The 72,089-nt window shown below is 42.9% G+C and overlaps 2 protein-coding genes, 1 non-coding gene and 1 pseudogene across 3 annotated transcripts; 2 read left to right on the forward strand and 2 right to left on the reverse strand.

The window, feature by feature from the left end:
* Nucleotides 1-8,497: 8,497 nt before the first annotated feature.
* Nucleotides 8,498-10,327, reverse strand: DEFB135 (defensin beta 135). Its single transcript, XM_045799384.1, has 2 exons — nucleotides 10,270-10,327; nucleotides 8,498-8,667 (listed from the first exon to the last, which is right to left on the reverse strand). The coding sequence occupies exons 1-2, from the start codon at nucleotides 10,325-10,327 to the stop codon at nucleotides 8,498-8,500; spliced, it is 228 nt and encodes a 75-aa protein (XP_045655340.1).
* A 34,912-nt stretch (nucleotides 10,328-45,239) lies between these two features.
* Nucleotides 45,240-45,371, reverse strand: LOC123793593 (small nucleolar RNA SNORA72). Its single transcript, XR_006780039.1, has one exon. It is a non-coding gene; the product is annotated as a small nucleolar RNA SNORA72 (small nucleolar RNA).
* A 3,410-nt stretch (nucleotides 45,372-48,781) lies between these two features.
* DEFB136 (defensin beta 136) lies at nucleotides 48,782-49,462 on the forward strand. Its single transcript, XM_045799385.1, has 2 exons — nucleotides 48,782-48,836; nucleotides 49,290-49,462. Exons 1-2 carry the CDS (start codon nucleotides 48,782-48,784, stop codon nucleotides 49,460-49,462), a joined length of 228 nt encoding a protein of 75 aa, XP_045655341.1.
* Nucleotides 49,463-68,194: 18,732 nt separating this feature from the next.
* The window catches only part of LOC148109105 (uncharacterized), an 18,594-nt pseudogene continuing 14,699 nt past the window's right edge, over nucleotides 68,195-72,089 (forward strand).

Raw genomic sequence — 72,089 nt, forward strand, 5'->3', positions numbered from 1 at the left:
CAGGCCTGGACGGTTTTCCTGGGGAATTCTACCAAACATTCAAAGAAGAAATAATACCTATTCTCCTAAAGCTATTTCAAAAAACAGAAACAGAAGGAAAGCTACCAAACTCATTCTATGAGGCCAATATTACCTTGATCCCCAAACCAGGCAAAGACCCCATCAAAAAGGAGAATTACAGACCGATTTCCCTAATGAATATGGAGGCCAAAATCCTCAACAAGATCCTGGCTAATAGAATCCAACAGTACATTAAAAGGATTATCCATCATGACCAAGTGGGGTTCATACCTGGGATGCAAGCGTGGTTCAATATCCGCAAATCAATCAGCGTGATACATCATATCAACAAGAAAAGACTCAGGAACCATATGATCCTCTCAATCGATGCAGAAAAAGCATTTGACAAAATACAGCATCCTTCCCTGATTAAAACCCTTCAGAGTGTAGGAATAGAAGGTACATTTCTCAATCTCATAAAAGCCATCTATGAAAAGCCTACTGCAAATATTATTCTCAATGGGGAAAAGCTGGAAGCCTTTCCCTTAAGATCAGGAACACGACAAGGATGCCCACTCTCGCCACTATTATTCAACATAGTACTAGAAGTCCTTGCAACAGCAATCAGACAACAAAAAGGGATCAAAGGTATTCAAATCGGCAAAGAAGAAGTCAAAATGTCTCTCTTCGCAGATGACATGATACTCTATATGGAAAATCCAAAAGAAGCCACTCCCAAACTATTAGAAGTTATAGAGCAATTCAGTAACGTGGCGGGATACAAAATCAATGCTCAGAAATCAGTTGCATTTCTGTACACGAATAACGAGAACGAAGAAAGAGAAATTAGGGAATCCATCCCATTTACAATAGCACCAAAAACCATACGTTACCTTGGAATTAACTTAACCAGAGACGTAAAGGACCTTTATTCTAGAAACTATAAATCACTCTTAAAAGACATTGAGGAAGACATAAAAAGATGGAAAGATATTCCATGCTCATGGATCGGAAGAATTAACATTGTTAAAATGTCCATGCTACCCAGAGCAATCTACACTTTCAATGCTATCCAGATCAAAATACCGATGACATTTTTCAAAGAACTGGAACAAATAGTCCTTAAATTTGTATGGAACCAGAAAAGACCCCGAATCTCCAAGGAACTGTTGAAAAGGAAAAACAAAGCTGGGGGCATCACAATGCCGGATTTCGAGCTGTACTACAAAGCTGTGATCACAAAGACAGCATGGTACTGGCACAAAAACAGACACATAGACCAATGGAACAGAATAGAGAGCCCAGAAATGGACCCTCAGCTCTTTGGGCAACTAATATTTGATAAAGCAGGAAAAAACATCCAGTGGGAAAAAGACAGTCTCTTCAATAAATGGTGGTGGGAAAATTGGACAGCTACATGCAAAAGAATGAAACTTGACCACTATCACACCATACACAAAAATAAACTCCAAATGGATGAAAGGCCTCGATGTGAGACAGGAATCCATCAAAATTCTAGAGGAGAACATAGGCAGCAACCTCTACGACATCGGCCAAAGCAACCTTTTTCATGATACATCTCAAAGGCAAGAGAAACAAAAGATAAAATGAATTTATGGGACTTCATCAAGATTAAAAGTTTCTGCACAGCCAAGGAAACAGTCAAAAAAACTAAGAGGCAGCCCACGGAATGGGAGAATATATTTGCAAATGACACTACAGATAAAGGACTGGTATCCAAGATCTACAAAGAACTTCTCAAACTCAATACACGAGAAACAAATAATCAAATCAAAAAATGGGCAGAAGATATGAACAGACACTTTTCCAATGAAGACATACAAATGGCTAACAGACACATGAAAAAATGTTCAAAATCATTAGCCATCAGGGAAATTCAAATCAAAACCACACTGAGATACCACCTTATGCCAGTTAGAATGGCAAAAATTGACAAGGCAAGAGACAACAATTGTTGGAGAGGATGTGGAGAAAGGGGATCCCTCCTACATTGTTGGTGGGAATGCAAGTTGGTACAGCCACTCTGGAAAACAGCGTGGAGGTCCCTTAAAAAGTTAAAAATTGAGCTACCCTATGATCCAGCCATTGCACTACTGGGTGTTTACCCCAAAGACACAGACGTAGTGAAGAGAAGGGCCATATGCACCCCAATGTTCATAGCAGCAATGTCCACAATAGCTAGTTGTGGAAGGAGCCGAGATGCCCTTCAACAGATGACTGGATTAAGAAGTTGTGGTCCATATATACAATGGAATATTACTCAGCTATCAGAAAGAACGAGTTCTCAACATTTGCTACAACATGGATGGCACTGGAGGAGATAATGCTAAGTGAAATAAGTCAAGCAGAGAAAGACAACTATCATATGATTTCTCTCATCTATGGAACATAAGAACTAGAATGATCAGTAGGGGAAGAAAGGGATAAAGAAAGGGGGGGTAATCAGAAGGGGGAATGAAACATGAGAGACTATGGACTATGAGAAACAAACTGAGGGCTACAGAGGGGAGGGAGGTGGGGGAATGGGATAGGCCGGTGATGGGTAGTAAGGAGGGCACATATTGCATGGTGCACTGGGTGTTATAAACAACTAATGAATCATCGAGCCTTACATTGAAAACCGGGGATGTACTGTATGGTGACTAACATAATAAAAATCATTACGAAATAAATAAATAAATAAATAAATAAATAAATAAATAAATAAATAAAATAAAATAAAATAAAATGTCCATGCTACCCAGAGCAATCTACACTTTCAATGCCATCCTGATCAAAATACCAATAACATTTTTCAAAGAACTGGAACAAACAGCCCTTAAATTTGTGTGGAACCAGAAAAGGCCCTGAATCACCAAGGAATTGTTGAAAAGGAAAAACACAGCTGGGGGCATCACATTGCTGGATTTCAAGCTGTACTTCAAAGCTGTGATCACAAAGACAGCACGGTACTGGCACAAAAACAGACACATAAACCAATGGAACAGAATAGAGAACCCAGAAATGGACCCTTGGCTCTTTGGGCAACTAATCTTTGACAAAGCAGGAAAAAACATCCAGTGGAAAAAAGACAGTCCCTTCAATAAATGGTGCTGGCTAAATTAGACAGCTACATGCAAAAGAATGAAACTTGACCACTCTCTCACACCATACACAAAGATAAACTCCAGATGGATAAAAGACCTCGATGTGAGACAGGAATCCATCAAAATCCTAGAGGAGAACATAGGCAGCAACCTCTACGACATCGACCACAGCAACCTTTTTCAAGACACATCTCCAAAGGCAAGAGAAACAAAAGAAAAAATGAACTTGTGGGACTTCATCAAGATAAAAATCTTCTGCACAGCCAAGGAAACAATCAAAAAAACTAAGAGGCAGCCCACGGAATGGGAGAATATATTTGCAAATGACACTACAGATAAAAGACTGGTATCCAAGATCTACAAAGAACTTCCCAAACTCAATACATGGGAAACAAATAATCAAATCAAAAAATGGGCAGAAGATATGAACAGACACTTTTCCAATGAAGACATACAAATGGCTAACAGACACATGAAAAAATGTTCAAAATCATTAGCCATCAGGGAAATTCAAATCAAAACCACACTGAGATACCACCTTACGCCAGTTAGAATGGCAAAAATTGACAAGGCAGGAAACAACAATTGTTGGAGAGGATGTGGAGAAAGGGGATCCCTCCTACATTGTTGGTGGGAATGCAAGTTGGTACAGCCACTCTGGAAAACAGCGTGGAGGTCCCTTTAAAAGTTAAAAATTGAGCTGCCCTATGGTTCAGCAATTGCACTACTGGGTATTTACCCCAAAGATACAGACGTAGTGAAGAGAAGGGCCATAATCACCCCAATGTTCATAGCAGCATTGTCCACAATCACTAAATCGTGGAAGGAGCCGAGATGCCCTTCAACAGATGACTGGATTAAGAAGATGTGGTCCATATATACAATGGAATATTACTCAGCTATGAAAAAGAACGATTTCTCAACATTTGCTGCAACATGGACGGGACTGGAGGAGATAATGCTAAGTGAAATAAGTCAAGCAGAGAAAGACAATTATCATATGATTTCTCTCATCTATGGAACATAAGAACTAGGAAGATCGGTAGGAGAAAAAAGGGATAAAGAAAGGAGGGGTAAACAGAAGGGGGAATAAACGAGAGATTATGGACTCTGGGAAACAAATTGAGGGCTTCAGAGGGGAGAGGGTGGGGGAATGGGATAGGCTGGTGATGGGTAGTAAGGAGGGCACGTATTGCATGGTGCACTGGGTGTTATACGCAACTAATGAATCATGGAACTTTACATCAAAAACTAGGAATGTACTCTATGGTGACTAGCATAATATAATAAAAAAATATTATTTTTTTTAAAGTGTTGTTGTAGTTGTTAAGATGAGGTCATTAGGATGGGCCTTAATCCAATATGAGTGGTGTCCTTACAAAAGGGTAAATTTGGACACAGACATATGTACACAAGGGGGAAAAACCACATGAAAATAAAGGAAGAGATTAGGGTGATGTTTTCATAAACTGAGAAACGCCACCAACCATCCAAAGCTAGGTGAAAGGCATGAAACACATTCTCTCTCCCAGCCTTCAGAAGGAACCAACCTTGCTGATATCTCAATCTTAGACGTATAGCCTTCAGAACAATGATACAATAAATTTCCATCATTTAAGCCACCTGGTTCGTGACACTTTCTTGTGGCAGCCCCAGCACACTAACACAGGAATGACTGTGACAGAGTTTCTTTGGGGAGTGATAAAGACATTCTAAAGTTGGTTGTGTGACAGTTGCACAACTCTGTGACTATAGTAAAAACCACTGAATTGTCCACCTTAAGGGGATGGATTTTATGGTGTTACGAATGTGAATTATACATCAATAAAGATGTTTAAAAGAAAACTAAATATATAACTACCCTGTGTCTGAGAAATTCCATTCATAGGTATTCACCCAAGAGAAATAAAAGCTTATCTTCACCAAAGGATTTGTACAAGAATGTTCACTGAAGCTTTAGCAAAATAGCTAAAAAGCAGAAACAGCCCAGATGTGCACGCCCAGAGGAGAATGGATACACAAACTTCAGGAAAGTCACACAATGGAATAGTACTCGGCAATGGAAAGAATGGACTAAAGATACAGGCAACATCATAGAAGAGCCTCAAGTATTATCTAAGTGGAGGGAAAATCCTTACACAACAGAGAACATACGCTAATGATACATATACATGAAGTTTTCAGATAGGCAAGCCTAACCAAAGGTTAATATAAAATATAACAGCAGTTCCTGCTCAGAAAGTTGGTGGCAGATAACTGGAAAAGGGAATGAGGGAACTTTCTGGAGTTCGTAAATGTTTGATATCTTGATAAGGTTCAGATTACATAGGCGCATGCATGTGTCAAAGCTCTTTGAATACTACGCTTAAGATCTGTGTACTTCAGGGGCACCTGGGTGGCACAGCGGTTAAGCGCCTGCCTTCGGCTCAGGGCGTGATCCCGGCGTTATGGGATCGAGCCCCACATCAGGCTCCTCCGCTATGAGCCTGCTTCTTCCTCTCCCACTCCCCCTGCTTGTGTTCCCTCTCTCGCTGGCTGTCTCTATCTCTGTCGAATAAATAAATAAAATCTTTAAAAAAAAAAAAAAAGATCTGTGTATTTCATTGTATGTAAGGTTTTTAATGTAAAAAAAAAACTATTGAACACTAATTGATGATATCATTCTGAAGTACTTAGAGACAAGGGTACTGATGTTTGTAATTAGGTGGATAGATTTTTTTACATCCACAGAAATAAGGTTTTTTTTTAAATTTTTTTTTATTTATTTGACAGAGAGAGAGAGATAGAGAGCAAGTGAGCATAAGCAGGCGGAGCTGCAGAGATTGAGGGAGAAGCAGGCTCCCCACAGAGCAGGGAGCCCAACATGGGGCTCAATCCCAGGACCCTGGGATCGTGACCTGAGCCAAAGGCAGACACTCAATGAACTGAGCCACACAGGCTCCTTAGAAATGTTTTTTGTGGACCTACCTCAAACAAGAAAAGCATGAAAGAATTTTTAGGGAGGTCTCATTAGACACATCCAAGACCTCTGTGTTAATGAGTGATTTGAGGTAGACAAGATGAGGAAGCACAACCCAGTATATAACTCCATCACCATTCAGAAGCCTGACAGAACTCATATATCACAAATGGTTATTAAATTAGAAAAAATACTTCTAGCCTATTTTAATCTACTCTCTTCCACAAACATGTATGGATCAAATGAACCCACAAAGCAAACACTAAAAACGAAAAAGGCGGCAAAAGGGAAGGGGGAGGAGAAAAAGAAAAAGGGGAAGAAGAGGAGGACAAAGAAGGAGGAGGAGAAGTAGGAGGAGGGGGAGGAGGAGAAGTAGGAGGAGGGGGAGGAGAAAAAGCAGGAGAAGGAGAACAAGCAGAAGCAGAAGAAGGAGAAGAAGAATGGGAGGGGGAGGAGGAGGAGGAGAGGGGGGAGGGAGAGGAGGACAAGGAAAAAGAAGAGGAAGAAGAGGAGAAGAGAGTGGGGAAGAAGGGGAGGAGGAAGGGGAAGGGGTAGGGAGAACAGGTCCTGCTTATTGGTTGTAATAAAGAAGGAAACACCAATACTACCTCCTCTTCCCACCAAACAAGACACTCTCAAGAAGGATGTAGCTGATGGCAGAAGTGACGTTAATGACATTGAAATATGACTTGGCTGTGTATATAATCACCTTTGCCTTTTCTTAGAAGAGCCAAAAGAGTCTAGTTCAGCTTTAGGAAGTAATCTGCACAGGTGGGTACCTGACCCACCACAGCAGCCATCAAAGCTCCATACTTTGACAGTGTCCCTTCCCAGGAGTTTGCCCATCAGGAGCAAATCTATTCCTTCTTTCCCTGTCATATTGGAAGAACTACTTCTCTCTCATTGGCTTAATACCTCCAAAAACCTATTCAAGAAAGAAGGGGCCTGAATCACTATTAACTTGAACGATTTATCTTGCTTATGATAAAATTTAATAATATTTAAGAATGGAATATCATTATGGCCTGGTCATACCAAACAGTACAAAATTTCTCTAACTGTGCATTGTAAACTACAACATTTTCCATATTTAAATTTAAATATATTCAATATTATTTTATTATTTCCAATGTCAAATAATGAGTGTTTCTTAGGAGGTTCCCAAATAGAAAAATTTAGACAATCCAGTAGAAAAATGGATGAAACTCTTGAATAGGTACATCACAAATAAGGATATCTAAGTGGCCAATAAATACATAAAAAGGTGCACAACTGCATTAGCCATCAGTAAAATGCAAGTTAAAACACCACCAGCCTTCACTACATACCCTTCAAAATGGAGGGGAAGAAAAAGACAGAAAATACTAGTTGTGAAAAAGGATGGAAAGAAGCAAGAACTCTGACACCTCCTGGGAGTATAAACTGGTATAACCAATTTGGAAGACTATTTAACAATATCTACTAAAATCAAATATATGCATGGCTCATGACTAGCGATTTCACTCCTGAGTATATACCCACGAAAATGCTTGCATATAAGCCTCAAAAAACATGAATGTTCATCACAGTACTATTTATAAGAGCCAAAACCTGGAAACTATACACAGGACCATCTACACTAGAATATTCAAATATTCCCCAATGTAATACTCCACAGTATTCAGAATAAACAAACTATAATTACATCAAACAATATCAATTAATGTCATAAAATAATGTAGATTAGAAGAAGCCACATACAAAGGAGTATCTACTATATGATTCCACTTATATAAAGTTCAAAAATAGGTGCCAGAGTTTATGCTATTAGAAGCCAGGCTAGGGATTATCCTTTGTGGAATAGTGACCAGTAATGACCAAGATGTTGTAATATTCTCTTTTCCATCTGGGTGCAGGTTACATGGGTGTATTAAATTTGTGAAAATCATTAAGATGTTCACCTATGATCTGTATATCTTTCTGGTTGTATTATACACTTCAAAAAAAGTTTTTAGGAAATGTTTAATAAGGGGCGCCTGGACGGTGCAGTCATTAAGCATCTGCCTTCGGCTCAGGGCGTGATCCCGGCGTTCTGGGATCGAGCCCCACATCAGGCTCCTCCGCTGGCAGCCTGCTTCTTCCTCTCCCACTCCCCCTGCTTGTGTTCCCTCTCTCACTGGCTGTCTCTCTCTGTCAAATAAATAAATAAAATCTTTTTTTAAAAAAAGGAAATGTTTAATAAGGAATAAATAAACGAAAAGAAAAATGGGGAAGACAAGGAATTTAACCAAGAGATTATTTCCATAGAAGAGACACTGAATTGCCTCCAAATAAAGAGAAACAAAGCAGACACAGAAACACAGACAGGCTAAATCATCATTTAATGGGATGGTACAACTGAGAAAGATCTGGGTCCCCAGAGGAAATCAGCAGGAGCCTCAGATTCTTGGCACTATTTTCCAAACTCCACAGGTAAGTACTTTTTGTCAATGCAGCACAGATGTGCACTATCACAAAAAATATGATGTATTTCACTTTTTCCACATGATGTCTTGCAAACACCTTTTGTTCGCCAGCATGTAGAAAAGAGTCTTCTTATATATATATTCGGTCCACTTCTAACTGTCAACAGAAACAAGGGTTAATGCACAGTGTTCGGCAGGGTCATGATACCATGGATAAATCAGACTGAATCAGATTAGACTTTATAAATTTTTAATGGTAAATTGGATGAGATCAAAACATCCCAGTCATGTTATGGCTGAGTGCCTGCTTTTCAGTGGCTCTTACTTTCCAAAGAACCTATTATAAGTCATCAGTTCCCATAGTCCCCACTTACATGAATCACTAACCAACAATATGCAGGTACCAGGGCCCAGCACAATCAACTTGGGACTCTTTGCCATGGAAAGAACCTCAGAGTAGTCCCAGGGGTCTGCAGAGGCACTACACCAGGAGGTATGCAAGGAGAACCTTGCATAGGGTCTGGGACAGAACCAAGGCAGTTTGAGATCATCAAAGTCTCAGCTTGAAGAAGAAAAGATCACTGCTTCTAGCCCCGCATCCCAATAACATTCTGTGTGATACTTAGCCAGGTACCTTACTACCTGCCTTGGCTTAATCACCAGGTACTTGAAAGCATGACATGGGATAATGAGTGTGTAATGGTTTGAAATACCTGAAACCCATATCTAAATCTTTTGCTAGTATTTTTTCTAACCCTAAGACCTGGGTACCTCTGAAAGCTAAGGGGTGGAGGGGATTAGTAGGAAAATGGTTTAAGATTGTGAGGGTGGCTCTGAGACACCCTACTGAGCTATCCATCAGTCTCTCCACCCAGCCGGTTCATGGAACCATCTACGGGGTCTTTGCAGTATGGGAATAAACAATGCAGTATGACCAAATGCCACTGGCAAGCAAACTTGCCTGCCATGTGTCCATTAGCCCTGAGGCACCCCTCTGGGAACAGAGGAATCCCGCAACAACATAGTGCACCATGTCCTGCCACCCAGGACAGCGGCAGTCTCAACACAATCCTCATCTGGGCTTGTCTTTGAGTACTTCACATTTGACCTTTAAGTGATACCTTTTGAATATGAAGGTCTGGGCAGCTTTCTGCAGACCCCAGCAAACTACAAGCAAAACAGTGAGAACCTCCACTTCAGTGACTTCAGTGGACCCTTCTTGGTATTATCAAGTTGCTAGTTTCTGTCCAGAGGATGTAAATTCTGAATGTTCCCAAGGACCCCGTCATGCTGTGAGTTAAAACTTTGGAGCAACCAGCTCTACTTGCTAATTCTGCTCAGCATCAAATTTTCTTAGGCTTTCCATGTGAGAAAAGTAATTCAGGTAACTGACTTAGGAGTGCAAATTCTCAGAGTTCTGAAGGAATGTTCCCCCTCCCACTCCCAAATCCTACCTGTCTTCTAAAGGTCTCGTGCTTTTTCTCTGTCCCATTTCTGCCAATACCATCGGTACAACTTTCCACTCAAACTTCACAGACTCCCCAGGCCAAAATCCAGAACCATCTTCTTCACTGGAGAGAGCCACCTCCCGCTATGTGTCCTTTAAGGGCATCTTCTCTCCATCTTCTAGAACAGCCCAAAGTGTCCATCTCTGTTCACATCCCTTCCTGTTTCAGCTTCCTTCATCCAAGTCCTGCTTTCTCCTCACTCCCTCTCCCTTCACTGTTTATAATTGCACAGGGAGGATATTTCATTTTACCTGGTGGAACACAGGAGAGTAAGACAAGGACCACAAGGACAAAGAGTAAGCTCTTCATAGCTAAACCAATCAGCAAAGAGACAACTGGAAGGTAAGAGAGACTCACTCTATATGTAGCTCTCTAGACATGAAGACCTGCATGACTAGTGAACCTTTCAGGAACAAGAACATCTGCTTGCTCCACTGAGCAGTCCAATAAACTAAAGGTCTAACTTTGAACATGACATCTCACCATTAAAATCGACTTCCTTAGTGCCACTTGTGTGCTGGCAACTGAACTCATACTGTGTGAACAGTCCTAGTCTAGCCCTGGTAGGATGTTGTGTATCTTTGTATCTTCATTGTACACCTATTTAACAAGTGCCTAGAATGTGCAGAGAACTGTAAGGCTGCCTTACATAGTTAACAAAATGTTTTCTGTAGTTGATTTTAATCTCTCTCTCTCTCACACACACACACATGTACACATACACTCACACACAGAGAAGTAGATATTATTCTCCCATTTTTAAAAGCAAAAACATGAGTTTCAGGTAGAATAAATGACTTTCCCAAGTTGACACAGTTTTGTATATGGCAACAACATAATTTTTCCTGACTCCTGCCTATAGAAGAATTAGAGCATGTGGCCCAGCCCAGTTCTAGTGTGCCCATAATCTATTGAGGGAAAATAAGAGCTTCCCAAAAAGCATGGGCAAATCCCTCTAACACCACCAACATGAGTCTGGAGAGCACACTGCATGTTACAGCTCCCCAGTGAACACACCCGTTTGTCCTGGGCAATGTGAGCTACACAAAGAATTTACAATAGAATTCCTGCTTTGAGGGACTGAAGGTCAACAGTGCTTGACAGTTCACAAAGTGTTTTAAGTTTTACAAAAGCTCTACCTGATATTATACAAAGAGTATAGAACCCAGAACCAGAATTCAAGTTCTGATCTGAACTCAGATTGAAGAGCCAGTAAATAGGCCCTTGCTTTACCTCTTCAAATGGCAGTTTTCCCACCTGTAAAGTAGATCGTACACCATCAGTGCTACCTATCCCAAAGGCTTGTTAGGAGGTCAGACGAGGCAATTCTTGTGAAAAGTCCTTTATAAAATGTACATTTCTGGGACTGTTCGATCCATATAACAGAAGAAGACATTTGAAACTTGAGATAGTAGATATAGTGCTCCTCCAACTAGTGAGCAGAAGAGCCAGGACAGGAACCAATTTTTCCATTACTCTGTCTCATGGTTTTTCACCATATAGTGTGTGTGTGTGTGTGTGTGTGTGTGTGTGTGTGTGTGTGTGTCACTTTACTGGACTATTGTTTTCAACTTCATATAATGTGTGATGTGATTAAGATTATAGACCTGTGGAAGACTCCCAAAAGAATTGCAAAGCAAAAAATCAATAAGTATAGAAAGAGTAGAAGACAGGACTTTGGAAATCCCACAGGGGAATGATCAAGTGAGCACAAGGGTACTAAGGGACACTCTCCTGAAGATCACTTTCTAACCTGGAGCATTAGCTACAGTTAGATCTGCATTCTCTCATGCCATCTGCCTGTTACCGCCTCTTATCCAACCAATCTGCCCACCCTGTCACTTCACTCTTTCCGCAGTGCCCTCCAGAATATCAGTTCCTTCTACTTTACATCTTCTTCCCCAACATACCCTTCCACCTCTAGGTCCCAGTGAAATGCTGGTTTCTCCTCTGAGGACACTACTTCCTAGTAGCCTTCAGTGATGGGAGGCTGTTCATCCGCTGAGGCTCCATATACCATGGGACAGGCAAGCAGCATTTCTCAACCTCCTTAGAGTCCCATGTTATTTCCAGAACAATACCAGGCATGCCTCTGACACCTCCTTTCCCTCACCCCACCCATACCAAATCTTACCAATTCTGTTCTGACACACAACTCACACCCAACCATTTCACTCCATCTCCACTACCACTATCAATTCAAGGCACCACAATGACTAAACTAATTAAACTAATTAAATGCCTCCTAACTGGTCTCCCATATTATTTTTACATATTTACTATTCACCCTTCCTGCAGTAACCAGAATAACCTTTATAAAAGGTCATGAAATTGGGACATGCATTTGCCCTGCCTAAAACATTTTACTGGGACTAAAATAGAAAGTGCTTACATGGAAGACAAGGTCCACCCTGATCTGGACCCTGGTTGCCTCTCCCAGCCCAACTCCTTTGATTTATCCACTCCCTCACTATCTTCCATGCTAATGGACTGCACTTTTTTCAAATATGCCTAACTAACAGCTTTCACGCATGTTACTCATACCTCCTAGAAATCTGCATCAGCCTCCCCTCCTAAAAATCTTCACCCAATATTTATTCAGTTAAAGGGATGGTGTCTTCCACAGAATGAACTTTCGTCTACTTGACTACAAGCTCAGTAAGAGCATGGACCATGTGTATCACATATATATGACATTACATCAACCAAATCCAGATTTCTTCTAGGATGCTATATTAGTTTCTGTGGGCTGCCATGACGAAGTGCTACGAACTGTGTGGCTTAAACAGCAGAAATGTATTGTCTCATAGTTCTAGAGGCTAGATGTCTGAAATCAAGATGTGTACAGAATTGGTTCCTTCTGAAGGCTGTGACAGAAGGATCTGTTCCAGGCCCCTCTCCATGGTTGCCTCAGGCATTCCATGGCTTGTAGATGGTGTTCTCTGTGTCTTCACATTGTCTTCCCATTGTACGTGTCTATGTCTGTGTCCAATTTTGCCCTTCTTATAAAGATATAGTCATATTGGATTAGAGTCCATCCCAATGACCTCATCTTGACTTGATCATCTGCAGAGACCCTATTTCCAAATAAGGTCACATTCACAGGTACTGGAGGTTGGAATTTCAACATCTTTTGGAAGACCACAGTTCAATCCATAATAAGCCTTAACCTTCCATCTTCCTGGGTAATATCTATGACCCAAATGATACCACATCAAACAATTTTTTTGAACACTAATTTTTATTTTTTCTTCCACTGCACTACACAGAAGAAAAGCCCTCCATAAAACTGCTTCTACTCCTGGATTTCTGAAAGCCTTTGGAGAACATTACACAATCCTGCAGGCAGGTCAAGTTTAGAAATTAGGTCATTCCTTTTACATATCCTAGTCAAACTTAGATGTTATTTGAGCTCACCACCCACCACAGGCCATCCTAACCTCAGCAGATGATTTTTCTCTGTATTTCAGAAAAAAATAGAGGTCAGAGGGTTTAAATCATCAAACTTTACTGTTTTCCTACCCAACCCACCCAACAAGCAAGCATCTACCTATAAATGCTTATGCACCTTTCCTCTTTTCTTAACTCTTCCAAGGAATAAGTATCAATTCTCTTTCCTAAATCTTATCCTCCCCTCCATGCTGTTGGCACATTCCTACCCATCTCTTAAGGTACACTGCTTTGTCATTAACTCCTCTTTAAAGAAAATAAAAATAAAAAATTTTATTGTAAAATATACAACACATTTACAAAAACTCACAAAACAAATTTAGAGTTTCACAAATTATTATAAGCTTAACCCCACAGTAAACACCACCAGGATCACAAAACAGAACTTTGCAGCCACCCTAGAAACCACCTCCATACTCCCATCCCAATCACAATCCCCCAAGTTATTACCCTGATTTTACTAAATTTCTTTATAGTTTTTTCAGCCCATTGTGCCTTCTTACAAACTAAAATTTCATCTTGCCCATTTCTTATTTAATTTTGGGGGGTATCTTTTTATCTATGTGTTCTCCTTCCTAATTTCTTAAAAGTTATTAGTTAACAAGCTTTGAACATTTAACCTGCAGAGTCACCCACAACCTGGATTTTGCTGATTGCACACTCACTCATGGTGCAGTTTCATTTGAATGTCTGCCCTAATATTTTCTGAAAATTGGCAGCTAGCTCCTAAGGTTTCATCAGATTCAGGTTTAATCACGTTAGCAGGACTATAGGTTTTCTTGTGTCTTTTCATCAGAAGACTCATAATATCTTGTCTCTCTTTTTGTGTTTTCAGTAACCATTGATACTCAAAGCCTAGATCCGTTCATTCACCAAGTGTTGCAAAAGGGTGACATTCTAATTCCCTATGGCATTTTTACAGAGATAGAAAAAACAATCCTAAAATGTATATGAAACTGCAAAAGATATCTAATAGCCAAAGGAATGCTGAAAAAGAACAAAGCTGGGAGCATGTCACTTCCTGATCTCAAACTATTACAAAGCCATAGCAATCAAAACAACATAGTACCAGTATAAAAACGGACACATGGACCAATGCAACAGGTTCAAAAGCCCAGAAAGAATCCCAGGCATACATGGTCAACTAATATTGACAAGGAAGTCAAAATACTCAATTGAGGAAAGGCAGTCTCTTCTATAAATAGTAGTGCGGGGAAATGTGTATGCACATGTAAAAGAATGGAACTAGACCCTTATGCCACTGACACAAAATTAACATGAAATAGATTAAAGACTTAAATGTAAGACCTGGAACCATAAAACTCCTAGGAGGGGGAAAAAAAGCTTCTTCACATAGGTCTTGTCAATGAGTTTTTGGATATGACACCTAAAGCACAAGCAAAAAAATAAAAAATAAAAACAAGTGGAACTACTTCAAACTAAAAAACTTCTGCAAACAAAATGTAAAGGCCACCCACAGAATGGAAAAAAAAATATTTGTAAATCAGTCATCTGATAAGGTGTTAATATGTAAAATATATAAGGAACTCCTATAACTCAATAGCAAAAAAAAATCCAATTTAATAATGGGCAGACAACCTGAATACACATTTTCCCAAAGAAGATATTCAAATGGACAAGTTCATGAAAGTTCTCAACATCACCAAGCACTAGGGAAATGCAAATCAAAACCCCAATGAGTTATCACTTCATACCTGTTAAGGATGGCTATCATCAAAAAGGCAGGAGATAACAAATGCTGGCAAGGATGTGGAGAAAAGGAAAGCCTTGCACACTGCTGGTACAGTGCAAACTGGTGCAGTCATTATGGAAAACAGTATGGAGATCCCTCAAAAAATTAAGACCAGAACTACCATATGATCCAGCAAGTCCACTTCTGGGTATATATCCAACGAAAATGAAATCATTATCCTGAAGAGATATCTGTACCCCCATGTTCATTGCAACATTATTCACAATAGCCGAAACATGGAAACAAACAAAGTGTCCATCAAGAGATGAATGGATAAGAAAATGCGGCTTGTGTGCGTGCACACACACACACACACACAAACACACACACACACACAGGAATAATATATAGCATAAAAAAGAAAGAAAATCCTGCCATTTGAAACAACAAGGATGGACCTTACAGGTTTTATGCTAAGTGAAATAAGCCAAACAAAGACAAATTCTATATAATCTCACTTACATATGGAATCTTAAAAAACCAAACTCACAGAAACAGAGATCAGATTTGTGGTTGCCAGAGGCAGAGGGTAGGAGGTGGAGGAAAAGTGAGTAAAGGTGGTCAAAAGGTGCAAACTTCCAGTTATAAGGTAAATAAGCTCTGTAGATGTAATGTACAACATGATAACTACAGCTTAAAAACTTTTGTATATTTGAAATTTGCTAAGAGAGTAAATCTTAAAAGTTCTCATCACAAGGAAAAAAATATGTACCTATGTCAGGTGGTAGAAAGTAACTAAACTTATTGCACTAGTCATTCTGAAAGATATACATATGTCAAATCAATATGTTGTGCATATTGTACCTTAAACTTATAAAATGTTATAAAGTGTTTCTCAATACAACTGGGGGAGAAATTGAAGTAGTAGGCAGATTAACCAAAGTTTTTCGGGAAGATCAGAGAATTTGATTTGGAGAATGTTAAAGACAACTTTAGAACTCAATCTTCCCAGTCCCTTTATTTTAGATACTAGGATACTGAAAGCAACTGTCAAGGTCACACAGAAGGTCATGAGAGAAATGGATCTAGAACTCAGGACTCTGGACTCCCAGAGCTGTTCTCTCTCTTTTTTTTCTGGCTTTACTGAGATATGATTGACAAATGAACAGTATATATATTTCAGGTGTATAATGTGATGTTTTGATATACACATACATTGTGAAATGATTCCCCTAATCAAACTAATTAAACTATCCATCACCTCACATATTTGCCTTTTTCATGACAATACTTAAGATTGATTCTCTTAGCAAATTTTAAGTATACAATACAATACATTATAACCAGACCTGTTACCTTTTATATCCTGCCTTCCCTAGGTGTTCGTGAGTTGCCTCCAGTCATACCTATGTCATGATATGATGCATCATCACATAGACACATGTGCTGACAATCTCTGAAGCATGAGGCTTCACATGGACGGTGTAGTGAAATAGAGGCGTAGTGACACAGAGGCAGAGGAAATGGAGGTAGCCAGGGAGATTCCTTGGTCCTAAGATTCTACTAATCCCAAAAATTTGAGAATCCCTTGCGAGGCTCTTAATATCTATAACACATAAGGAAATTTTATAATAATCTCAAAGTAATCTCCAAATTTAGTCACTAGCTTTTTATAGGCTTTTTTTCCCTAAATACAAAATAGAGTTACTATCATCCTTCTTTGTCTCCTAAAGTCTTCTTCTTCCATCCCTCCTTTATACTGGAATGTTCCCCACATACTCTCCTTAGCACTGTCCTTTATTCGCCTTGCAGACTCCTCATGGGTGATTGCATCTGTACTCAGAGCTTGAAATCTGGTAAGGACTACACCAATGCAGTAATTGAGGCTCTACAATTGGACTGCTGGGCACTCCTGGAGAAGAATTACACAATAAAGTAGATTAGCACCCCTGTCAAGTCAGGGAAGCGCCCAAGCTGCCTGATTACTCTTCTGGCTTCCTACTCTGCACTGTCTCCCAAATGCCACTAACTTCCAAGTTCCTGCACTTGCTTCAGACCTTGCACTTCATCATCTCCATTCTCCCTTCCAACTGGCAACAAAGCCTCCAGCATCTCAAAATCCGAAGGTCACATCTCCACACCTCGGTCGGAACCCTTCCTTTTCTTCTTCCTGCCTATAACAATGAGGCTGCTCCATCCATCAAAGTCTAGGTCAACAGTTTTTAACTGGAACATGCATATCCTTGAGGGTCAATTTTTTTTTCTTCCAAGTTAATTGAAGACAGAAATAATGAGCCTCAAGGTGTGGAGGGAGGTGGTGGCGCTGGGTGGTGAGAGAAGCCAGCAAGACGCCTTCGCACAGCTGCCGCACCAGAAGCCCGAGGGGCAGCGGAGCCGCCACGCTTCCCGCCTCCCACCTGCTGAACAGTGTGACCGGGGAGGACCGGTCGCCCTACGCTATGGCTTCCCCTCCGCCCAGCGTCGCTCCTCCTCCCAGCAACGGTGAGAAAGCCGCATCAGGAGCCCCCCTCTGAGCCAAAAGGGAGCCCACCTCTGCCTACCCGAGAGGAAGGGGAACCTCGGGCCACCCCGAAAGCAGGGGCAGCCTCACCCTTACCTTGACTGGGAGTCTCCCACGCCTGTGCCCCGGGAGGAGGCGAATGGCAGCCTGGTGGAGGCACTGCGATGCCCCAGGGGAGAGCGGAGCCCGTGGGCCGCTTCCTTGCGCCACGCGAGGACAGGCTGCCAGAGCCCCCCGGGCGGCGGCGTCGCTGGGCCCGGGTGAGAGCACCCAGGCTATCACAGGAGGCGAGCGGGGCCGAGGCGCGCAGTCCCTCTGCCACGGCCAGAGCCTTTGCACAGCAGCTACCTGCGGAATGCCACGAAAGCCACTCTGGAGCACTGCAGTGCCCACAGCCAGAACACCGTGGGGTTCCCGCCCCAGCCGGGGCCCTGGCTCACAGCGGCCCTGAGCTGGGCCCAGCACTAGCTGCCGGCGGCCTGACCCCTGACATGGCTGATAAGGACAGATGTGGCGCTGGGAACGTAAGGCCGGCAAAGCCCACACTGCCAGCCCGCGCGCAGGCGCTCAACCCGCCTCTGCGCCGCTTGCAGAGCATGCGCAAGAAGAGCACCTACAGCAGCTTGGAGGTCTTCTGCAAGCACAGGCGGCCAGAAGCCTGGGTCAGGGGAGGACGCCAGGGACAGCAAGGTGGGCAAGTTCAAGAAGATCCTGGGTACCTTCAAAAGCAAGAAGTGAGTCTCCTGGCCCACCAGCCCAGTTCCAGGTGCCCGCATTGCCACGGCCCATCAAGCAGAGTGCCTGGCCCTCACACCAAAGCCATGGGGAGGTCCGCTGAGCACAGACAGAGCTGACTGGACTTGAGACTCTCCTGGGGGCTGCACTGCCTCTTCCCCCTGTCCTCTCTCACTTGGGAGCTCTAGCTTTCTCCTGGCAGCCGCATCCTCACTCCCTGGGTCTCCCACCTCCCCAGGGCCCCTGTCTCCACCTCCATCTCAGGTTGCTTGGTCCCACTTCCTCCCCTGCTTGGACACCTCTTTGCTACCCACCCCCCTGCTTCCTGCCACCTTTCTTGGTGGCCCATCCTTCCCCGGTGGGGAGGCAGGGCTGGTCGTGGGCAGTTTGTGAGGGAGGGGGAGAGCCAGACCCAAAGGCTGGCCCTCTCAGAAAGCACAGTAGGGTGAGGGTAGGCCTCTGGCAGAGGATGGTGCATGGGAGCCAAAGGACCCCTGGGGGCTGCCCTGCCAAGAGAACTGAGGCAGACCTCGCCACTCTTGAACAAGTCTTGCCAGCACCTGGCAAGGAATGAGAGCTTTGCGGCACAATAAAACTAGGTCTGGATGGATGATGCTGGGCCCCAGGTTCATGAAGCGTCTTCTGCACACCCTGACCGATGCATTCGTGTGCACCATCCCCAACCATGCCCCAGAAAGGGACAGGATGTGGAGCTCTTGTACTAGAACAGGTGAGGGCAGGGGATAGGTGTGGTGGCACCTGAGCCCCAGCCCACGGCTCCCAGGGGTCCTGACACCCTTGAAGTGGGAGTGGTCCCTGTCCTGCAGGTGCCCAGCAAACCCCAACTCCACCGTCTTCAGGATGCTCTCTTCTTTGTCACTAACCCACAAAACCTGTCCAAGTTTCCCTGCTTTCCTTTCTCGTGTCCTTCTCACCTCCAGAGAGTAACTTTGATTTGGAGTAACATTTTGGCACCAAATGTTTAGAAAGTCCCCCACTGTAGGTACTAGCATTGTGAAATTAGTGTTTCTGCTATTTCTTTCAATGGATTTGGGGATTTTTTTTTTTTTTTTTTTAAGAAATCCCAATTGCTCAGACTGGGAAATGATTTAAGAAACAAGACCACTGAGTGAAGACAGCAGTTCTAACTCCAAGCAGCTAGAGAAGAGAGGGTGGTGGGGCTGGGGGACACTTGCACTCCCCAGCAGCTCATGGTCTGGTTACAAAACACAGCACCTAAGTCGGAGTGACAGCTGGGACTTTTGTTCAGGTGGAAAAGTTTTACTGAGGAGTAGAATGAGCTGGAGCATTCCTTGACTTTGATATGCTTGCTAACAAGTTTGATTTCACCCTTGGATCCTCCTGTCTGTATCCTCCATGTCCTGCTGAATAACACTTCTCCACAAATGTGATTCCGTACATTTCGGTGTTAGCAATAATACATGATGGACAAAATAAAAAAGAAATAAAGAGCCCCATTTCCTCAACTTCCATATTTACTTCAACATACCTGGAGTTGAGGCATCATGCCAGTTCTTCCCACATCCCCACTTCATCCTGCTTTATAAATGAAAAGCAGGGGCTCCTGGGAAGCTCAGTGGGTTAAGCCTTCGACACTTGATTTCGGCTCAGGTCATGATCTCAGGATCATGAGATCGACCCCAGATCTGGCTCCACCCTCAGGGAAGGGTCTGTTTGTCCCTCTCCCACTGCCCACGCCCTCTTTCTCTCTCAAATACATAAATAAAATCTTTAATAAATAAATAAAATGAAAAGCATATCCAAAAGCACCTATCCCAAATCTTGCTCTGATCCAAAAACTGAACATGTAAAATCTCCTAGGCAACAGAATGTCAATTGAAACTTAGTTTGGAGAGTTTCTTTAATGTAAGGCCAAGTGCTTTGGGCCCCAGCGATATGTTCCAAATTCAAGTATATATGTAAGGTGGCAACATTGATGGCAATTTTCATTTAACTACCTCATCTCTTTCATCCTCTACCTGCTGGAAGTATGCACTGAGAGATGTCTCCATGAAAGTAAAGCATGAGAAGAAACACTGAAGGTGGGGATACCTTATTTCATCTAAGCGACCATGTCAGGGCTCCATGCTTGCATGTTTGTATATCTCAGGATTATAATTCAGAAGTAACAACTGTGGCAGAGGCCATGAATTAACGTGCTCATCTGAGTGAAAAAATAAAGTCCGATCTTTTCTGATGGAAGGTAGGCTAATTAAGCCAATTCATTTGATTAGTTTCTTTTTTTTAATTTAAATCCAATTAGCCAACATATAGTATATCGTTAGTTTCAGATGTAGTGTTCAATGATTTGATTAGTTTCTGTGGTGGATATTCTCCATGGATTAGAAGAGCTAAAGTTGAAGTTTCACATTTCAATGAAATACATTTAAATCACATGATAAGATAAAAGCAGCTATCAAAAAATCATATTGGCAAACATATATAGAAGTTAACAGTATTTTAATTTCCCAACTCTTTATGAAAATAGAGGGTTAAATGAGATGACTGTAATTAATTCAAAGCCTTTTTGGTAAACTTAGAAATTAAGACAGCAATGACTCTAAGGACTGGGTAATAAATGCATTCATAGTCAGATGTTTATAATTCTTTCATACCAGCAAAATTGAGTGGAGACATAGTTACTTGTCAACTGATAGGGCATTTTTTAAAATTCTAGATCACTAATGATTTTTTGGCAGACAACTCAGAATTCGAGGAATTGCGAGACAGTGCTATCACAAGACTCCTATATCCATCAACTCATTTTTACAAGCAAGTTTTTTTAATTAACTTCATCTAAAAAACAGGAATGGAACTCATTATAAAATCTTATTCTAGAAATACAGAATATTTATCTAAAAATTTGTGAACCAATTGAAAAAAATTATTTTATCCATCTCATTGGAAATAAATTTCCAATCAAGTTTCACTTTCTAAATTTAATTACCTGTCAAAATTGATTTTATATTTATATTGTTTTGTTCAGTTGAATATGAATAATAATGATAATAACCACTTGGTCCAGAAAACATTTCTAATACTAGAGCCAGACACAAAAAAGATAAAAATTTCAATTTTGTTACAGAGAAAATATAGGTTAGTAAATCCTATTCTTGCCTTACTTAGCTCACCCTTCCTTTTCAAAGGTGAATTTCTGAAAAGAACTGTGTCTGTTTGCTCTTTATCACTTCCCACTTACTACCATCTGCTCTTTGCATTCATCACAAAAGAAAAGGTCACTAATGTCCTCTTTTTACCAAGTTCAATAAACATTTTCCCCAACCTCATAGCAGTATTTAGCAATATTGATCATTCCCTTCTATCTACCTTATCTGGATCTTTGATTGCTGAGCCCACACTCACATGGTTTTTCTCCTGCCTCTCACCAATCTTTCTTAGATCCCACCGCAGACTCTTCTGCTGCTGTTTGTCCTTTAACTGTTAGAATTCCTCAAAGTTGTCTCCAAGGCCTTGATTTCAATCTCACTCAAGAGATTTTCCATACTCGTCTTTTGACCCACAACTTCTGAGGTCATACCTCGTGTCCCAGTGTCTCTCCTGATTGTCAGCCAGGCCCATCTGCTCCCTGCCTATTGGGCACAGTGAAGAGTATGGGCTTTAAACAAGCTATGTTGAGTGTAAGACCAGCCCCAAAATGTTTGTGTCCTGAAGAAAACCACTTTACCCTTCTGTGCTTTCAAGTATTTTTACTTTATTATTCAGAAAGGATTATTAAAGGATTAAATAAGATAAGGTTGTTGAGGCACAACTTCTGGGCCCATGGTCAGTGCCCTTAATGTTAGCTATTATGATAACCATGGTTTGGATGAAGTCCAGAACAGAACTAACTTCTCCCTGTTGAAAACTGTTGCTCCCCCTGCCCCATATAAATGAATGAACTATTATCCACTCAATTACCCATGCTGGAAACTTGAACATTGTTCCTAAGTTTGCCCTCACTCTCCCCATATTTAGTCAAAACCCAAGCTCTTCCCATTATATTCCTTAAATGTCTCTGGACATTGTCCATTCGGGGTTTTTTATTTCCACTGTACCTTAACCTAGTCCAAGCCACCATATCTGTTTCTTAGATTACTGCAACAAACTCTAACAAGTTTTCTTAACTCCACTCTCGACCTCCCCAGTGCATTCTCCAGCTACAGTGATCTCTTTAAAACATCTGGATACTTTGCTCCTTGGTCCAAAGCCTTCAGTTGTGTCCTACTATCCATATGACATAGCCAAATTCCTTCTTTAGAATGATAAACAAGAGCTTTATCTGACCTCACTTCACCTTCTCTCACCCAAATACTCCATACCTTCTTCCTCCTCTGAGTTTACACATAAAACGTCTCTGTCTGCAAGTGTCTTTCTCCCTACCCTCACAATCATCACGTAGCTTGTCCAAAATTTACCTTAAGACTCAAATTTGAGTATCAGGTTGGTGATGCTTTTTAAGACTTTCCTGCCCTTTCCAGGCTCTATCATCCACATGGTTAGACAGTGGCCTTCTGTATTCCTGAAGCAGTCATGTAGACCTCAAACAATGTACTTACCACATCTTATTTTAATTTATTCTGTCCCTGTCAGCTTGATATCTTTGAACCATTGCTTACTCATGATAAAAGCTCAAGAAATAGTTGTTGAAAAATGAATAGGTAGGAAATTTCTGTACTATTTTTGCAACCTTTTTACACATCTGAAACTATTTTAAAGATTGATACTAGTAAAAAAATTATTTTTTAAAAACTATTTTTATCTTAGGACACCTGGCTGCCTCAGTCAGTAGAGCATGTGACTTTTGATCTCAGGGTCATGAGTTTGAGTCCCATGTTGGGCATGGACCCTACTTAAAAAAAGAAAAAAAGAAAAATTGATCTTTACATATTACACTATATTCATGTAGAGAGAAAGAGTGATACTGATTCCATGACTATAAAGAACTTATTATCTAGTAAGAGAGATAAAATAAATAGAAATCATTCCTCCAGGGTTATATGAAGTCATAGACTTTAGGAAGGTGTAATGTAGTAATCTGTATTGGACCCAGAATGATAAACAGACCAGCAGGAAGGGAAGACAGAGGGCAGTAAGGTGAAAATTTTCCCTACTGATAGCTAGATTGTTGAAGTGACAGAATTGAAATGGAAATCAGACTGACAAAACATACCCTGACTCACGAAGCTCATAACTGAGAGTGAAATCAGCAAGATGGAGGACTAGGAGGTTCCCCTCAGCAGTCGTCTCATAGCAACAACAATTTGGCAGCCAGCCACAGGGAAAAGTACCTTTGTGGGACCTTTAGGATCCAGGTGGAGACTGTAAATTCCTGGTGGAGCCCTAGACCAGGGAGGGTTATTTTTGTGAAATCGGGCCCATGCCCAGTTGGCAGATTCACTGACTGCGGTCCCAACTACAGACCTAAAAATGACCTCATGCCCCTGGGATCTCAGCTACAGCTCCATTTGACTTTGGTCCTGCCACCAGCACCATTGTTAAGGGGCCCAGCAAGGGTCATGCATATACTCATGCCCCAAGTAACGGGTCTACTGACCTCAATTTCAACTGTGAACCCCAAAGTGACTCATGACCCACCTCCAGTCCCTCTGAGCCACCAGCCCAGCCTTCACAGGTACCGATCCATGTCCCAAGGCGAACTTCCCAATGTCAATCCAACTGTAGATCCTGAAACAAGTTATGGTCCTGTAACTCAGCTCCAGCCTCCCACAGCAGTGGGCTGAGAACACTTCTGCTAGCCCACCAAGAACCCACCAGGAGACACATCCATCTATGCCCTGGGAGATAGGCCCATGAGTCAGTCTGACTGTGGATCTTAAAGGAGCCCCATAACCCAGATCCAGTCACTCTCAGACATGGTCCAAGAGTGATCCTGCCTGCCCAGCTACCTGCAGGGAGACACATCCATCTGTGTCCCAAGTAGCAGGCCTACCAGCATCAGTCTGACTGCAGATCCAGAAGCAGCCATGTGACCAGGCTGCAGAACCACTTAGCTGAATCTAAGGGCAGTTTTGTCTACCCAGAAACCTAGCAGGAGGCATGCCAATCTGTGGCCTGGACACAGGCTTACAGATTTGGGTTCCAGCTGTGGACTGTGAAGCAGCCCTGTTACTGAGTTCAGACCCTCTCAGCCATGGTCCAAAACAAATTCTTCCAATGCAGTGACCCACTCAGTCACCTACCAGAAACTCCCCTTCAGGAACCATAAGGGAGCCACACCATCTGTACACCTGATAACAGTCCCACCATCTGTGGACCTTGAAGTTGACCCTCGTATCAGCAACAGCCCACTGACTAAAGTCCTGCAGGCAGACCTGTCCATCCAGGGACGGGACATGATCCATGCCCATGCAAGCACCAGGTAACAGGCCCGTCAACTATGCATCCCGCTATACACCCAATAGAAGCCATGTAAATTGGCTCGAACTCTGCTCAGAGCTCGATTTTGACCCTGAAAACAATACCATCACCCTGAGGATCCCAAATGAGAAAATCTTTTTCTGCCAAAAACAGTCTATATAGACCTGAAGAGGTGTTTGCTCCTTCAAATGCACAAATACAAATGAAAGGCTACACAGATTACAAAGAATCAGGCAAACATGACACCACAAAGAGTACTAATAAAGCTATAGTAACCAACCCTAGAGAAATGGAGATCCACAAATTGCCTTACAAAAAATTCCAGGTAATCATCTTGAAGAAGCTCAGTGAGATGAAACACACACACACAGACAACTAAATGAAAACAGGAAAACAATGCATGAACAAATTGAGAAGTTTAATAAAGAAATAGAAACTGTAAAGGAACCACTGAGTGGTCTTAAGTTGCTTTCCCCAAAGGCAAACAAAATGGAAATAAGGTTGATGGAAAAAAAGCAGTTTCTAAGAAGAAAAGAAAAGAAATAAAAACCATAAAAAGAACCAAACAGAACTCTTGGACCTAAAGAATACAATGACAGAAATGCAAAATTCAATAGAGAGATTCAAAAGGAGACAAATCACGCAAAAGAATGAATGAATTTGAACATAGGTCATTTGAAATCAGCCAGTTAGAGGAATAAAAAGAAAAAAAATGAGAAACAATGAATAAACATATGGGACATATGAAGCATTATTAAGGGAACAAATATATGAATTATAAGAGTCTCAGAAGGAGAAGAGAAAGAGAAAGGGGCAGAAAGTTTATTTAAAGAAATAAAGGCTAAAAAATTCACAAATCTTGAGAGGGATATGAAATCCAGCTGGTTGAGGTTTATCAGGCCTGAAGCAAAATGAATCTAAAGAAAATTACTGCAACATATATAATCGAATTGTCAAAAGTCAAGACAAAGAGAGAATTTTTAAGCAGCAAGAGAAAAAAGACTTGTGACATACAAAGGAATTCCCATAAGACTATCACCAGATTCTCAGCAAAAACCCTCCAGGCCAAGAGGGAGTGGAATGGCATATACAAAGGGCAGAAAGAAAAAAAACAGCCAACCGATATTACAAACACCAAACCTTTCCTTTAGAAATGAAGAAGCAGTGAAGACATTACCAAACAAATTTGCCTTCCAAAAAATGCTAAAGGATTTTTTTAAGTAAGCCAAAGATCACTAATTAATAATATGAATAATCAACCCAACTTTACACCTCAAGGAGTTAGAAAAAGAATAACAAACTAAGCCCAAAGTCAGCAGAAGGAAGGAAATTATAAATATTAGAATAGAAATAGAGGCTAGAAAAACAATAGAAAAAATAACAAAACTAAGAGTTGGTTTTTCGAAAACATATACAAAATTGACCATTACCTAGAATAATCAAGAAAAAAAGGCAAAGAACTCAAATAAAATTATAAATGAAAAAGGAGACATCGCAACTGATACCACAGAAATACAAAGAATAATAAAAGACTACTATGAAACCAACAGATCATGCTCAGCTCAGCCTGGAAGGAGATTACCCGCATCCCATAGCACCCTATGAAAAAGATATCACTGGGTACCATGAGGAGCTTTCTGACTTTAAGGGTGATAAGATATGTTACTATGGAAGTGTACTCCATCCACCAGATAAGTCTCAATGTTAATATTATTTCAACTTCGGGAAGCATGTATTAGGACACAAACCAAGGAAAATCAGTGTAAGATGTGTGGACTTCAAGCTCATATCAGCGAGAAACATTTTTCTCTGGACAAACCCTCACCAATGTAATTGTCAGCATAAAATACCCCAACTCTGTATACACTCGAGCAGGGCATGAGAGGCTACCACAGAGTCACGCTTGCTACAACCAAGCTGACATCGAATATTCCAAACCTGGAGGAGGAGTTAAGATGGTGGGGAAGCAGGGGGACCTTAAGTTTGTCTCATCCCTTGAATACAACTAGATAGTTATCAAATCATTCTGAACACCTGAGAAATCAATCAGAGATCTGAGCAAACAAATGCTTCAAGTCTACAGTAGAAAAGTGACCACCATTTGGAAGGTAGGAGTTTCAGAAACTCGAATCTGGTGTGACAGAGCTGAGGATATGGCAGAGAGAAGAGAGCCTGCTTAAGGAGGCTACTGCAAAGTATTGTTAGCACCAGAGTGTAGAATTGGAACTTTTAGAAGTCTGCTACAGTGGGGGACATGCCTGGCTTAAAGGTGCTCAGGTGGTGAAGCAGGGTAGAATCCCAGGTGTGACAGTGACATCTGGGATCCTTGGGGTGGCAAGAAGATTGGGTGATGTCTGAGTGCAGCAGAGTTCTCAGGCATAGAAGCAGGAAAGCCAGATGAGAACAGCGAGTCTAGGTGCCGGCTTTCTGCTCAGTGTTGCCATAAACTGTGAACCACTGCACATTTGTGCAACAGCTTTCCTGGGATGGGTCCAGCAAAAGGCAGAAGCTTGGGGAGAGTCCCCCCACCCCCACCCCTCCCACAGTAACAGCACCAGTCCACACTGTTCCAAAAATTTGGAGTTTTGAAACTCAGTCACATGCCCAAGATAAAAAAAAAAAAAAAAAAAAAGCTCAGTTACAGGCTGGGTGAACACAGAATTCTGACAGAAACCAGGAGACAGGAGTGATTGATTTTCTGTGAGGGCTCAATGAAGAGTGGGGGTGCAAATTTTCAGCTCCAGGGCTAGAAAGCAGGGCTCTGCCATATTCTTCCCACTCATCAATGCTGAAAGCTTTCAGGGAGCAAAACAACACCACCTAGTGAAGTCCAGAGCTGCTTACACCAAGCCCTGCCTCCCTGGACCCTGGAGAAGCAATGCCACTAGTCCACCTGAGAATCAGTGCAACAGACCCCTTCCCCAGAAGACCAGCACAAACAACTACTTCACACTCAGTTTACTGATCATAGAGGGCTGCAAAGCTTCAGCTCTAAGGGAAAACAGAATGTAGCATTCTTTGTATTTGTATTCTTTAGTCTTTTAGTATTATTTTTTCAGTTTTTTTAATTTTTCAATTCTTTTTTTATTATTTTTAATTTGTATTTTTATATATACTTGATATTTTTTATTTTTTCTTTCCTTTCTATGCATTTTACATGTATGTTTTTCTTTCTTATTTGGGGATCTAGTTTCTTTTAACAAGCAGAACAAAACACACCCAGGATCTAGTCTTTTTTTAGTTTTGTTGTTGTTGTTATTGTTGTTTGGTTGTTTTTCTTTTTCTATTCTGGACAAAATAACAAGACAGAAAGATTCACCCCAAGAGAAAGAATAGGAGGTAGTATTCACAGCCAGGGATTTAATCAATACAAATATAATTAAGATGTGTGAACCAGAATTTAAAACAATGACTATATAGATACTAGCTGGGCTTGAAAAAAGCATAGAAGACACTAGAGAATCCCTTTACTGCAGAGATGAAAGAATTAAAATCTAGCCAGGCCCAAATTAAAAGTGCTATTACTGAGATGCAGTCCCAAGTGGAGGCCATTAAAACAAGGATGAATGAAGCAGAAAAGCAAATCAGCGATATAGAAGATAAAATGATGGAAAATAAGGAAGCTGAAAAGAAGAGGGAAAGAAAACTATTAGATCACAAAGTTAGACTTAGGGAACTCAGCAAGGTGAAATAATATCCATATTATAGGGGTCCCAGAAGAGGAAGAGCAAGGAAAAAGAGGCAGAAGGTTTATTTGAGCAAATTATAGCTGAGAAGTTCCCCAATCTGGGGAAGGAAACGGACATTCAAGTCCAAGAGGCACAGAGAACTTACCTCAAAATCAACAAAAACAGATCAACACCTCAACATATTATAGTGAAACTTACAAATTACAAAGATAAAGAGAAAATCGGGGTGCCTGGGTGGCACAGCGGTTAAGCGTCTGCCTTCGGCTCAGGGCGTGATCCCGGCGTTATGGGATCGAGCCCCACATCAGGCTCCTCCGCTATGAGCCGGCTTCTTCCTCTCCCACTCCCCCTGCTTGTGTTCCCTCTCTCGCTGGCTGTCTCTATCTCTGTCAAATAAATAAATAAAATCTTTTAAAAATATATATATATAAAAAGATAAAGAGAAAATCCTGAAAGCAGCTTGGGACAAGAGGTCCTTAATCTACAAGAGTAGACGCATAAGGCTGGCAGCAGACCTGTCCACAGAGACCTGGCAGGCCAGAAAGGACTGGAATGATATATTCAACATGCTAAATGGGAAAAATATGCAGCCAAGAATACTTTATCCAGCAAGGCTGTTATTCAGAATAGAAGGAGAGATAGTTTCCAAGACAAACAAAAACTAAAGAAATTTGTGAATACTAAACCAGCCCTGCAAGAAATTTTAAAGGGGACCCTTTGAGTGGAGAGAGAGAACAAAAGTAACAAAGACCAGAAAGGAACCGAGATAATCTACAGGAACACTCCAAAAGGAAATGGACTAAATGCTCCAATCAAAAGACATAGGGTATCAGAATGGATTTAAAAAAAAAAAAAAAAGACCAGTCAATATGCTGCTTACAACAGACTCATTTTAGACCCAAAGAGACCTCTAGATTGAAAGTGAGGGGATAGAGAACCATTTATCATGCTAATAGACATCAAAAGAAAGCTGGAGTAGCCATCCTTATATCAATCAAACTAAATTTTAAACCAAAGAACTGATATGAGATGAAGAAGGACACTATGTCATAATAAAGGGGTCTATCTAACCAGAAGATCTAATAATTTTAAATATTTATGCCCCTAACTTGGGAGCAGCAAATATATAAAGCAATTAATAACAAAATTAAAGAAACTCATTAATAATGATACAATAATAGTAGGGGACTTTAACACCCAACTCACAGCAACGGACAGATCATGTAAGCAGAAGATCAACAAGAAAACACGGGCTTTGAATGACACTCTGGACCAAAGACTTAACAGATATATTCAGAGCATTTCATTCTAAAACAGCAGAATACACATTCTTTTTGAGGGTACATGGAACGTTCTCCAGAATAGATCACATACTGGGTCTCAAATCAGGTCTCAACCAGTACAAAAAGATTGAGATCATACCATGCATATTTTCAGACCAAAATGCTATGAAATATGAAGTCAACCATAAAAAGACATTTCACAGATCCACCAATACATGGTCTTTAAAAGATATCTTATTAAAGAATGAATGGGTCAACCAGGAAATTAAAGAAGAATTTTAAAAATACATGGAAGCAAGTGAAAATGAAAGCACTGTTCAAAACCCTTGGGATGCAGCAAAGGCGGTCCTAAGAGGGAAGTATACAGCAATACAGGCCTTCACCAAGAAGCAAGAAAAGTCTCAAATACACAGCCTAACCTTACACCTAAAGGAACTAAAAAACAGAGAGCAAATAAAGCCTAAATCCAGCAGAAGAAGAGAAATAATAAAGCAGAAATAAATCATATAGAAATTTTTTTTAAAAAAGTAGAACAGATCAATGAAACTAGGAGCTCCTTCTGTGAAAGAATTAATAAGATTGATAAACCCCTAGCCAGACTTATCAATAAGAAAGAGAAAGGGCCCAAATAAATAAAACCATGAATGAAAGAGGAGAGGTTACAACCAACACTGAAGAAATACAAACAATTATAAGAACATATTATGAGCAACTATATGCCAACAAATTAGGCATTCTGGAAGAAATAGATGCATTCCTAGATATGTATAAACTCCAAAACTGAAACTGGAAGAAATAGAAAACCTGAATAGACCCATAACCAGCAAGAATATTGAAGCAGTAATCAAACATCCCCCAACAAACAAGAGACCAGGGCCAGATGGCTTCCCAGGGAAATTCTACTAAACGGTTAAAGAAGAACTAATACCTATTCTTCTGAAGCTATTTGAAAAAATAGAAATGGAAGGAAAACTTCCAAACTTGTTCTATGAGGTCAGCTTTGCCTTGACCTCAAAACCAGACAAAGACCGCACCAAAAAGAATTACAGACCAATAACCCTGATGAATATGGATGCAAAAATTCTCACCAAGATCCTAGCCAATAGGATCCAATGGTACATTAGAAGTATTATTCACCAAAACCAAGTGGGATTTATTCCTGGGCTGCAAGGGTGGTTCAACATCCCCAAATCAATCAATGTGGTACATCACATTAATAAAAGAAAGGACAAGAACGATATGACCCTCTCAATTGATGCAGAAAAAGCATTTGACAAAGTACAGTATCCTTTCTTGATTAAAACTCTCTACAGTGTAGGGATAGAGTGAACACACCTCAGTATCATAAAAGGCCATGTATGAAAAGCCCACAGTGAATATCATTCTCAATGGGGAAAGCTTAGAGATTTTCCCCTAAGGTCAGGAACCTGACAGGGATGTCCACTATCACCACTATTGTTCCACATAGTACTAGAAGTCCTAGCCTCAGCAATCAGACAACAAAAAGAAATAAAAGGCGTTCAAACTGGCAAAGAAGAAGTCAAATTCTCAACTCTTCTCAGATGACATCATACTCTATGTGGAAAACCCAAAAGACTCCACCCCAAAATTGCTAGAACTCATACAGCAATTCAGCAAAGTGGCAGGATATAAAATCAATGAACAGAAATCAGTTGCATTTCTATACACTAACAACGAGACAAAAGAAAGAGAAATTAAGGAATCTATCCCATTCACAATTGCACCAAAAACTGTAAGATACCTAGGAATAAACCCAACCAAAGAGGTAAAGGATCTGTACTCTGGAAACTATAGAACACTCATGAAAGAAATTGAGGAAGACACAAGGAAATGGAAAAACGTTTCAAACTCAGGGATTGGAAGAAAAAATATTGTTAAAATGCCTATGCTTCCCAGAGCAATCTATACATTCAATGCAATCCTTATCAAATACCATCAACATTTTTCACAGAACTGGAACAAATAATCCTAAAATTTGTATGGAACCAGAAAAGAACCCGAATAACCAAAAGCTGAAAAAGAAAAGCAAAGCTGGCAGCACCACAATTCCGGAGGGTAACCAGGTGATGGGCATTAAGGAGGGTACATGATATAATGAGCACTGGGTGTTATATGCCACCTGTTACATGCCAACTGATGAATCACCAAATGTTCCCCTAAAACTAATAATCCACTGGATGTTGACTAAACTGAATTTAAATTAAAAAAATTTTAAAGAGTATTTCAAACCCATTCTGACTTTTTCATCACAAATTAATATATTGTGATACTTCTCTCATAGATAAATCTTATGAGCCTGTTTTATGTGAGTCTGATCCTGGGGGATGGATACGCTTTTGGAAACTGGAAAACCAAGATAGACCTTAGATGATGGTAAATCCACAGGATTAATGACAACCCCAGAGTCAGACCACTCTTCTTCAGATAGTAGCATTACCTCTCCCTTCAACGTCTACGTAGCTTTGCTTGTATAATATCACTTTCTTATTAATAATTCTATAGTGGACACTACCTGCCTGAGTGATGTTTTAGTGTAAGGGGTAAGCCAAGAGAGGTGTTGCCTAAAGAGCTGACTGTCCAAAGTTAAAGCCTTCTAACTTCCTTAACTCTATTTTTTTTTAATATTTTATTTATTTATTCGACAGAGAGAGACAGCCAGAGAGAGAGGGAACACAAGCAGGGGGAGTAGGAGAGGAAGAAGCAGGCTCATAGCGGAAGAGTCTGATGTGGGACTCGATCCTGTAACGCCGGGATCACGCCCTGAGCCGAAGGCAGACGCTTAACCGCTTTGCCACCCAGGTGCCCCCTAACTTCCTTAACTCTAATCTTACTCCCTAAATCCATCCTGCACAGGGCTGCCGAATGGATCTATCCAAAAGGCATATCAGACTATATCATTTCCCTGCACTCCATATATTGAGTCTACATTGGTTTAAATTTCATTCATGGTCTTTCGTGACTTGGCTCTTCGTCCCTCTCCAGGTTCATCTTAACCACACCCACATTTTAGCAATACATAAATATGTGTTTATATCTGCACACACCATATTCTCCTATACCTTTGTGCCCTGATCCTGTGAATCTACTGAGTTTTCCTGGAACCCACTTTCCTGTACTTCTTGGTTAATTCCCACTTATCCTTAAAGATTCTACTCCAAGGTATCATCTTCTCCAGGAATCCTTTTCTGTTTCCCCCAAAGCTCAATTTTATGCCCCAAGTTTCCATACATTTATACATTAAACTACTGTAACTTTTATCTCATTATAATAAAATTATAACCTTATGACCTTGTGACTGTGAGGGCAATAATCTTCCCTATACTGAAGTTCCTGGAACACTGCACTGGGCCTGGCATGAAGTGGAGTGCCACAAATGTTGACCACACTGACCTGAACTGAATTTCCCCCTTTTTCTGCTGTCTGGAGCCCTCTATTTCCATGCTGGATAGATGGGTATACTGGTTTTCTCCTTTACACTCACGGTGATGGCCCTTGCATGTTTCGCCACATTGGGTTTGTGCCTCACTTCTTTCAGATATGAGTGAGAAAAGGAAAGGTGGGCTGAGGATTTGCTCACAGTTATAAGTAAGGCTGAATACTTGTCACATGCCAGATTCCTGACCAGTGTTGCAGAAGTGCCTTTCTCCACAGTGCCTTGCAGAAAACCATGGAGATAAGGACAGCCCAGTTTGTTACAGTTGTGCCAAGAAATTTAAGGAGGAGGAAGAGACTTAATTGTTCAAGGGAAAAATCATGTTTTGTAGACAATCTGGCAGAGACTAAGGAAGAATGCAAACTATCCCAGGGGACTTCTGGGCACTAGTCCCAATGGCATTCAGGCATCTGATCTTGAAAGCAAGCACTGAGGCCTTTCTTCCCTGTATGTGGCCAGGGATCAGTTCCAAGCCAACATCTCCTCACAGAATGTCCTAAGACTCCAAAAATAATCAAATTTTTCTGAAGGTAATAAATGGATTCACCTGATTACACAGCCCCCTCCAGGTACATGTGTCTCTTGATCATTTGAAACAACCAGGGCTCATTTCCCTCTCTGAACTTCGGCAGGTGCAGAGAGTGATTTCTTTATTATCGTCATGTTGAGGATATGTGTAACCAGCTGGATTCTTCCTGCTTGGGTTTGAAGTTGGGTTTGGTCTGAAGTCATCTCTCGGAGCCTATACAGTCTCAGAGAGAATGAAACTGTAATCTTACCCTCACTCTATTCCCTGCCCCAATATACAGTTAGGGAAACATAGTGAAAGGGTAAAGTATTCTAGACCAAGCCCCAAAAGACCCAAATTTGAGTCAAGTTTTGCCAGTAATCAGAGGGGTTGTTGTGCTCAGGCCCTTCATTGCTCTGGTCTGAAGCCCCCCAGATATTAAGGAGTGGGCAGCAATGTACTCTCATCCTCTATTCCCCCATCAGCTCTATAGGGAAGATTCAATATAATAAAGGCCACTGAGTGGCCATTAATGGCATAGTGAGTTGTTTTCAACATTAAATCCTAAATCCTAAATACAAAACACCACAGTTGGTTAAAATTCTGTCTGAAAACTACTTAGCAAAAATACTACTTCTAAATGGTTCATGCTAGACCGTGGGATGGTTGAGGATCTGGAACAAGGGCATAAAATGCCTAAGGGGAAGATCAAAGCAGGAGTGAGTTGTCAATTGGTATGGAAGTATTTCAACGTCTTAGTAACTTGGTGCATATTGGCTGAAAATCCCTATCTGACCCTTACCTGAAATTTCACCAAAGGAAAAGCAATATGTCTACCAGAACAATCAGGCTTTTCATAATTCTATTAGGATTTGGGAAGTGTAGGCCACATGGGTATTGCGGGGGGGGGGAAAAAAGTCTAATTGAAGAAAAACAATAGTGCCAACTTGCCTGAGTTTCTCCTGTCCTTTTCCTATCCCCCTTCCTGTACAATTCTTTGACTTATAGGATTATACAAATATGGTCAAGCCCCTTCTCTTTTTATGATAAAGAGAGGAAGTAACAGAACTAACAATTACCAAGAGCCCACAGACCTTTTTTTTTTAATTTGTCATCTCCATGTCATTTCTCCATATAATAACCTTATAACAAGGTACATTTATTTTTATTTTACAAATAAATAAACCTAGATGCAGAGAAGTTAGGTAATTTATCCAATAACAACTAACTCACAAGTGGCAGAGCCCAGATGCCCAAGCAAATCTAACAGAAGCCAAGATTTATGTTCTTTCCCATGTACTATACAGCCTCCTTCAATGGAACATTGTTAGAGAAGTTCTGGTGTTTATAAAAAAGACCATCCTATCTCATTTATTTCCATTTGGATCACCTCATTTAAGTATCTGAGCACGGACCTTATACAGAGTGAATCTCCTTTGACTTTTCCTACTGAATGAGACTTCGTTTCCACATGTCTCAGCTCCTGGAAGTCAAGCACTGGCGTAGCACAGCCCTTATGCCTCTGATGCAAAGTTTATGGCTTTTTTATTATTTTGCCTTTTTTATCCCCTATTCATCTTGAAAAATCTTCTCTTTTTCTTGGGTAGGTTGAAGACCCTGACAGTTATTTCTAACAGAAGACCACCCTCTGTAGCAGACAATAATAGCAAGTAATAGACAAGAATGTTAACTTTGGAGTCAGGTCACTTTGGTTCAAATCACAGCTCTTTTGATTGTACCTCATCTCCCCAAGCATCAGTTTCCTCAACTAGAAACTATGGGTTAAAATATACTTACCGTAAGGTGCCTGGGTGGCTCAGTCAGTTAAGTGTCTGCCTTCAGCTCAGGTCATGATCCCAGGGTCCTGGGATCGAGTCCTGCATCGGGCTCCTTCTCAGCGAGGAATCTGCTTCTCCCTCTCCCTCTGCCTGTCACTCCCCCTGCTTGTGTTCTCTCTCCCCTTCTCTTTCTCTGTCAAATAAATAAATAAAATCTTTTTTAAAAAACATTAAATAAAATAATTAAATAAAATATACTAACCATACAAAAATATGTCAAGAGGGAAACTAGAATGAACACTAGGATTGTTGTATTAGAATTGAGGATAACATAAATAAAAAGTGGTGTGTATGTATGGTGTCTGTTTGTGTTGCATCTATATATATGTATATATAGCTTGCACACCCATTGTTTTGTTTTGTTTTTGCATGAATTATTGTAGAACGGTTGCATTTCTTAGGTCAGCGCACTGAAAGGGTCTGGACAAAGAGCACTCTAATAATAATGAGCACATCTAGAACCCAGGTCTTGGCTTCTAAATACCAGTCTCCACCAAACAAAAGGAAAGATTATTGAATAGATGGCTGATTGCAAATCTACGATAGGGAAGAACGGGATAAGATAAGCCTGGAAAAATGTGTTGTGCCAGACAGTAGTAAAGTGCTCAAAGAATAGTAGAGATGTGTCAAAAGGAAATAGGGGCTATCCAAACTGGGGAAATGTAAGCATCAAAATAAATAATGATAATAATAGATTGAGCCCCATTGAGTAAAATAGCAATTCATGAGTTCACACTCATACACATACATGCATATGAAAAAGACAAAGCCTTTCTCACAGTAGAATGCCAACTAATAAATGTAGACAGAATAATGGAACTTTTAAAATCACCATTTAGTAACCATTCTACAATAATTCATGCAAAAACAAAACAAAACAATGGGTGTGGAAGCTAATGAGTAAAAGTGGAATAAGAATCAGTACTTACATTGCTCCAAAGTGCATTTAACATTTCTCCAACCACAAAATACTTATTAATTATGAAAAAGAAAAAAAGTAACTTTACAGTGGAAAACGTGTAAGACCTTAACAAGGGAGCAAAATTAATGCTACTAGTCCTGGGACAATGAGAAGAACACAATTTCACTTCTATGATAATCTGACCCAAAAGGGGGGGGGGGGAGCAGAGGGAGTGCATCATCAAGATCCAGTCATGAAGAAAATTCAAACAAACTCAAATTGAGAGACATTTTACAAAATGACTGACCAATACACTTCAAAAATATCAGGGCCATGAAAGACAAGGAACAATTGAAGAACTGTTTCAGATTAAAAGAGATAAAGTGATATGAAAATTGAGTGTAATGCATGATCTTATACTTTCTTCTGCTACAAATGACATTATTGGGGCAGTTGGAGAATCTTGAACAGGATCTCTAGTGAAGGGTAAATAGGGACTTTTTCTACTATTCTTGAAGTTCTTTTGTAAGTAGAAATTATTCCAAAATTAAAAGTTTATATAAAGACCTACCTCAGAGCGTTAACAAAGATTAAAGGAGCACCTGTATATAAAACACGTAGCACGGTGCCGAGCACAAGGTAACCCTCAACAATGGCAGCAAGAAAGAAAAGGAATGTTAACTTCCAATTCCAGAGCACATATTAAATTTAAATCAATAAGGACGTTTTGAACTCCATGCATAGCACTACACTGAAACTAGAGAGTACTCACTTAAGTCGAAGACTAGACCTAACCCTATTTGAGTTTACAAACTGCTTAAGAAAACAGGACTTAACAGGAGGTTGCAGAATAGTGCCAAAATGAAAGGTAAGATTTAATTAAATGGCAGAATAATTTTAACAATATAATCACTACAGGCCAGCAAGGGAGGAAACTAACTTGTGTCTTCTCTACTATGTGCCAGGAAATCACTCGTCATTTTATAAGCTTTCTCTCCTTGTATCTCCTTAAAGACGACACTCTTTAATTTTTTAGATGAAGACATTGAGGTCAGGGAAATATGACAACAATTCCTAAATTCCACTTAAGAACCTATGGTTTGACATTGCAAAAGAATGATTCAAAAGAGACTGTCCTGACAAATTCAAGATTTCTGGTTGGCAGTTTGACAGGTTCACTATACCCAGTAACCCTCTGTTGACAGTCTTTTCTTAAATTGATTAAAAAAGGAAATGTGAATTAAGTGAATACAAGAGATTTAGTGATAAAAAAGGAACTGTAACTGGACCCTGAACTATAGGAAGGTTCTGGGTGGGAGGAAGCACACATAAAGATGTGGTGGGAAAGTTCTACTGTGTCCCTGGGGAAGCTAAGGTTGCTTGTCTAAAAAGAAGGGTGTATCTTGGAGCACCGAAAGGTATGGCATAAAAGAATACAGTCAGGAATGCTTTTCGACAAATACTTATTTAGCTTTTATTTTGTACCAGACTAGGAAAGTAATAAGAGGTCCCTGCTCCTTTGAGAAGACTTTGTAAAAAATACTAGTAACAACATTGATACCAGCATCAATGATGGATGACTTTTTACCAAAATTTTAGGCAAACCCCACTGAGACTTCAAGTGGTAGAAAACACAGTGTATTACAAAGAGTACTTAAATAGAAATCTCCACTTCTGGAATATGGTGGGTCGATTACTCTGAAACATTCTCTATCCACACACACAAAAAAATCAGATGCTACATTAATTACACAAACAATATTTAAATGCATTATTACCCTCACAGAAAGAAAATAAGGGAAATTACAAAGAAGCAATAAAAACAAAGATAAAATAAAGAAGAATGAATAAATTGAATCTAGAGTGACAAACAAACACAGAAGCTGAGATTGCCTTGGTACCAAACGCTGATGTCAGGAACCAACAGCTTTGAGGACTAACATTGGTTGGGGAAAGACAGGAGACTAAGCTTTGGGTCTGAGCAAAGTGGAGGAACTGATGCTAAGACCCTTGACAGACCTGGGACACCCAGAGTTTATACCCTCAGGTAAAGTTTAAGACGGTGCGGTGGGGGTGCGGGGGGGATCTATCTAGTAAAAGCAGCCAGTAAGAAATTTGTCTATCTCTGTCCATTCTCCCTCAAGAATTTGCAGCTAAAGCCTTGATATTCAGCCAACATGCACCTGATCGTTAAATGCTGACATACTTCCATATCAATTGACAGCTACTGCTTTGATCTTCCCATTAGGCACCTTATGCCCCTGTTCCAGATCTTCAGCTATCCTAATGTAGCGTAAATCATTTAGAAGTAGCATTTTTACAGCTAAGTTGTTTTCAGCACAGAAAGTGCTTCCTTTAGACCAAGTTTTAACCAACCATGATATTTTACTTTTAGGATTTAGAGTTGAAAACAACTCACTATGTCATTGATGGTCACTTTTTGGCTTCTGTTAAATTCTATCTGCCTAACCAAATTGATGTCTAATTCTTTGTAACCAGAATGATCTGTCCTGAGAAGTGACATCAACAAGATGATGGAATAGGAATTTCCAGACCCTCCTGCCCCCAGAGACTCTGACTCAATAATAATACACAAACGAGTTCCCTTTGTGATAAATCCAGAAACCAGTTAAAAAACCTCCTGCAGGGGCGCCTGGGTGGCTCAGTCATTAAGCATCTGCCTTCGGCTCAGGGCGTGATCCCAGAGTCCAGGGATCGAGCCCCACATCAGGCTCCTCTGCTGGGAGCCTGCTTCTTCCTCTCCCACTCCCCCTGCCTGTGTTCCCTCTCTCGCTGGCTGTCTCTCTTTCTGTCAAATAAATAAATAAAATCTTTAAAAACAAACAAACAAACAAACCTCCTGCAATCCAGGTGAGCATGAAAATAGTTGCATCAAACCTGGTAGGAAAATTTGTAACACTCACTCAACATTGTCCCTTCCCACAGTCTAGCATGGCGCAATCAGGGGAAAACTCCCAGATCCAGGGCTTCTCCCTGGGGAAGGAAAAAGAAAACTGAAACGTACATCCAATGTTCAAACTTTTGCGGACTACCCAAGGAACTAGCTCCTGTCTTGTCCAAATCTAAGCCCTGAAAGGAAAAGGTACTAGGTTGGGAGCTGCTGAAAACAAAGGCAATGATTTGGAACACTCATTCACCCTAGTCCCTCTTCCCAGCTCAGCACTGGATAAGTAAGAGAAAATTCCCAACTCCCAGTTTCTCCCAGAGGAGGAAAGAAGTTGGAGCATGCATCTAATGTGCTGACCTTTCAGGGGGCTGCCTGAAGGACTGGATTCTGTCTCATTTGTCTTATATCACTGAAAGGGACCCACGTACTCTAGATATCTAGGTGCTACTGAGAACAAGAGAGCTAGGAGTCAGTGCTGGTCCAGGAGACCCAAGGTAAAGCAGACAGAGGCCGGTACAGCTCAGCAGCCTCTTCCTCAGTGGGGGAAGAATAGTGGAGCATGCATCCAACATTATGACTTCCCATGGGACTTGTTTTTGTCTTACCTGACACAGAAAGTTGATAGAATCTGGCATCCTCTACAAGACTTGAGGCTACTGAAAATGGAGAGCTGGGCAGTTTGTGGTAGCTCCTGAGAATTTGCAGTGCTGCAGATAAAAATCACAGGGACCAAAAAATTTGAAGATCCTGAAAAAAGAGGCCAGCAAATACCTTTAACTGTGAATTTGACTGTGCAGGTCAAGAGAAGATGTATCCACAGAAAAGGATCAGGAGTCCAAAGAATCTCTAGCAAGGCTGCTTGAAAAGATCTTTCCCTGTATAAAGCTGGTCCAGGTAGACTGGAAGAGGTGGTCATTTTTCAAACATGCGGACCTGAAACAAAGTTACAAACTACATGAAGAAACAAGGAAACATGATCCAATTAAAGAAACAAAACAAGTCTCTGGAAACCAGCCCTAATGAAACAGGTATATTACTTACTTCACAAAGAATACAAACTATCATAAAAATGGACAATGAGTTCAGGAAACAGTCCATTATCAAAATGAGAATATCAACAATGATATAGAAAATATGGTGCGCCTGGGTGGCTCAGTTGTTAAGCATCTGCCTTCGGGTCAGTTCATGATCCCAGGGTCCTGGGATTAAGCCCCACATCAGGCTCCCTGCTCAGCGGGGAGCCTGCTTCTCCCTCTCCCACTCCCCGTGCTTGTGTTCCCTCTCTCGCTGTGTCTCTCTCTGTCAAATATATAAATAAAATATTTTTTAAAAAAGATATAGAAAATATGTCAAAAGAACAAAACTAAAATTTTAGACCTGAAGAACACAACAACTGAATAGAAAAATTCAATAGATAAGTAAACAGGACACTTGGATCAAGAAGTAGAAAGAATCAGCAAATGTGAGAACAGGTCATTTGAAATTATTCAGTCAGAGGAGCAAAAATGAAAATGATTGAGAAAGAAAAAAGAAAGAAAGAAAGAAAGACAGAAAGAAAGACAGAAAGAAAGAAAGAAAGAAAGAGAAAAAGGGAGGGAGGAAGAAAATTAAAGGAATTATAGGACACCATAAAACCAAACAATATAAGCATTATTTGAGTCTCAGACGAACAGAGAAAGAAAGAAGCAGATTGTTTATTTGGAGAAATAATGGCTAAAAACTTCCCAAATCTGAGGAAAATAAATGAATATCCAGATCATTGAAGCCTAATGGAACCCAACAAGGAAAAATCCAAAGTCCAACCAAGACAAATTATAATCATGTTGTCAGAAGTCAACAATAGAGAATTTTGAAAGCACTAAGAGACTTGTCACATACAAAGGAACCCCCATAAGACCCTCACCAAATTTCTCCACAGAGTCTTTGCAAGCCAGAAGAGAGTGAAATAATATACTCAAACTGCTGAAAGAAGAGGGAGAAATGTATGATGAAGTAAAAGGATCCTGAGCCCACCTTCTCCCACAGACACACCAAGGCAACAACTACATGTAATGAAACTCACTCTGAAAACAACCTGAAGACTGGTAGAGCTAAAGACATGGAGAGAAAGCCACATCAAGAAGGGTATGGGGGTGCCTGGGTGGCTCAGTCGTTAGCGTCTGCCTTCAGCTCAGGTCATGATCTCAGGGTCCTGAGATGGAGCCCTGTGTCGGGCTCCCTGCTCAGCAGGGGGCCTGCTTCTCCCCCTCTCGTTGCCTCTCCCTGGCTTGTGAACTTCCTCTCTCTCTGTCAAATAAATAAGTATAAATCTTAAGAAGAAGAAGAGGAGAAGGAGGAGGAGGAAGGAGAAGAAGGGGACTTCCTCTCTCTCTGTCAAATAAATAAGTATAAATCTTAAGAAGAAGAAGAGGAGAAGGAGGAGGAGGAAGGAGAAGAAGGGGCGCCTGGGTGGCTCAGTCAATTAAGCATCTGAGACTGGCTCAGGTCATGGTCCTAGGGTCCTCGGATTGAGCCCTGTGTCAGGCTCCCTGCTCAGTGGGGAGCCTGCTTCTCCCTCTGTCTGCAGCTCCCCTTGCTTGTGCTCTCTCACTCTCTTGCTCTCTCTGTCAAATAAGTAAATAAAAGCTTAAATAAAAAAAAAAAGAAGGGTAGGAAGGGCAGAGATGTATTTGGGAACCCAGTCTCCCAGTCAGTGACCTAGAATCAGGATGGGTATCACAGGCATGAAGGAGTGGGGACCAATCCCCACAGCAGGCAGGCCCAGCCCTCGGGATCTGCACCGGGAAGACAAGCCCCCATAACATCTGCCTTTGAAAATCAGTGGGACTTACCTCTGGGAGAGCCAAAGGACTGTAGGAAACCACCTCTACTCTTTTTTTTTTATAGTAATTTTTTATTATGTTATGTTAGTCACCATACAGTATATCCTTAGTTTTTGATGTAATGTTCCATGATTCATTATTTGCATATAACACCCAGTGCACCACCTCTACTCTTAAAAGGCCAGCAAGCTCTACCATTCAGCTTGATATCCAGCACTGAAGCAATATTTTTTAAAGGGCCTGGGTATATGTGAAGGAGATTAATTGACTAATTTCAGGACATGTGCCAAAGGGACAGGGATCTGCAGGAACTTTCTCTGGAAACAGAAGTCCTGGAGAATTCAAATTTTCTGGCCCTCCTTTAGTCTAGCTGCAGGAGCCAGTTCTGACACTTTCCATCTACCTTGCTATCTCCACTTGCTCCATCCAACCCACTCACCCCAACAGGCTCCCCTCCAAAAACAGCTCCCACTACATCACCTCAGGTATCTTTCCAGAGAGACTCCTGCCATTGAGGGATGTACAATATGATATAATATACATAAAACATGGAAGAAGAAGTAAAAATGCAGTGTTTTCTCAATGTGTTCAAACTTAAGTGACCATCAAGTCAGTATTGACTGTTACACACATAGAATATGGACCTCATGGTAACCACAAACCAAAAACATATATTAAATACATAAAAAATTGAGCATAACACTAAAAAAAGTCAAAAATCACAAGGGAAGAGAGCAAGAGAAGAATAAAGGAACAGAAAAGAACTACAGAAACAATCAGAAGACAACAACAAAATGGCAATAAGTAGATACCTATCAATAATTATTTTAACATAAATAAACAAAATGCTCTAATCAAAAGACATAGGGTAGATGAATAGTTAAGAAAAACAAGACTCAAATACATGTTCCCTGAAAGAAACTCACTTCAAATCTCAAGACACACACAGACTAAAAGTGATGGAATGGAAAAAGATATTTCATGCAAATGGAAACATAAAGAAATCTGGGATAACAATACTTAAAAAAGACAAAATAGACTTTAAAACAAAGACTGTAACAAGAAACAAAGAAGAGCATTATATAATGTTAAAGGGATTAATCCAACAAAGAGGATAAAACAATTGTAAATATCTATGCACCCAACACAACCTAAATATATAAAGCAAATATTAGCAGACATAAAAGGAGAACTTGAAAACAATACAATGAAAGTAGTGGACTTTAACACCCCATTTACATCAATGGATAGATTATCCAGACAGAAAATCAGTGAGGAAACAGTGGTTTTGAACAACACATTAGACAAGATGGACTTAACAGATATATACAGAACATTCCAACCAAAAACCTCAGAATACATTCTTTCAAGTGCACGTGGAGCTTTCTCTAGGATACATCACATGTTGGACCATGAACAAGTCTCAATAAATTTAAGATTGAAATTGTATCAAGTATCTTTTCTTTCTTTTTTTTTAAAGAAAGTTTTAATCTTACACTTTATTTTTTTAAGTAAACTCTATGTCACACATGGGGCTTGAACTCATGACCCTGAGATCAAGAGTTGCATGCTCTACCAATTGAGCCAGCCAGGCACCCCTCAGGTATGTTTTCTGATCACAACAGTGTAAAACTAGAAATCAACTACAAGGGGGAAAAAACTGGAAAAAACACAAAAACATGAAGGCTAAACAACAAAAGTCAACAAAGAAATCCAAGAGGAAATCAAAAAATATATGGCAACAAATGAAAATGGAAACACAATATTTCAAAATCTTTGGGATGCAACAAAAGCAGTCCTAAGAAGGAACTTAGAGCAACACAGGCTCACTTCAAGAAACAAGAAAAATCTCAAATAAACAATCTAACCTTACACCTAAAAAAACCAAAAAAAGAACAAAGCCCAAAGTTAGTGAAGGAAGGAAATAATAAAGAGCAGAAACAAATGAAATAGATACTAAAACAAAACAAAACAGAAAAAAGAAAAAAGAAAAAAAATACAACAGCAATAGAAAGATCAATGAAACTAAGAACTGGTTCTTTGAAAAGATAAAATCGATAAGGCTTTAGCCAGACTCATTAGGGAAAAAAACAGGCGAGAAGACTGAAATAAATAAGAAATGAAGGAAAAGAAGTTACAACTGAATGAATGAGCACGGAGGGTGGGGCACGCCCTTGGCTTTAGGGAGGTTGTGTCCTCACATGCCCACCTCCACAAGCAAGGTAGAAGAAGAGCACACAAAAAAGCACACTTCCAGCCCCTCCATCCTAAGAAGAATCTCAACAAACCCCTGCCCTTCCAGCACTCTTTACTATGACCAACTGAATGAGCATCACCTAAAATCCAGTCCCCTCTTAAACTGCTGTCTTTGCACTGGTTCCTGGGACAAGTGAGCCCATGCACTAGCTTCTCCACAGAAGTTATCTCAGATCCCATAGCCCCCCAGGTTCCCCGGATGTAAACCCCACTGGTTTTCAAAACCAGATATTTTGGGGAGATGGTCTCTTTGGTGCAGGTCTCAAGGGTCGGGGTGCCCAATGTGGGGCACAAATCCCTCACTCCTCAGGGAGAGGCTTTAGGAGTGAGGTCTCTCCCTGTTGTGTGTCACAGAGCCAGGGACAGGGTTTTGGTGAGACCGTGTCTCTGCCTCTCCTACCCAATCTAGATGTGGCCCTTTTATCCCTTGCAGAGAAAGCTGTTCAGCTAGTTTTCAGTCCTTTTTCAGCAGGAATTTTCTATAAGTAATTGTAGATTTGATGTGTCCATAGGAAGAGGTGAGTTCAGGGTCTTTCTAGGCTGCCATCTTGGACCAACGCATAATTTACGAATTATTCTTCTTTTTCTAAAAAATAAAACACAGTAGTTCAACAATTCATTCAGTGGCAACTGGTAATCATCAAATTAGCAATGGTTATCTTCAAAAGTTATTACACTAGCTGTGCCAACATTTCTTGAGGATGAGCAAATACCTAGAGTCACAGACATTTCCCATATAAGATGCATCATGTAAATCAAATTTGATTTATCACCAGCATTTCTAAAACCAGACCTAGGGAAAGAACTAGGTCTGAGGACACATGAATTGTCTTAATATAGTGAATGCTTAGCCTGCCCTGATTATTACAAAATCAGAATAGCAAGAATATTCACAGTACAAACTATTCTTAATGGACAAACCAATAGGGAAAAAAAATGGAGAAATGACTTTTAACTTCTCTTATCAAAAGACAAAATCCAAATAACCAATAAACATATGAAAAATACCCCACCTTAGTTGTGATCAGGGAAATTAAATTAATCCGCCATGAGGGACCACTAGATAACCATCAAGTTATCTGACAATACCCAGTTGTGCTAAGGATGTGGAATAACCGAAATCCTTACACATTGCTGATGGATATACAAATTAGTAAAAAGCCCTTTACTAAACAATTTGACATTTAGGACAAATTGTTGTTACGCATGCCCTGTGACTTAGCAATTTCACTCCAAGGTATCTATCCTCCAAAAAGCAAGCCTGCGGGCACAGAATGTTAAGTAACAAGAATGTCCACAGCAACACTCCTTACAATCTATGGGAACAACTCAAATCCTTGTCAGTAGTCATAAATACATTCAGCAGTCAATATACTGAGGGGAAAATCAATGCTGCACACAGAAACACAGACAAATCTTAAAAACATGATAAAGAAGGAAGCCAGCCACAAATAATACTTTTGTGCTGCCATTTATAGATAGGTCAAAAAGAAGCAAATTAAATCACCCTATTTGGGCTGCCTGGGTGGCTCAGTCAGTTATGCATCTGCCTTCGGCTCAGGTCATGATGTCAGGGTCCTGGGATAGAGCCCACACGTCTGCCTCCCTGCTCAGCGGGGAGCCTGCTTCTCCCTCCCTCTCCCTCTGCCCCTTCCCCCACTTCTGCACTCTTTCTCTTTCTCTAATGAATAGATAAAATCTTAAAAAAAAAAAAAACGCCCTATTTAGTGATGCACACTGAAGGGAAAACCATAGAGCAAGGCAAAAAAGCGATGATGATCTGGGTCAGAGCAGCGGTTGCCTTGTGGGGGAGGCAGCGGGCTGTGGTCACTTAAGGGTTCCCTGGGACCTTCCGTGATGCTGGGAAAGGTCTATTTTCTTGATCTAAGTGGTGGTTACACGGTGTTTGCTATATGTTCTGCCACTAAGCTACGCACATGATTTGCTTATTTTTCTTTATGTGTATTAAATTTCATCATTTAACAGTGATTTATTTTTAAAGTTTAAAAATAAGAGCCGTGGGTGAACATAAACTTGCACGTAGAGAAAAACAAAGCAGTGAAGTCATTGCACTCAGGAACTGTGTGATTAGTGAATGAGGCAGCTGGGGAAGAGGCTTGCTCCTTCAAAGGGTTAATTTATCATAGCATAAGAAGTATAGTCATTGTGGTTGGGTTTTTTTTTTTTTCCTTGAAGGCAGACATGATACAGAGAGCACCAAAATTCTATGAAAAGAAAAAAAAAAAGAAAGCACCAACAGAGCAATATTAAAGGGGAGAGAATACAGCTGCTTGTGTATCCCTGTCACTTTTCCCCAAAAAGACATCAGGCAAAAGGTGGGAACACAGTTAGGAAAATCTCCTGCCCGGAAGTTGGGATGGTGATTTAATCAGGACACACAGGTGGAAAGGAAAGGGCCCATCCTGCACACATGCTAATCTCCAAATTCATTGTAGGTCTGCTTTTCCAGAAACAGGTATAGGAGGGGTTCAGAACTATTTGGAAAATGTTAGGTCCATACTTTCCATATTTCCAAATGCACAACTGGTCAACTTAAAATACATAGAGAAGGAAAGAGTTCTGAACTGAAAATCAAAAGAGCTGAATATTTTATGCAAGCACAGCTCACCACTTGCTTTTTTCCTTTGTGCAAGCCCATTCAGCCATTCAAGCCTTGTGTCCTCCATCTCTAAAAGAACGAGAAGGCACCACTGAGTCCTCACTGTGTCTTGGCGGCAGATGGTCAGGCTATGGCCTCTATTCTATGGCAGGAATTATATGCCCCGTGCAGAGTCTCCTGGGAGTCTTCCATGGAGTCATCCAAGGGAACCCTCAGCCCTGATCTAGTATTGAACTACTTACTTCCAGTCCACTAGCACCCTTCCTCTCCCCCACTCCCATGCTAAGCCCCAGTGGTGCTCTCAACAACTCACATTATTGGAACCCAGAATAAAATTCTCCTGGCTACTTTTTGCATTCACTAAGAGATCTCTTGGAGGAAGTGTGCAAAAAAAGAAAGAAACACAGCTATAATGGTGTAATTTAATCATGAAGAAGGAGGAGGAGGGAAAGAGAAGGAGGAGAAGGTGGTTGTTGTGGTGATACTGGTAGTGGAGGGGGAGAGGGGGAAGAAGAGAAGGAAATGAATAACCTAGTTTCTACCAGAATGAGTGCAATGCACTTTGTAATTTGTCGTCCTCAGAAAACCCTTTTACAATGCACTTTTGAGAAGAGGAAGCTGAAGCTCAGAGATGCTCAATAATTTATCCAAGGACATGTGACTGCAAAATGGAGCATAACCGATAAAATTATGCTCCACTGCCACTTTACAGACTCAGAATCCTACGGTCGGGGGCTACTTGGGTACAAGCCTGCCTCAAAGGGCAAGAATATAACCAAAGTAAGTGTCTTCTCAGCTTTTGGTCCTCCACCCACCACTCCAGGGAAAACAGACCTAATGACCCTTCCCCAGAGCTGCGTCCCTATAGCTCCGGGGAAGTGGTGTCCTGCTCTGCTCTGAACACTGGGCATCCAACCTTGAACTCCGCACTGATCTGGCTCTTCCTGTGAGAGACCAGAAGAGAGTTCCAACCCACCTATTCCAGGAAGAATACCTTTCCTAGAACCCTCAAAGTTCCCAAATGCTACGCAACATTTCATACTAGTCATTTGGAAAATGAAGCCCCTCAGTGAATTTTTCTGGATGACAGGTTCCCTGCACCATCTGCCTCTAGCCAGGTGAAAAAATCTGCTACCCAAAGAGAAGGCTATCCCTTCTCTGCTATGTCTGAGCCCCTACCTAACTCTTGGGGCAGACCAACATTGGCACCTTGAGACCCTTTGTTTCTTGAAACACAGTGAACAAGTTCTTGTTCACATCCTTTCTGGTCTTAAACTAAGCCCCCTGTTTATAACATCACTTGTGTGGTCTCCTGTGTTCTCAGTGGGACTCCAAAAGAAAGGAGAAACAAAGTAGAAAGAAAGTAGACACTTTTCCTGCCACTTTTCTATCATACACGCAAAGTTATGGGGTAAATATTTGGGCCTGGGCATGAAGATGCCTGGTGTCTGCACCTGTTCAGCCTTGACTGAGTTCCTTCCTGTCCCAAGAGTTGTAGAAGCGGAAGTAGCACAGACAGGACCAGGGACACTTCTTCCTCTAACCCCGAAGAAGTCTGTCTCCCCTGGGTGCCCTTCCAAGTAGAATGAGGTCAGTGTCCAGCCCCACCCAGCCTTGTCCAGCTCTATAAAGGAATCTCCCAGGCAGCCAACCCCAGAAAGTTCCAGTTCTATGCCCTCTCAAGCGATGAGGCACTCCCTGTCTGGATTACTCTTTCTCCTGTTGATCTCACTGCCTTCAGGTAAGATGGTGGGCACAGGTCTGATCATGAAAGTGGGGGTCTTCTGAGGACACAGGCCCTTAAAATCCCTTATGGGCTTAAGACCAGCAGGGGGACACCCATAGCAGGTGGACCAGCAGGCTAGGGATGAGACGTGAGTTAATGGTCTTCAGCCCCTGCCCAACTCCTCGGTTGCCACATCCTGAGGGTCTACCCAAGCTTGAGAGAGAGGAGCCAATTTTCATGACACACCCATCATTGTTGAGCTACCCAAATTCCTATTTCCCTTAACCTCCTCTGATTAGCCTTAGATGTGGCAGCCCTCACTGAGAAAGGATAAGAGGTGAGAGAACAGGATGCAGATGGTCGATAGCAAAATCATGAGCCACCCACCAGGAAGAGAGGGCAGGTCTAGGATTTCTCCTAGCCCCCTAAAGCCTGATTTTTCTTTTCCATGTTTTTTTTTTCCTTCAGGGAATGGATTGTTTGGAAATGATGGAGTAGAAATTCGTACTTGCACCGCGCTTAAAGGCAGGTGCTTCTTCGGTTGCAGGGTGGGATGGAAATGGGTAGCGTTCTGTCACAACATATTGTCTTGTTGCACAAAAATGAAGAAAAATATCCCCCCTCAGGTCAAAGAGCCATGACCCTCACCTCGTGGGTCCAATTAAAAGGATATATGAATGGCTAAAAGGACAAAATCCCCACTCTGTGTGTAAAGATCATTGACAAGCCATGGGTAGCAAAGGAGGGGCAGATTCTCACCAACTTACTGGCAAAATTCCAGAGGTGTTTTGTGAAGGGGCACTGTGGCAAAATGCATCTCCTATTCTTTTTTCTGCCCTCCCATCCCCAATCACTAATTCTTATTTCGAGTTTAAATTGAGTTGATAGACACATGGCCACAGGCCCAAGGAGATGATGTATCACCACAGCTGACTCTGTGCCAGTCACACTTTTAAGGGGGTCACGTATATTAAATCACTTCACTCTCACCACAAAAGCTTTTTTGCTCCAATTCTGCAACTTTTCCAAAGTCACACAATCACTAAGAGTGAGTTAGTTGTGGGTTTGAGCCCAGACAGTCTTGATCCAGTGTCTTTACTGTCAATCTATACCACCTCCCAATTATGTGTGTAGGAATCGAGCTGGAAGTATTCATTGTAGTTTGTAGGGATTGTAGGTTGTGGTCCAACAAGGAGTCAAGAATCCAGCTAGATCCATGGAACAGCAGGCCCCTCAAAACTCTTCCAATGGCTTAAAGCTGTAATGCTCTTGGTGGTACATTGCATTCCTGACTCTACTCAGCGGCTCTGAAGTTTCAAGATCAAGGTTGCCCTAAGATTCCACACACCGACCATGCCCACACCGAAACTTCCAGCTGTCTGTGGGGCAGCGCTGTTCCAGCGGCTCTTCCTTGCTCTCCCTCCAGTGTCCCCGCCCAGGGGCTGATGCTGCAGAGCTTCATCAAGACCTTTGTCCTTAACTGCTCAGGAGAAAGGACAGCAGCTGAGTGTCAGGGTTTCCCTCCTCCAAGGACGTGTCTGAGGGAAACACAGCGGAATGTCTGCACTGGAATGCTAAGCAGGGCTTCATTCTTTCTGGAAGTCCTGCCTGTTCAGACTCACCCACTTTAATCTTCAACATTCCAACAAAAAAGAAAAACCAGAAATCTTCAGGAGTCCACAGGGCTGGCCTCCTCGGGCTTCTGTATTTTAGCGAGTCCTTTGGGTTACATCTAGAGAGGTTCTGTGGTGTTGGGCTACCTGTATTTGCTAACTAAACCCACCCCCTAACCAAAAGAAAAGGAGAGGTGGGTGCAAAAGCTCACAATGTAATATAAATGCAATGAAATTCACATAAAAGCAGGAAATACAAAAAGAAAACCAGGTGAAAGGAAAAGGCAAATATTCTTTCACCACATTTCAGAAGGGTCCACAACCCAGAATAATGGCTAAAGATCTCCACCCTTTTCTTGTGGTTCCCAAAACCATGATCATCCCAGCCTGAGGTGAGAGACTGCTTGAACTTGGACAATGGGATGCCAGCAGAGACACACGACACTGCCTTTGATGTTCTTCAGGGAAGCTTAGACGAGACTGGAACATTCAGTCATTCTTGCTGAAAACCCACATATGAAATAAACGAGCATACTGATTTATCACACATAAAAGCCATGTTGTACTCATCTCATGGCTCCACGGGTATAACCTTCAAGGGAGTGGCCACCTGCATTGTGGAAGCCAAAAATACTCATCTTTGCTCTCCACATCACAGGGCAGCCATGGGGAAGTCCATGACTTAGGCTTAGCAAATCAGATGTCTGTTCCCAGGCACTGAACTTGAGTAAACAATCCCACTACATCAGTGCCAGTGGGAAACTGGTTCATCCTAGCGCAGCAGACTGCTTCAGGACCCTGCTCCAGCACAGCCACCCTTCAGGGATCCTTTGTTTATGGCCATGTTCCCAGCCTTTTCTATAAGGCCCAGATATCTCTCTAGTGCATTCCCCTTAGGCTTAAAAATGTCCAGAGTTAATATACGTTACTGGAAATCAAGAAATCTGAAGGATGCGGAGAACTTTTGCTGGTATCTTATCATACAGTTGTTTTCACATTAAATAAGATAATGAACAGAATTACCCCAGCACACCTGACCCTGACCCTGAACGCTACCCATAACACTGTGAAGCCAGGACAGCAGTGGCAGTAGGAACCAAAACAGGTCTCCATCTACACACGCAAAGGGAGAGCAGAGCTCAGGAACAATCAGACCCTGCTCCCAACACCATCCCCTTACTCTAAAGTTCTTTTTCCAGAATCAAACTTGGAGGTTTAAAGTTTTGGCTATGTTTCGGGTCTAGGTCTGCCATAAAAATTACCACAAACTAGGTGGCTTAAAACACTAGACATTTGTTTTCTCACAGTTCTAGAGGCTAGAAGTCCAAAATCAAGGTATTGGCAGGGCCGTATTCCCTCTGAAGTTTCTAGAGAAAAATCCTTTTCTGTATCTTCCAAGTTCCTGGTGGTTATTGGCAATCCTTGGCTCTCTTTGGCTTAGCACAACATCACTTCAGTCTCTGTCTCTGTCTTCACACTTTCTTCTCCCTCATCTGTGTATGCCTGTGTATCTTTACATGACCCCTATGAAGATACCAGTCATTGGATTTAAAGCTGGCCCTGATCCAGGATGACATTATCTCAACTAATTACATCTACAAATTTGGAAATAAGACCACATTTCAAAGTTCCAAGTGGACAGAATTTGAGGGCAACACTGGTCAACCCAAAACAGGCTATCAAAAGGGTATTTGCATTTTCTTTGGGGCAGATAGAATCCCTTCTTTATTCACATCTTTTTACACACACACAATGAGGAGAGCTAAGCCCAGGAGAGGATTTGCAAATAAAATAATCTTTGCTATGAAAACCAACATTTTTCCCCTTACTGAACATTCCCCAGACTTCCCTTGGAGAAGACACAAAGAAGGATAAGGTGGTCCCTAACCTCAAATGCTCAGATTATTTGGAGAGATAGAAACCTAAGTAGTCATAACATGAGCTGACAGAGTGTAAGGTAATCCACGAAGTGACCTGCAGGCTTTCCTCTGGCACAAGAAGCTATTCCCCAGCTTTATCTGGGCATAACTGACAATTTAAAATTGAATATATTTCAGGTATACGACCCGATGATTTAATGAAACAAGCTAACGCACATATCTATCATGTCACACAGTTAGCGTGTGTGTGTGTGCGTGTGTGTGTGTGTGTGTGTGTGTGTGGTGAGAACACTTAAGATCCACCCTCTTGGCACATCTCAAGTGTACAATACTGTGCTGTTGACACACGAAGCTTTGAAGTCAAAGTGGAGGTGAGCTATAGGGCATATTGCAAATCTGGTATGCCTTATGTGGCATAGAGAAAATTCTAGAAAAACTAGTTCGGGCAGAGACAGCTAACCCAGCTGGAATGAAAGTAGAAAGTACATCAGCAATTCTGTGCTCCCACTTGGGCTATCTCTTCAGAAGTCACATATTTAAAAGGAAGGAAGGAAGGAAGGAAGGAAGGAAGGAAGGAAGGAAGGAAGGAAGGAAGGGGGGAGGGAGGGAAGGAGGGGGGAGGGAGGAGGGAGGGAGGGAGGAGGGAGGGAGGAAGGGAGGAGGGAGGGAGGGAGGGAGAAAGAAAGAAAGAAAGAAAGAAAGAGAGAGAGAGAGGGAGGGAAGAAAGAAAGAAAGAAAGAAAGAAAGAAAGAAAGAAAGAAAGAAAGAAGAAAGAAAGAGAAAGAGAGAAAGAAAGAAAGAAAGAAAGAAAGAAAGAAAGAAAGAAGAGAGAGAGAGAGAAGAAAGAGAGAGAGAGAGAAAGAAAGAAAGAAAAAGGAAGAGAAAGAAAGAAAGAAAGAAAGAAAGAAAGAAAGAAAGAAAGAAAGAAAGAAAGAAAGGGGTAATTATCTGTCAGATAATAATGACAGTAAAATCCCAGTCCCATGTGCTGAGTTGGCATCAAAGGGGTCCAGAGCTTGAGCCACAGCAACTCTTCCCAAAAGCCAGTTCCTGTACCCTTCTGTGCCCACGATGCACAAGTAGCTCCAACTCTGGAAGCCCAACTTGAGACTCGTCTTGCCAGCCCAGGCAGCAGAACTCTCTCTCCTTGGCCCTTATTCCCAGCTTAACTTAACCACCTTGAGTCTTCTCGTCTTTTCTCTCACCACCCAATTCCCAATTTTGCCATCTCAAGATCACCAAAACCACACTGGGAAAAAGCATTCTTGGTGCGGTGGCGAGAGGAGGTGAAAAAGGGGGAAGGGGGGGGAAAGGCTTGCATTAAACTTGCCTCCGTGAAGTCCTCCTGAGACCCGGTTCGCGCTCCCCACTGGGCCAAGAGCCTGAGAGTCATGGGCGGGGCCAGAGATGAGCAGTGCAGTTGTGGAGCCCGCGCCCTGCACGACAGAACCAGTCATGCTGCTGTCATCGCTCTACATCCACCATCACCGGGACTGTGCCAGACCCTAAGAGAGGACGAATTCCATTAGCAAGACTAGTCAGCCTCTCCCTCCTTGTGGGTGCTCGGAGTCCCAACAGAACAGCACAGGCGTCTTAAGTGTCCCCCGACGGCAGGGATCGCGTGTCTCCATCCTCCACGATAAAAGTCCGTTTATGCTGGGCACATGCGCAAACATCTAAGCAGACAGGAGTGCGTGAGCGCGACATGGCTGGGGGGTCACAAGCAGACACGTGGGGTTCAGGAAGGGCCTGTTGGAACGCACAGTCAGCCGCAGCAGTGCGGAGGCTCGTCCCCTGCCCTCTTTCCTGTTCAGAGCAACCACGGAGCAGCAGTGAGCGCCCCGGTCGGATCCAGGTGGGATCTCCTACCCACAAAATCCAGGTGGCAGCCTGTGCTGCCCAAGTCTTGTCCACGAGCCACCAGCAGAGAGGTTCTGACTCCCTAAGACAGGACGTTGTCTTGAATCAACCTGGTGGGATAAGAGTGCCTTCTACATTTGCTGGTAGTTTGATTTGGGCATGTGAGCAGTTTTTCCTTCAAATTACAAAACCTGCCAGCTCATCTTACAGAGCCCAGGCGTGGGCTTCCAAGGACAAGAGCAACTGAGCCATCACAGAGCTGCCAGGGGTAACAGTTCCTTAAGTCCCCCCCCCCCCCCGCCCCAAATGCTCAAGAGCTGTGTATGTCCCAAGCAGCACCAACCCTAGTGCGAAGTTACGGTACGCAGTGCTCATGACCACATGCCAAAGTGACAACATCTTGACTATTCCAGACCTCAGGTGGCTTCTGGCTTGTGTCTCCTTAACCCAGACCCCACTCAGGACCAGTGGGTGTAAGGGCAGTGATTGATCGCCAACCCTGGAGCGTCACACCTCTGGTCCCGTTCCCGCTGTGCTCTAGTTCATTTGAAAGCACAATATTCCAGGCCTGTGCTGGCCAGCAGAGAGAAACCAGGAGACTCATCTGAACTCTAAATTCCCAAATCCCACAAATGTGGCCTGAAGCCCAATTCACTTTCTGAGAGTCACATCACTGACTATAATGTGAATAAATAAATTTTTTGTCCACAAAAGCCACTTACTCTTTTTCTTGGATGCTGTCATTAATCTTTATCCTCCCAAAATGGATACTTGTGTCACTTTTTTTTTTTAATCTAAGGACACACCCTCACATTTATTCCACTTCGACTTTGTGTTATTAGATTTGGTCTCTCAAGCCGATCTGTTGAGCTCTTTTCAGGATTCAGACTCCGTTACCCTAGGACAAGTCAAGAAAGAGAGGGGCAGCACCATGGCCAAGCCCACCATCTCCCCCAGGAAGACAAGGGAGCTATAGGTCAGGCTTAGGGAACATCTGCACCCCCTGACTCCACTCCCGAGATCCTTGCCTTTGGTTGTGCGTGTAAGTTCAGGGCGATAATGAACAAGCTATGAGGCAGATGATGCTGGTATTTGGAATTTCACATCCTTTTCTTTGCTGCCAACTTCTTTCTCTTTCCTAGCCCACCTACTAACCCGCTCTAAGCAAAGCTCATCCCAAAGTGCCCAAGGCAAGTTAACTCCATAAAGAGAATCTGAACTTCAAGAGTTAGTGAACATTTTCTATCAAGGGCTCGGGAGCAAATTATTGAGTGACAGCTACTCAATTCTGTCCTTGCGTCATGAAAACAGGCATGTTTCAATAAAGTTTTAATTATAAAAATAAGTGGTGGGTAAGATTCGGCCCACAGGGCTCAGGTTTGCCGCCTCCTGCTCTATAGAACGTTTCAGCTGCCTTGGCCCACGGGGGAACTCTGGGCGAGTGCCACCCTAAATGCCAAGAGCCCACAGAAGCCTGGGTCAGGATGTCTGCCCTTACAATCTAGATGTGTTTATGAAAGATGAGTAAGTATACAGATGACAACATTCAGTGATATCCATTAATATCAGCACTGTTCTTTCATTCACTCCTCAAACATTTTTTGGGCAACTACTAGGCGTAGGCACATGCCCTAGTCTGTGGAGGATGTGGGGAGGAGAGAGCCCCAAACGCTGCCCTCGGCGAGCTCCTGCTCCAGCCAGCCACAAGGCTCCTGGGACGTCTCTTCCAGGACTATCAGAGGCAGGATGCACGTAGACCAACGGGTAAAAGACAAGAGTGGGAAGTGGGGTAGCCGAGTCAGCCCCGTACGCCTCCCTTCCTGACCCTCCCAATGTGACTTTGGAGAAGGTGCCCTTCTATAATCTCAGCTGCTTCTCCCTCTTTATGATAACAATACGATGCCAAAGGATTCTTCTGCGGCTTAAAGGACGCATTTGTAAAACACAGGGCCTGACGCATATTAGATGCTTAATAAATGACAGTTTTATTCATTCAAAAAAGCAATGTTCCTTACAAACACAACTCCTGACCATTCTATGCAATTCTGAGTTATGTGTATTTCTTTCAGGGCAAGAATGTAGCATCCCAGAATGCAAAAATTCATTCATTTCTTCTTTTTTTTTTTTGTATTCACTTATTCATCTAACAAATAGATAATTCATGGCTACTATGTGAACAGGCACCCAAAAAAAGGGTGGGGGTGGGGGGAAAGGTAATCTCTGTTCCCTTTGAATTTATAGCATAGTAGAAGTAATAAACCAAAAGTAAATAAATAAACAAATCAATAATCACAAAATGGCAATTGTTTTGAAGGAAAGGTGCCGGGATACGCTAATATCTATAGATATGTGTGTACATCTATACATACGTGTGTGTGTATATATAACATATATACACATATGTGTGCATATGTAATACACAGCCTATGGAACCACACCCAGATCAGGATATAGGATAATTCCATCACCCCCCAGAAGATTCCTTCATGCCCATTCTCAGTCAGTAACCCCACCAGAGGTAACCACCATTCTCAATTCTATTACCATCCATCAGTTTTGCCTGTGGTTGAACTTGAGGTCCAGAGAATCATACTACATGCAGTCTTACGAACCTAATTTCTTTCGTTCAACCTAAGGTTTGTGAAATTCATCCATTATGTTACATGTAACAGTAGTTCATTCTTTTTTATTATTGTGTATGTACCACAATTTATTTATCTATTCTCCTGCTGATGGGCATTTGGTTTGTTTCCAATTTTTGGTTAATACTGATTTCTTAGTAAAAACTGATAGTTTCCAAACTGGCTATACCAGTGTAATTCTCATCAGCAATGCGTGAGAGTTCGGTTGGCCCTTTATCTTCACAAACACTTAGCGTTGTCAGTCTTTCCAACTTCAACCATTCTGCTGGATATGTGGCGGTGTCTCATTTGCATGTAATTTGCATTTTTCTCATAAGCACGATATCCAGCATCTTTTCACTTGCTTGTTGGCCATCTGGAGAGCCTGTTCAAATCTTCTGCGAATTTTTCATTGGGCCGTTTGTTATTTTATTGTTGATTTGTAATTTGCATGTAATTTGCATTTTTCTCATAAGCACGATATCCAGCATCTTTTCACTTGCTTGTTGGCCATCTGGAGAGCCTGTTCAAATCTTCTGCGAATTTTTCATTAGGCCGTTTGTTATTTTATTGTTGATTTGTAGGACTTGGAATACATTTGAGTTTACAAATACATTGATGGTAATGAAATGATGATCAGTTTTAAAATCAAGCTTCCACAGGCGCCACTGGGTGGCCCAGTTGGTTAAGCATCCGACTCTTGATTTTGGCTCTGGTCGTGATCTCAGGGTCATAAGATCAAGCCTGGAGTTGGGCTCCTCGGGGGGCATGGAGCCTGCTTCAGATTCTTTCTCTCTCTCTCTGCCTTTCCCTTTCCCTCTGCCCCTCCCTACTTGTGTTCTCTCTCTCTCAAAAAAAAAAAATATATATATATATATTATTATTATTCCTAGTAATAATTAATAATAAATAAAATCAAGCTTCCACAGTCCTAGTGACATAATGAAGCCATAAGCCTATCACTAAGTTAGTGACAGAGCCCAAACAAGAACGTGGGTCTCTTGACAGCCATCCCACAGCTTTCCTACTCTCCAACACCCTGTAATGTGTGCACACTCACACTTGACATGAGGAAGAGGAGAGGGCAGGTGAAAACAAGTAAGTGCCATAAAATGCTATTATATTGCTTCTCTTTCAAAACAGTGAACCGCTTTGTTGTGACCCTGTGCCACATCCTGGAGGATGGGCCTTAGCCCTTATTATGTCTCATAATTATTCAATAAATAAATAACCTTGGCCTTTCATAGAGACCGAGTTTAAATAGATTACAGGGCGGAAAGAAATCAATCCATACAAAGGCAAAACAGCTTTCATTTAAAATCCACTCGATCCTCCTGTTTCTGTGTGTCAGACATTAAAAGCCAGCTCTTCGGTCCCTTTGCGCCCTGTTTCTTGGGGCAGACGCGGCCCGAAGCACCTCCTATGGATACCGCTCTGTCCCGCCACCAGATGGCAGGCTCCGTCGACTTTACTCCTCTGCAGCCTTCCAACTGCGCAGTCTCAGTGCCCGGCTGTGTCTGCTCCAAAGTCGCGCTTGATCATCAGTTACTTGCTCTCATTGGAATTGCTCATGGTCAGAGCACTGCCAGGCACAGAGTCAATATTCAATAAAAAAACAAAGTACATTAATAAAGGCAGAGCCCTCTCTGTGCTGTGATTTCTCCACAACACTGTCCATTTTCCAGACTACTCTGTAATCTGCATTACAGAGCATGAGAGTTTACAGAAGTAAGGCTGTAGCCTTAGCTGCACAGCAAGTGAAAGTCAGAGGCCACATAAAAATTCAAGCCCAGGACCACAGCAATGAGGGTCCTAACCCTGGATGGGAGGAGGGGTCCCAGAGCTGGGTGAGGCTATACCAAAGGGACCCTCCTGCCCTGCTGGGACTGACCCAAGGAAGGCAGCCCCACCCGTGGGGCCAGTAGGGCAGCGGACGGGAGGACTGCTGCTCAAGGCAGCTCATTATCTGAAAATACATACACATCAACATCTGGATCTGGAAAGGCCCTCAGAAATTATCTAAAGATGAGAAAACTGACGCCCAAGAGGGGAAGGGACTTGCCCAAAATCCCACTACTGGAGAGGCCAGAAACCAGATCCTCATGCTCCACACCACGTGTATTTAGGGAAGGGAGACAGCCAAAACGGTGGGCCACACTGAAATTTTTTTAAATCTTTTTCAACCTCTCTATTTTGCAAAATCGAGACAAGCCAACCTGTGTAGGACCAGAAAGAAAAAAAAAGGACCAAAATTAAATGCAATCTGATGATGGTACAAAAGGGACTTAAGGCATTAAATAGCTTCTAAGAGCCTTTGGAAGCTCTCAGATCTATCTCCCCTTCACTTATCGACACTGCATGAAGCAGAACCAATACGTGAGAATGACAGTGGGGGAGGGAACCCCGAGAGTTTCAGAGGCTAGTGGTTACAGTTCCTGTTCTCACCACCAGAGGGCGCGGCCGGCCTATTTTTCCCCGCTTCAGCCGGTGGCGAAATTGCCCACCGCTCTCCCACCGTGTGGCTCTTCCCAGGGCCAAGATGACCACTCTTGCCACTTTTTATTTTATAGGAGGCAATTTTCAACAGCCTTTGGAAGAGTGAAACAGAAACCTGGAAAAATATGAATTTGGATGTAAATCTCACGTCATACCGCAGATGAAACTGTACATAGTTTGGGGGTGGAGGAGAGGAAGAGAAACATATTTATCCCAGTTTTTGTAAAGGAAATCAATTCCTGACTGTTTCAGAGATGAAAACATTAGAAAAGATAAGTTGTTGAGATGTATCAATTGGAGGTGAAGGATTTTTTTTTAAGAATTTATTTATTTATTTGAGAGAGAAAGCCTGACAGCCCAGGAGACCAGGGGTGTGGGGGAGGGGCAGAGGGAGAGGGAGAAGCAAACTCCCTGCTGAGCAGGGAGCCCCAAGCGGGGCTCCATCCCAGGACCGGGAGACCATGACCTGAGCTGAAGGTAGATACTCTACAGGACTGAGCCACCCAGGCGCCCCCTGGGGTTTTTTAAATCGTACACAAAATGTATATAAAAGGGAAAAAACTAGTTTAGAAAACAAGGGGCAGGTAAAACAAATACAATGGCAAGTCTGTGAATTGAACAGCCCTGAAAAGTTACAGACGTGAATGTAACTTAGTAGGCGATGTGTGACTTACTAGCAGAATGATATTAGGAAAAGTGTTCAACTTCCGTGACTCATCTGTCAATGGAAAAATAATAATCACACAAGAGGCCAGAGATCAGGCGATGTGGTTGGCACCATGTCCAACACAACACCTGAGTCAAGAGATGTTGGGTACATCTGAATCTATTAGTTAATAATAAGAGTCAAATACAGGAATCAGGTCTATATCCAGATTCTATTTGACAAGAGGTCAGAAGAGACATGTTCCAAGGTACATGGTGAGTGTTTTCTTTCATAACACTTCTAATCGCCAAAACAATCCAGTCAGACGGTTATCTTTTTTTTTAAGTTTGCCAATACCAACAACTAGCTAGAAGATACAACGAAAGAAAAACCCAAAGAAAGAAAAGACCCTATAATAGCAAACAAAAAGTACAATACGTAGAAGTAAACTTAAGGAATGCACAAATACTTACATGAAGGTACAATTGATCCTTAAGCAAGAGGGGGAGGGGAAGGAGGAGGTAAGAGTGTCCTCCCCCACGGCAGTCAAAAATCCCAGTAGAATTTTTGACTTCCCAAAAACTTAACTGCTAATAGCCTCCTGTTGATCCACAGTCTTACCCATTACATAAATGGTTGATGAACACATATTTTATATATTATATGTACTGTGCACCATGTTCTTATAATAAAGTAAGCTAGAGAAAAGATATTATTAAGAAAATGATAAGGAAGAGAAAACATTTACAGTTCTGTATTATCAAAATAAAATGCACATACAGGTGGACCCGTGTGGTTCAAATCTGTGTTGTTCAAAGGTCAACTGTACTTTAAATCTTTGTTGAGGGACCCAAAAGACTTGAACAAATGGGAAGATTCACTGTGTTCTTAGATAAGAAGGTTTGATATGATGAACATGGCAACTTTATAACCTATAAACTGAATGTGATCTTTTAAAAAATATCAAAAAGTTAGGAATCAGACAAGCTAATTTTGAATCTCATAGGAAAACATTTGAAAGTAAGAATCTCATCAGAAATTCTGAAGATGAAGAGTACGGACAAGTAGCCTTTCTGGGTGTTAAACACTCTTACTTAGTCTCAGTAATTAAAACAGTGTGATAATGGAAAAGGACCAGACAGATCACTGAAGTGAAGATACAGACCTAATTAAAATGAGCATTTAGAAATGATAAGGAGGCCATCTAACCAAAGATTATTCAACAGTGTTAGGAAAACTAGAAACTCATCAGAAAAATGATAAGATTGGATCCTTATTTACACACTACACTAGGACAAATTCCAAATGGATCAAACTTTTAAAGATCGTAAGAGGAATCCATAACAGTACTGGAAGAATGCATAGAATCATTATTTTATACTGTGCACCTGTAATAAAGTTCCAGTACTACTATGGACTGAATGTGTGTGCGCCCTCAAAATTTGTATGTTGAAATTCTAACCCCAAGGTGACCATATCTGGAGGTGGGGCCTTTGGAGGTGACTAGGTCATGAGGGTGGAGCCCTCACGAATGGGATCAGTGCCCTTATGAGCATCACGAGAGAGCTTGCTTCTCTCCCTTCTGTTCTTCTGCCGTGTGAGGTTACAGCCAGGAGACAGCTGGCCACAACCTGGGAAGTGGTCTCTCACCAGACACCACATCTGCCCATCTACCTCCTCCTGACCTTGAACTTGCCAGTCTCCAGGACGTGAGAAAGAAATGTGGTTTAAGCAGCCGGGACTCTAGAATCTTGTTAGAGCAGCCCAAAAGAAGACAGACACCTTTATGAAAATAATAAATGAACTGCACGAAACCAACAATTTCCGCATGCAGAAGTCAAAACTCTTAAGTGCGAACTGGCAACATAATCAGGATATGAACATGGTAAATATGAAAGTTTTAGAGGTTGGAATAAAACTTCTAATTAAAATCTTTTAAAATTTTAATAAGACCTTTGACATTACTTCTCTGAATATATATTTTTCATACCTGTTTTTATATTCCAAACAATCCCAGACATTTCCTGATAGGCTATGTGATGAGATCCTCACGTTTTTTAGAAACCCTGTTCACACCAGAGGGTGCTAAAAATAAACTTACACCATGTTTACAGTTTCGCAAAGATTTGCAACAAAATTTTCCATGAAGACTCTAACAGCCCTTCTTTTCTTTAGTTGACCAATACAATGTTTAGTTTGTAACAGCGAAAATAGATTTCATACCCATACGAAACATTCCCAAATCATGATGCTCTGACTTGTTGAACGTGTACTTCAAAATAATGATGAAGTTCTGCTCATGTGAGAAGAGTCACCATCCGCTGGGTGGGATGCCACTTGAGAGCATGTCAGCTGCAACTGGAGGAAAGCAGCCGGAAAATGCGGAGACAGATCCAAACCCATTTCCCTGCCAGGAGCTCTCATCTGAAGCCTGGCCCTCCCATCCCCCAGACACCTGGCGCTCAGGCACAAGGAACACCGCCTCCTCCGGCAGCCCCGTGGGCGTGCCCCCCCCCCCCCCCGGCTGTAACGGACAGGCCGGGGTCTACAGGACCTGGGGGGGGGGGCATCAGGGGCGGAGTGCCCCCCTGTTGTGCTCTGCATGGTAACACAGAGCAGCCAGCTGGCGCTCAGTCACCCACCGAGTGCACCGGACCTGCTCCCGGGCCCCCCGCCCCGCCGCACCCGGGCGCCCTGAGGGGAGGCCGTGGGCAGCCAGGAGGCACCTGGCTGGGCTCTTGCTGTGTCAGGTTCAGCCCGGAGCCGAAGGCATCCTCCACGTGCCGTGGCACCCCCGTTGGCTGGTGTTTCTGGCTGTTCCAGCTACTGTAACAGAATACCACAGACTGGGTTAGCAGAAGGCTACTGCTCACAGTTCTGGAGGCTGGGAAGTCCAAAATGAAGCTGACGGCAGTTTGGGTGTCTTCCTGATTCACAGCTAGCCCTCCTTGCTGTGTCCGCACGTGAGGAAGGGAGTCGGGGCTCTCTGGGGTCTCTTTTATAAGGACACTGATCCCTCAGGAGGGCTCCACCCTCAGGACGAAGCATTTCCCAAAGACCCCACCTCCTAACACCATCACTGTCTGAGATTAGGTTTTCAGCCTGTGAAATTGGGGGGACACAAACACTCAGACCTCAGTAGATGTGAGCTCTTGGCCTTGGCTGCTCTGAGTTCCGGGCTTGGGTTTTTTTGCTTTCTTTAATTTTCCCCCTATTTCCGACTCCCTCACTTTGTGCATTCCCGCATCATATCCTACTCCTCGGAAGAGGGAGAGGTTTGCATCTGCCTGGCCAGGAAGCCCAAGGTGGACTTTCAGTACAGTCCAAGAGACTTAGCCAGTGCTGGACTCTGTTTCCCTTAGGCCCCACTATGCACAGACTGCCGGGTAGCCAGCGACACTTCCTCTGCTCTTCCAAGGCTCTACCTGTTCTTACCCACCTCCCATCAAGAGCTTGTCTCCAGCCCTTCCGTTCCCTCAGAGACCCATCTTTAACTGTGCCGTGGGGCCCAGAACCCTGGGGCTCAGATGGTCCTTCTGATCTTGACCACACTGATTCCTGTCTGTCTGGTCTTACACCCATGGGTGCCCTCACCCAGAATGGACTCGCACTTCTATCACCCCTCTACTCTTATCTTGCAACACTCCCTGTTGTTTAATTTGGGTGGGAAGGAGTGACTTCTGGCACAATTCCTCCAGGACCACCCCTTCCTTCCAGGAGAGCAGGTGGGATTGGTCCAGACCCACCAGCAGCTGCCACACTTCTTGCCCTTCCTGCTGTAATCATGCCACAGTTCTTGCTTGGGGATACTATATACAGAAACTGGGTTTCAAAAAATGTATTATATAGGGGCGCCTGGGTGGCTCAGTCAGTAAGCATCTGCCTTTGGCTTAGGGCGTGATCCCAGAGTCCTGGGATCGAGCCCCACATCGGGCTCCTCCGCTGGGAGCCTGCTTCTTCCTCTCCCACTCCCACTGCCTGTGTTCCGTCTCTCGCTGGCTCTCTCTCTCTCTCTCTGTCAAATAAATAAAATAAAATCTTTTTAAAAAATGTATTATATAGAAAATGGACACCAATGCCAATCTCAGCTCATAATGCCAACTCCAGACTGGTCTTCCAGATACAAATCAATTCTATCACTTCTGGGGAAGACCTTTGCCATTTGTGTCAAAAATATTGCCCCTATCTCTGGCCTTGGACATTTTCTTCACTCAAAAGCCCTGAACTGGGGCGCCTGGGTGGCTCAGTGGGTTAAGCACCTGCCTTCGGCTCAGGTCATGATCCCAGGGCCCTGGGATTGAGCCCCACATTGGGCTCCCTGCTCAGCGGGGACCCTGCTTCTCCCTCTCCCTCTGCTCCTCCCCCTGCTTGTGTGCTCTCTCTCTCTAATAAATAAATAAATCTTTTAAAAAAGAATGTACAACACCCAAGAGTGAACTATGATATTAAGTAGGGACTCTGGGTGATAATGACCGTTCAGTGTGGCTCCATCGATTGTAACAAATGTATCGGGCTGCTGGAGGAATGTGTTGATCACCAGGGAGGCTGTGAGTGTGGGGGCAGAGCACCTGCGAACTCTCTGTACCTTCCATTCAATTTCGCTGTTCAGATAAAATGCTCTAAATTTTTTTTTTTTTTAGAAGAAGAAGAAGACTGATCTCTACTACTTACCGCAATACAAGAGTAGAGTGAGTCTCCCAGACCATGATGGGGAAGGGAGCAAGATACAAAAAAGCCTGCTTCAAGACTCCGTTTACATGAATTTCAAGGACACACGAAACTACAGCAGAGGTCCTGGCTGTAGTGGGGGTGAGCAATGGCAGGAAAGGAGCGCAGAGACAGGTCTATGTCTGGACCCGGGCATCGTCTACGAGGGTGTACCCATTAGTGAAGGTGCATCGGTCTGTACACGTAAGATTTGTGTGCTCTATGCTAAATTTTAATTTTAAAAAATGTATGTGACACTAAGAAGCGTGCCCACATCTCTCTGCAGGAAAGTGAATCAAACCCAAGCTTTGCTGAGGTCCAGAGAGAAAACTCACAAACTGCGTGGGGCCCCTTCAAAGACAGTGACAAATAACAGAAGTGCCTGGAGAGCAGGGCAAAGCGTTTACAGTTTGGAATGTCCTTTAGGTTATTTTTTCTTCTGTAGGATGGCATATGGTCAAAAGGAGAGCTCCTATCAGATCTCGGATTAAATCATTCACAGTATCAGCCGGATGAAATTTGCAAGAGACTCACAAATTCCCCCATCTCTGACATTTCAACCAAACTCTCATTTTCTCTTCCAGATTTGCTAACAATGCACAGACACTCTTCACCAGTCCCCTGCCCTCCCGGGACCCCATTCCCACCCATCTCCACCTCCCCACACACACACACAATGGGTACTCCCCAGATAAGACTCAGGCTTTCCAACCTGTGGCGCCAGCCTGGGAAAGGCAGACAGAGCGCGGGCCCTGTGGCCCCTCCACCCGCTCCCCCTCAGCCCTTCCCTTCCCTGGCACCAAAACAGATGACTTCATCTGCGGGACCCAGCTCCTATCTGCTGCTCAGCCTCCCCGGGACCGGAGGGGGCGGGAGCCTGGAGGCAGAGGACAGCCGGGGCTGTGGTTACTTTGGCACAGGCTGGAGCTCTGTGGAGTGTCAGCCTCAGCCTTCAAATTGGAAGAGCCCCGACCTCCTTCTGGGGGTTCCTGCAGCCCAGGCCAGCCATGCCCCTGCATGCGGCCCTCTCTCCCGGCCAGCCCCCGCACTCTGCTGTGCTACACTTGGCTACGAGGCAGCTGCAACTGGCAGCCACCACTTAGCCAGGTGCAGAAGGGCTGAAGGAGTCTCCGTTTGTCCCTCGATATGGAAGTTCCATTCCTGGTCCTGAGTCCCCACGCCAAGGCAGACCATTTATTTTTGTCCATGTCGGTAGTCTCAAACCAGCTCAATGTGTGACTAACGCAGCTCGGGAATTAAAGTCCCAGTCACTGTCTGGTTTCCTGCTCCAGAGTCCTGTGAGCCTATGGAGAGACCCGCAGGGAACTCAGGGGGGCTGACCCGGCCCAAGAAAATGGCTGTGTCCTGCCTGGTTGTGTCACTGCGCTGGTATCACTCACTGTCCAGTCTGGTCCAGTGCTTCAGGGATGTTCGTTCCTTCCCCCGCCAGGGTGAGCCTCATGTTGTCACCCACGGAGGACTAGCTCGGGAGCTGGCCTACTGGCTTCCCACGGCCACGTGATCTTAGGCAAAGTAAATTACCTCTCTGACCAGAGCTGCCTCATCTGTAAAATGGGTATATAATTCCTGCTTTCCCAGACCACTGTTGTAACGATCAAATAAATTAATAAATTAGTACTTTATGCTTGGCGTGTAGTAAACAGTAAGTGGGAGGGGCGGTTATTACTAGAGTCTGTCTGGTATCGGTAGTCTCACATGGTGGTCAGCTTCTGCCTTCCTCCCTCAGCCCCCTACAGTCTGTGCCATCTTTTGGGTACACAACTGGGAACTCTATGACCCCCCCCCCCCCCAGGGAGCTCACAGGACCAACGTGGGCCTTATGCTCCCCTGGACTCCATCCTCTCCTTCCAGGCCATGACACACTGATTTCTGGCATCTCAACCGCCTCCTGATTTCAGAAATTGCAAGATGGAGAAGTGGACTTTATCAGGTAGACATTTGTCAAACATCAGGGGGTAATCGCTTCGTGCCTCTTCCCCACCCTGGAGAGAGGGTGCCAATAGGTGGGGAACGTGCTGTCCTAGCAGCTCCCAGCTAAATGCTGTCCCCCAGGGCCTTCTCTCTCGCTTTCCATTCACTTCCTATGACTTTCTGGAAGCACCAGGCCAGTTTGCTCTCTTGAACCCTTGTGCAGCCCCTGAGTGTCCCTTGTTGGCCAGGAGTCATCTTCAGGGTAAACTCACACCTCCCTCCTGGAGGCTGGACGTGGACAGGTGGGCAGGTGGGCAGGGGGCAGGAAGGGCCCAGGACAGTATTCCCATCCCAGATTTCACATTCTTACCCTCTCCTAAATCGCTCTAATAACTTCCTGCATTTTTATGAGGCTTTCATCTCTCCATTCCCTGATTTTAACAGACCTTATCTCCCCCACAACAGCTCCATCTGGACCTTCTGGTTCTGGTTCTGGACAGCGGGCCCTATATCCATCTGGCTGCTCTAAGAAAAGAGGTTTGATCCTTCCTGTAGCCCAGCAGGGCAGGGGCACATGGGGCTGGACTCCAGAGGCCCGATAGCCCACCTGTTGGGGTGAGAACGGTGCAGAGCCTCCAGCTAATCCTACCGAGGGTCTGCCACGTGCTGGGCACTGTGTGAGCACTGGGAACACCCAGCACTTAAACTCCATTCCCCTCCCCTCCGGATAGTAAGACCCTCCAGGACCACAGTCTTCAGCGACACAGCATTTCTTAATTATAATAATGAGTATCATCGGGAGTGCTGGTCAACAGAAAGTGGCACTTTGCTGGGAACCACGAAAACTGAAATGATATTTTATGGGGCCTTTGGACTCCAAGACTCAGAATACTTTAAAACCAGGACCCCAAAATATTCCAGCTATTCTCCTTGACTCTCACCTCTCATTTCAAACCTCACATGTAGCCCAAACCTCTTCTTGATCCAACTCCAAATCCTTGCCTCAGTTCTGCGCTTCGGCTCCACTCCTGCTGTTGGCCCCATTGTTTGCATGGGGTTTTCCCAGCATTTGATATTTCACCCCAAATCTTTTACAGAATTCTACCTTGGACCCACCTTTCTGAATCTCCCCAGTCTGGACAGGCTCCTGTAGGACAGTCCCAAGTAACATCCCCTCACATCGGAGCCCGAGGCCCCAATTACATGGCTGTGACTGTGGTTAGGCTATCGATGTTCCGTAAGAAAGGGAAAAAGTTGAGGGTCTGGGGTCTCAACACAACTGGAGAGCCAAAGACTCAAACTGTTTCAGTGGAAAATTCTAGTAGCTTCATCAACCAGTGCTGGAAATATTAGGCCTATATACATGCAACCAAACCCTAAACCTGCCTTCCGGACAAGTTAGCCCTCAAGCCCACCCTTAATGTTTCTTTCTCTCTTTTTAACCATATTGCACCTGGATGCTCACATTGGGGGCTGAGTAGGGCATAAATGTGACTTGCCCTGCCTCCCCCTCCCCAAGGATGCACAAAGGGCCTGAGCCCCGCAAGAATGCCCTGGAGAGCATCTGGCCTCCTCTACCCCAGGGGCACTATCATGTAGCACCAGCTTGCAAGCTCCCATGGACACGGTCCATGCCCGGGCCCAGAGTTCTCAAGTCCAGAGACCTGGGTTCTTCCCTTCCCGGCTTTGCAACCTGGGGTGAGTCACTGAACCTTTGTAGGCTCCGTTTCCTCCCTTGTAAGCCCTGCTCCACCGCCCTCCCAAGTCGTGAGGACCAACAGAGGTCACTGGTAGGAGACACCGGCTACCCGAACAGAGTCTCAGAGGATCTGTCAGGCCTCTCCTCCCCAGCCCTGAATATGGGGACATGGAGCAGTCTATTCCTTTGGCCTCCGACCAGTATGGAGCTGCCACCATCTTGAAGAAGCAGCCTCCCCACCCCCCGTCACTGCTGGTCTCCTTTGTGCCCTTCTTCATGCCTTTACATGACATCTAGAAGAGACCCAGAATGGATCCCACGAGCTGCCTACCCCAGCAGCACCAAGACCATAAACGTTAGGCGCGGCAGAGAGGAACACAAGGAACAACAGCTACACTAATTTTAGAATTCCCACTGGGGAGACAGGGTCTAGGATTACAACCCTAGAGGGATCCGGGACACTCCACCAGACCATGAGGGCCCTCCTCAAGGGCAGAAATGGGAACTTACCGCTTTTGGTATGCTCTAGGACTAGCAGAGTACCTGGCACTCACTAAACTACGGCAAAAGGATGTCACAGTGTAGACCTGAGAGGTATAGGGCAGGAGGGGACACTGGCAGGAGAGGGAAGCCTTGTTATTGGGGCATCCCACCCAGAGCGCCGTGGGTAGAAAAGAAGGAAGGAGGTTTACAAACTTGGCGGACATCCGCCTCAAGCTGAGCCACATTGCCGTCCTGCCTTCCAGGCCACAGTGATCACATTGGCCCCTGCGGTTGCTCTCATTACTCTGATTTGCTGCCTCCATCCCCAGCAATTCTAGCCACCAGCGTATCCCCAGCAACTCCGCGATCATGGGCTTGACCCTGCTTCCTAGGTCTGTCACGGTCTACCCCTCCGATCAGCCCGGAGCTGTTCACCCCATCCCTGTCCTGGGCTCGGCCACAGCCACAGCCCGCGGAGGCCGAGGCTTCTCAGGAGGGGCAGGGGAGGGCAGTGGAGAAGCTGTCAGGCTGGGTTTTATTGTCCAGATCTGGGAGGCCACTTATCTGGGACACCCACACCGGGAAGTGAGATAGACCGGCAGCACTTTTCCCACCAATATTCTTATCTTGACTGGAAAGAAGACCGTTTGTATGTGAAGACATGTGTTTTTGCAAACTCCCGTGTATGTCTTTTGAGTGTTTTTCCCTCCATGACTTCTAACCATATGGATTATGTTTGTGTAATTTTATGACTTGAGTATGAAGTAGGAGTCTGGGAAGCACGTCTGTGTTTGATGTGCTGGAGAAGGAGACGCCCCAAAGGGAGCCGAGAGGTGGGAGATACTAAAGGAGTAAAATGACAGCAGGGGAACACATTTAACAGATTGAAAACGGCCCATTTTGGTGAAAGACTGAAAAACATGGGTATTTTCATACCGTGATTAGGTAACTTGTACAGTGATATAGCCCTTTTGGAGAGCAATCTCCAAATGTAAAAATGTTGAAAAGTTCAATTTGTCTTCTCGTCACTGGTAAATCTGCTTTCCGTATCTACCCAAGAGAAATACTTGCGTATATACACAAAGAGATGAACAGAAATGTTCATTGCTGAATGATTGTAGTAGCAAAAATTAGAAACAACATAAATGTCAATTGACGGGAGGGTGGTTAAACATATTACAGTTGGTATGTCAATACTCTGGGACGCTAGGTATCAGAAAGAACAAGAAAAATCGTCATACCAAAAGATTCCCCCAAATATGTAAGTTTATTTTTTTTAAGATTTATTTATTTATTTATTTGACAGAGAGAGAGCGAGAGAGCACAAGCAAGGGGAGTGGCAGGCAGAGGGAGAAGCAGGCTCCCCACAGAGCAAGGAGCCCGATGTGGGGATCCATCCCAGGATCCTGGGATCATGACCTGAGCTGAAGGCAAAAGCTTAGCCTACTGAGCCACCCAGGTGCCCCCCGAAATATGTAAGTTTAAAAAAATAACAAGTTGCAGAATTTATATGGATTATACTACACAAAGTACAAAAAAAGAAATATATACTTCTAGAAAGAGAGATATAGATATCTATATCTATATTCTTGTATATGTATTTGTATATTCACTATATGTTTTATCATATAGATCCATATTCATATTCATATATTCTCATATATATCCATATATTTGAGAGACAGAGAATGGAAAGAAAGAGAGAAAGGCCCAGATGGTGAACACACCACATGACCACAGCGGTTCTTCTAAATACAGCTGGAATTAAAGGCGGGGAAATGACCTGCTTAATGCACATTACCAGAATTCTCCTATAATGGAAGGCTATTTCTGTACAATGTGTGTGATGATAAATACTTTTAAATTTTTTTAAAGAAATTAGCAACATGAGAATCCACCCACCATAGACCCTATGATCTAAACAAAAACAGGAAAGACAATGAACATCTTGTTTTCTGTGGCAAACCTGTGATTCCGCCTGGTGCTCAGCCCCCTGGTGAGGTGGAGGAAGGAGCGGGAGCAGGAGGAAGCAGCCAGGGGGACCGCAGCTCAGTCACCACCACAGCCTGGCCTTCCAAGTGGACGCCGTGGAGGAGGGGTTATTTTCACCTGTGTTGTTCTGGAAAGGAGCTACCACTGCAGAGAACCCAGGGAGGGTGGCCGAAAGTTTTTTCCATTAGAGTTAGAGCCCGAAAATGGTTCAATGTGGGCCAGTCTTTTTTTCCTTTCCTTTATTTTATCAATACAGAAACTGAGGCTGGGGGCACCTGGGTGGCACAGCGGTTGGGCGTCTGCCTTCGGCTCAGGGCGTGATCCCGGCGTTCTGGGATCGAGCCCCACATCAGGCTCCTCTGCTATGAGCCTGCTTCTTCCTCTCCCACTCCCCCTGCTTGTGTTCCCTCTCTCGCTGGCTGTCTCTATCTCTGTCAAATAAATAAATAAAATCTTTAAAAAAAAAAAAGAAAGAAAGAAAGAAACTGAGGCTGGACATGTAGAGCACATATCCCTGCAGGTTGCAATTCTTTCTTCTCCTCTCTCCAGGCAGTGGGAGAGAAAGGGGGATTCAGTGTGTAGACAGCAATTTAGATGTTCGCCCCCCCCCCCACCCAAGGGGAAATAAAGGCAATGCTCTCAAACAAGCACACTCCATACTGCTAACGTAATCCAAAATCTCACGACCTGGGGAGATGGGAGCCAGGGAGCCTCGGACCCAGGGGTGAAGACTGAAGATCTCAGGTTTTACTGATCCTCTCCCCAAACATCTTTGCCCAAGCTGGAACCTCTACTCGCAAGGGAGGCACCAAGGCGGAGCAAAACGAGTAAAGAAGAAATCGTCCCTACTTCTGCCCCTCAGGTCCAAAGCAGTTGCCTCACATCATAGTTGGCTGGGTACAACATTCTGAGTCACCAGCCATTTTCCTTCAGGACCTAAGTCCACTGTCTTCCGGCTTTTGCAGCTGTTGAAAAGTCTGCTCTCAGTCTAATTGCCATGCGTTGGTATATTAATCCATCTTTTCTCTCTGGTTTCTTTAGAAATGGCTCTCCTTATCTTTGATGTTTTACAGTGTGTCTTGGAATGGACTGTTCTTAATCCTGTGTTTATTGAGTCTACCTATACTTGTCTTTCATTAATTCTGGAAAGTTCTCTGATATTATCCCTTCAAATATTGCCCCTTCAAATGATGCATCCTTTGTATTGCCTCCTTTTGTCTTAGTTTGAATTCCCTGACACAGAGCCTGAGCAAAGAACTTAAGTGCAAGTCGTTTATTCAGGAAGCGAGATCCCAGTGCCCATGAGGAGTGAGCTATGGAAAGTGAAATGGGAAAGTCA

The sequence above is a fragment of the Ursus americanus genome, chromosome 13, assembly GCF_024610735.1.
Source record: "Ursus americanus isolate L20-20 chromosome 13, mUrsAme1.1.p, whole genome shotgun sequence".
Classification (NCBI taxonomy): Eukaryota; Metazoa; Chordata; class Mammalia; order Carnivora; family Ursidae; genus Ursus; species Ursus americanus.

What these genes read in the sequence shown, in the direction of transcription:
- DEFB135 (XM_045799384.1), bottom strand. Translation starts at nt 10,327, where the DNA reads ATGAAGAGCTTACTCTTTGTCCTTGTGGTCCTTGTCTTACTCTCCTGT. An exon ending in ACTCTCCTGTGTTCCACCAG is followed by an intron (nt 8,668 to 10,269) that starts GTAAAATGAAAT and finishes TTCTGTTGACAG; the next exon opens with TTAGAAGTGGACCGAATATA.
- DEFB136 (XM_045799385.1), top strand. Translation starts at nt 48,782, where the DNA reads ATGAGGCACTCCCTGTCTGGATTACTCTTTCTCCTGTTGATCTCACTG. An exon ending in GTTGATCTCACTGCCTTCAG is followed by an intron (nt 48,837 to 49,289) that starts GTAAGATGGTGG and finishes TTTTTCCTTCAG; the next exon opens with GGAATGGATTGTTTGGAAAT.